Source organism: Lytechinus pictus, chromosome 13 (genome assembly GCF_037042905.1).
Source record: "Lytechinus pictus isolate F3 Inbred chromosome 13, Lp3.0, whole genome shotgun sequence".
In the NCBI taxonomy this organism is placed as follows: Eukaryota; Metazoa; Echinodermata; class Echinoidea; order Temnopleuroida; family Toxopneustidae; genus Lytechinus; species Lytechinus pictus.
This window is the reverse complement of record NC_087257.1, coordinates 17,469,114-17,541,202: the sequence shown is the minus strand read 5'-3', so window position 1 is coordinate 17,541,202 and position 72,089 is coordinate 17,469,114. Positions and strand designations below refer to the sequence as shown.

General features: G+C 37.3%; 4 protein-coding genes across 4 annotated transcripts; 2 read left to right on the top strand and 2 right to left on the bottom strand.

Moving 5' to 3' along the window:
- Positions 1-8,441: 8,441 nt before the first annotated feature.
- Positions 8,442-28,380, top strand: LOC129275084 (beta-1,4-galactosyltransferase 5-like). Its single transcript, XM_054911861.2, has 8 exons — positions 8,442-9,025; positions 15,066-15,173; positions 16,422-16,463; positions 18,232-18,509; positions 23,076-23,192; positions 23,626-23,816; positions 24,516-24,737; positions 26,569-28,380. Exons 1-8 carry the CDS (start codon positions 8,851-8,853, stop codon positions 26,966-26,968), a joined length of 1,533 nt encoding a protein of 510 aa, XP_054767836.2. The 5' UTR covers positions 8,442-8,850; the 3' UTR covers positions 26,969-28,380.
- A 10,396-nt stretch (positions 28,381-38,776) lies between these two features.
- On the top strand, positions 38,777-50,460 carry LOC129275082 (uncharacterized). Its single transcript, XM_054911859.2, has 7 exons — positions 38,777-38,962; positions 42,538-42,694; positions 43,045-43,811; positions 44,369-44,471; positions 45,590-46,074; positions 46,964-47,167; positions 49,076-50,460. The coding sequence occupies exons 1-7, from the start codon at positions 38,927-38,929 to the stop codon at positions 49,115-49,117; spliced, it is 1,794 nt and encodes a 597-aa protein (XP_054767834.2). The 5' UTR covers positions 38,777-38,926; the 3' UTR covers positions 49,118-50,460.
- A 3,473-nt stretch (positions 50,461-53,933) lies between these two features.
- Positions 53,934-56,694, bottom strand: LOC129274121 (uncharacterized). The gene is made up of 3 exons (XM_064108252.1): positions 56,662-56,694; positions 54,266-55,123; positions 53,934-54,137 (listed from the first exon to the last, which is right to left on the bottom strand). Exons 1-3 carry the CDS (start codon positions 56,692-56,694, stop codon positions 53,934-53,936), a joined length of 1,095 nt encoding a protein of 364 aa, XP_063964322.1.
- Positions 56,695-57,881: 1,187 nt separating this feature from the next.
- On the bottom strand, positions 57,882-58,483 carry LOC129274120 (3'-5' ssDNA/RNA exonuclease TatD-like). Its single transcript, XM_054910975.2, is given in 2 exon segments — positions 57,882-58,147; positions 58,150-58,483. Coding segments are annotated over 2 exon segments (600 nt in total).
- Positions 58,484-72,089: the final 13,606 nt, after the last annotated feature.

Below are 72,089 nucleotides of genomic sequence, written 5' to 3'. Positions count from 1 at the left end.
TTAGCCAGTAAGCACTACGCATAAACTAGTAATATATCTCTATGGCACTACGCGTTTTACACCTGCAATAATAGCGGTACTAAGCGCAAAAAATTGAATCGTATTATGACATCAAGACCGTGCACCGGTACATTTGGGACGGTACGTGTGCAACGGCGGTACTGATGTTTGACATCCAATCTCCCATTTTTTTTGCGTGAAACTATGATGTATTATTCCAAGCTTTCTTCCCAGGGGCAAAGGAGCGGAGTTGAAAGTGGGGGAGGGGGCACAGGGGAAAAAGGGCACTATGTTAAAACAAAAGAAAAAATGATCAGTGGCGTAATGGGGCAAAAATCTTGATGAAGCTAGATATGTCGTATCACGTAAATTGATAGAAGCTGCGAGCCAGCGAAGCGAGCGAGCAAAAATTTTGACATTTTTATAACGAAAATCCAATTTTGTGATAGATTTTGACAACTAATATTAACAAAATAATATCATATTTCACCCTTCTCTTTTTTCTTCTCTTGGTCGTGAAAAATTTGGGGAGGGGCAAAACCCTCCCCCATCTGTACGCCTCTGCCTATCTACCCCACTCACATGACTCATGAAGCATAAGGCACGTAGGATTATCCTTACAAGTTTTGTAATAACATAATAAAACTGAGAATATTGTTTTCTTGTTTCAAAGGGCACTCGTTAACACGTAAATGGGTCATTCTCAGGTGAAAGGGGCACAGAACACGTTCGTTTGGGGCAATTTTCTTGGGTAAAAAGGGGCACTGATTCGAGAAAGGGCACTTACAAGAAGACAAAGGAGCACTTGCTCACAATAAAACGGGTCCTTCTTAGGTGAAAGGGGCACCGAACACTTTCGTGAGGAGCACGGTGCCCCTCACAAACGTGTTCGGTGCCCCTTTCACCTAAGAATTAGGACCCGTTTTATGTTTCTTGTGTAAAAAGGGGGCACTGATTCGAGATAGGGCGCATGCAAGAAGGCAATGGACACTTGCTCACACATTAATGGGTCCTTCTCAGGTGAAAGGGGCGTAGAACACGTTCGTGAGGGGGGCATTTTCGGTAAAAAAAAATTGGCAAAGATTCGAGAAATTGCACTTTCTAACACATAAATCGGGTCCTTCTCAGTTGAAAGGGGCACAGAACACGTTCGAGAGGGGGCATTTTAGCTTTAAAAAAAATTGGCACTTATACGAGAAAGGGCACTTGGTATTAACACCTAAAATCGGTTCTTCTCATGTGAAAGGGGCACAGTACACGTTTGTGAGGGGCGTTTTCTTGCGTAAAAAGGGTATACTTTTTCAGTGCTTCAAAAAGTGGGGGGCAATTGCCTTCCCTTTTTCTTTCTCTCTCTCTTCATTTCTATCTCACCTCTCTTCTTGTCTTCCATTTTCCTCCATCTTTCTTTTATACACACACAAACACACACTCTCTCTACTTCTCTCTATCCTACTGCTCGGTACCACTGCTTGAATCTATTTATATCGTATTATATTTTTGTCATTTCATGACATTGATGAAATTTTTGTATTGAACAGTAAAATTCTCTCTTCCCCTCTCTCTCTCTCCCCTTTTGTTTTTATTTTCTTTGTATATTTTCTCTCTCTCTCTCTTCATCTATATCTCACCCATGGTGACCACATTTTGGACAGATGAAATATGAGACGCTTCGAGATGAGATGTAGAATTTAACCTTTGGGAGCTGATGTCCATGTCCTCAAGTGATACAAACGATTAATAAGATTGAAATAAATGGTCTTTGAGTAAATTAAGATATTATGAACAGTTGTGATAATTGTTTTATCACTTTATTCATAATCAATTTTCTTGTTACAATCTTCTCTGTTTACTATAACTAACAAACAGTGGTGGACGTTTAGTCCGATAGGGGTTTAACTGAAATGTCCAAATCTCAGGCTCCCCTCCCCCCCCAAAAAAAAAAGCAAGCGCCTTTTCTCTTAAAGGGAACCAAAATAACAGATAAGGCCAGTGAGTTTAAGTGAGGCATACATTTCTCATTGTATCAATTCCCATAATCTCATGATGCAGTAGACACGTGGATAAAGCCATACAATGCGTCAGGGCCAAGATTTCTTCAGGTCTTTGTGGATAAATAAAAGTGAGGGAGCATAGCGACCAAGCAAGTGCTTTTGCGTGTATGAATACAAAATTCGGCCAATTTTGGGCATATGAATTTTATTAATAGATGAATAAAAACGATTCTATCATGCAGGATATCGGTTAGTTGTTGATATAAAGATTACCATTTGATGACACCAAATATTACACACACAGCCTTACACTCTTCGTTCATAACTACTTTTGATCACGAACCTGAAGGTTTCACTTTTATGTTCTACTTGTGTTTTACTTGTTCTGATTGTTTTTCCTGATATTTTCACTTAACATGCTTACATTGTGTTCTAAATCGTGAAATACGTGGCAAAACAGCGTACCGGGCAGAGTCTGAATTAGGGACGCGGGACAAATTTGTAAAATACGGGACTGTCCCTTGAAATCCAGGACGTCTGGTCACCCTGATCTCACCCACCCCCTTTTTTTTCTCTCTATTTCTCTATCCTACTGCTCGGTACCACGCGTATGCATCTATTATTATAACCACCGTTTGAGCTTATTTTTATTGTATTACATTTTGGATATTTTATGTTATTGCCGTATATTTCTGTATCGAACAGTAATAAAATAATGTATGCTGATTGCAGTGTATAATGTATTGCGAATTACCATCGTTGTATGCTATCATACTATGTAAATTTAACATGCCGGTTAAGCTAATATTAGTACGTTGCAGAGCCTTGGTCTTTGTTGAAAATGATCTTTAATACAAACATGATGCATTACAGCTATTACATTCTCAATGTTGTATTGGAGCCTGCGACATGACTATAAGCAGCAAAGCAGCTATTAGTCCAGTCAATCTAGCCAGAATAGGGGGGTAACCCACCACTAATTGCAACACAAGATATTCCACTGAAATGCTTTCCAGGAAGGTCCCCTAAACAACATACTAAAAGTCCCAAGAAATCCAAGCAGTGGAAATTTATGAAATTTGCATATTATGCAAATTAGCCATGAAAAATTAGAAAAAGAAGGGAAATAATCCAAAGATTACAAATTAAATGTCCAAAACAATTTAATTTGAATGGAAATTCATGATAAATAACTGAATTCAATGTTTTTAATCAAAAGTGCAAAAATTTCTAACTCATTTGCATATTATGCAAATATGCATTCTTATATGAAAAAAATGTCAAGATATTGTGAATTTTCTCATATAGACTGCTTGAAAAATTTCCATTAATGTTGTCATTAATATGCTACTATATCACTAAGCATGAGAATTCATCCCAATGCCTGAAAATTAATTTGCATATTATGCAAATTAGCCATAAAAAATAGAAAATGAGGAAATTAATCCAAAGATTACAAATTAAATGTCAACAGCAAGTAATTAAAACTTCATGATGAATAAGTTCAATGTCTTTATTTAAAAAAGTTAGCAAATGTGCCTCATTTGCATATTATGCAAATAAGTATCCTTATATGGAAAATGTCAAGAAATTCTGATTTTTTTTATCACATTGACTGCAGTGAAAACATTTCAGTTTTTCAAATTAATATGCTGCTATCACTAATCATTCAAATCTATCCTAATATGATTTATATTCAAGGAAAAATACTGGAAATATGTTCTTCGCTTCCTAAGCGTTAGTCTGACAAGATGATGGGATTGGCAAGAACAAAGCACAGTATTTGATTGGTGTGTAGTTTGTTAGAGTTGACAACCATTTCTTATGTGGATGGGAACGACTTAGACTTTCTTGAAATTTCACCGCATAAACATGATAAAGTGAGGCCAGGAAAAGCAAACTTATGGCAGGTAAGATCTGATGAGTAGTCTCATTAAGAAGTGCAGCAGAGATTCCGTCTGGCCTAGTAGCTTCATGCAGGCTGTTTTCTTTAACATTTTCTTCAGTAGTCTGGCTACACCTGCTTGACTAAACAATATGTTATCTGGCCATATCTGGGTCAGGACTGGGTCCCAGGACTTCAGCGTCACGGTCATCATCATCATGATCAGTGGTGAATACTAAGACTAAAAATATTTGCCTTCCTTTAATAATGATATTCCAATGTAGTCATAGGTATTGATATTAAGGGCTTCCAACATGCTAATTGTTACAGCCTGGATCATTGTCAATCCGGTCAACAAATTATAGGCTTGTCTATAAACCCTCTTATGGTCCTCTTTAGTGCATTGTAGCAATTCTAAGCTTTACCTTACTGATGCTTTTGGAGCATTAAAATGTGCAAGCAACTTATGTTCATTGTCTCATTAAGGCAACTTGTGTCGGAAGAAGACATGGTTAACGGTGTGTTCCTGTTAAAGTTCTCTTGATTGGCATTCAGTCTCCTACGTCGACTTGTCGGATTTCAGTACAGAGAGTTGTATGATTGTCCAAAGTACATCTGCATGACACTATTAAAGTCAGCATTCCTCCAGAAGAACATCCTTAGTTGTACCATAAAATGTTTATTCCTCTGGACAACCTCACAGTATACCCATGAGTAGCACATTGTGGCAAATAAATCCTGGAAGTGGTACACACTGTCTAATCAATGTTGGATGGTATTTGATGGTGATGTTAAGGGTGTTCCATTATGTTGTGTCCTCTTGTTGGAAAGGCAATAATCTGGCTTAGTCCTCCATCTGGTTTGTTCATTGTCTCACTGAGGAATTTCTGTTTACCATAAATATCAGGAAATTAATATTATTATTTGCATACGACTTACTTAGAAACTATAGCTTTAATATTTGGAGATGGTTGCCATAGGAGATTTATCAAAGAGGAAAGAACAGAAAATGGATGCTTCATCATGAAGCAGCAATATCAGCAAGAACGTCTAATCACGATTCCTGTATCTGAGAAAGATGCCTATAATGCACTTTAAGCCTTCATCATGAATTTATGAATGGCTTTCATGTCGCTCGTATAGGCAAATGCCCATTGTTACTCTTATTAAGCATGCCCAGAGATCTTGTGATCCAAGCAAGTACACCACCAAGACAAGTGATGATGATGATGGGTTCTTGTAAAGCGCCAGTATCCGCCTCAGCTGGGCGCTCATGGCGCTTGCTCAAAAATAGGAAATATCTCACAAATTTCAATGTCTTCAAACAGTGATTAGGATCATCATTCAGTTCAAGTACTGTCCTAGTAATGCTACAATTGAGTTATTCTTGTCTTGGGATAATGTTGGAGTGGGGAACAGAAAGGTCTTCAGGTAAGACTCAAAAGTTGATTGGGTCTCTGCTCTCCTGATAAATTGGGGAAGGCTATTCCACAGCTTTGGTCCAGAGATGTAGAAGGCTCTGTCACCCCAGGTTGTTTGAGATTCCCTCAGCAATGCTTGAGCTGCTGATCTGAGACTGCGTGTTGGTCTATGCTGAGATAAGAGCTCTGAGATGTAGGGTGGAGATTTTTCGTTAAGCGCTTTGAATACAAGGACCCCAAGTTTATAAGCTAATTGGTGTGCTACAAGGACCAAATATTCGAAGCTAATGGGCTTTTATTTGTACGGGTGTGACATCTTGTGCTGATCACTTGGCAATCCAGGAGTTGCTAGCGTGGACTATACTCGCAAGAAACGCAAAGTCTCTACAAAGTCAAGAAGAGAGCAAGACTTGGATGGAAATAATGAAGCATTCAAGCAGTGGGATCCATGTAGAATGGACTCATCATTGTACAATATGAGTGGGGTAACTGCTCGTGACAAAAGTCAATATCAACCAAGCAAGAAGTGTAGGGAAGGTCATCATGGTTAATACACATTATCTACATGGAATTTTAGAGGAAAGTATCACTTTTGTGTTTCCTTTAATATTTATAAAATGTCGGATGCTTATTTGCATAATATGTAAATTACACTTCAGATATTAAGCTGATTATTAATGTATTAGCCATTCTTAGTGCTCACATCATATTGATCTAGATTAAAATGTTTTCATAACTAGATTGAAATGTTTTCATAACTGTTTTTGTGAGAAAAATCAAATTTCTTGATTTTTTCCATATAAAGATGCTCATAATATGCAAATAAGGTAGAGTTATTCACGATTTTTTATTTAAAAATAAATAAATTTGTAAAACTTATAATGGGCTTCAGTTCAATTCGTATTGATTTCTGCACTTGATTTCCAATATTTGGATTATTTTCCTTATTTGTAATTTATTATGGCTAATTTGCATAATATGCACATTTTGTGATTTTCCATATGCTTGTATATTTAAGGACTTTTAATATGGTGTTTGGGAAACCTTCCTGTAAGGTATTGCCATATTCCAATTTCAATAGATAATCTACTTGCAATTTTTGAGGGATGTATCACCAGTGTGTTTTCTTGAATATTTATAACATGTTAGATACTTTTATTTGCATAATATGCAAATTACACTACAGACACTAAGGTGAATACATTTAGCTGAATACAAATGTATTCAAAGTCCTTAGTGATTGCAGCATGTAAATTCCAACATTAATGAAATTTTCAAGCAGATAAAGAGAGAAAAATCACAATACCTTGACATTTTTCAATATAAGGATGCTTATTTGCATATTATGCAAATGAGGTAGATTTTTTTTGCACTTTTGACAAAAAACATTGAATACAGTTATTTATCATGAATTTTCGCTCAAATTGAATTGTTTTGGACACTTAATTTGTAATCTCTGGGCTATTTTCCTTATTTTTCTAACTGTTTATGGCTAATTTGCATAATATGCAAATTTCATAAATTTCCACCACTTGGATTTCTTGGGACTTTTAGTATGTTGTTTAGGGGACCTTCCTTGAAATCATTGCAGTGGAATATCTCGTGTTGCAATTAGTGGTGGGTCAAACCCTATATTGACTGGACTATATGTTTGTGTCCAATCAAAGGGAAAGTCACTGGTAGTCCCATAATGTACTATTATCGTTCTGCACCAAGTCATACTGCTTATTGGTGGGGGCATCAATCCAAATCCAGGCCCTCCTGATGATTCCTTCTATTCCACTTCAGATGTTACTTGTAATCCATGAAATGTTCTAGGAAATGGCGTGAGGAAAACACCGGTGCTTGGATGATGATTTTGTCCTTATGTTTCGGACGAAACCTGACGTCACATTGGGGTACCAGAAGCTGTGAGACACTTAATAGTTATCTTAGATTATTTTCAATAAATGTACGTTCACGTCTAAATAATATCAACTAGTTTTCAGGATTTTGTCTCTGATAATAAGTTTGATATTGTTATTACCGAGACATTGCTAACATCTTCGGATGATGCTGTATGTCTCTGCATTTCACTCCCCTGGCTTTAAGTCAGATCATTTTGCAAGTTCTGAATCTTTGTCGGCTGCCATTTCTAATGACCATATTTTTCGATCTTCATTACCGATTGTTCTCATTTGCTAGATGACAATATTGTATAAAGCATCCAATTTCGTTACCGTTGGAGATATAAATATCCATTTAGATAATATTTCGTTTAAGGTTGTAGAGAAGGTTGTCTTCTCAAGACTTGCAGACTATTTGTTAGAACATGATGTCATTGACCAGTTTCAGTCTGCACACCGACCTTGTAAGTGTCAAAACACTACTCACTAATGTTTCTAGATTTATCTTATAGAAAATGGACAGTGGATCAGTCAGCAATGGAACTCCTAGATCTGTTGGCCGCATTTGGCACCGTAGACCACACTTTGCTATACTCTCAGACAGACTAATATAGGCGTTCAGGGCAAGGCTCTACAATTAAGTCTGTGGATCAGTAGATCATTATAGGCATGTGTGAAAACTTCGACTATTGACCCATATTAGATGGATAGAGACACTACCTGCGACTGTGAGTAAGACCAGACGATGCAACATCTTCTGGTTTGCCGCATATAAAGCCATGTATAAACTACCAAAGATCTGGGGCCCGTTTCATAAAGAGTTACAACTGTTTAACTTTGCCATTAAGGCAACTACCATGGTTACAGGGCTCAGCAGCCAATCAAAATCAAGGTCACCATGGTAGTTGCCATAATGACAAAGTTACAACAGTTGTAGCTCTTTATGAAACGGGATGCTGGAGTCTTTCAACCCCGAAGCCACATCTTGTAGCCTGCTCTTCACTCGACAGGACTGGTGTGATGACCCGAGAAGGAGATGACCCATTGAAGTTTCTCAATACAATTGTATACAGGTTCGGGGCAGGGGCGCCGCTAGGAAAAGGGTTTGGGCGACCGCTCCCCTGTGAAAAACTAAAAGGAAAAAAGGGGAGAAACGGAAAAAGAAGAAGGGGGGTTGCCCACAGTGCCACTGTCTACATTGCTGCTTCCACTGATAAGGATAATGGTGGTGATGATTACAATTATTCACACAAGTTGGGATCACTGTTTATCTGTACTTGTCGCGCCTGGGTCGTTTTAACAAAGCTGTTTGTAAATTACCAGTTTTTTCTTCCTGTTTGAGGGAGTGCATATTCTCCATTCCTTAACCTTTTACGAAGTACAATAATTTAATTTAGATACTTGCTAAAACAAGCATTTTAGTCGACAAGAATCGGATTTCTACTTGACAATTGGAATGAAAATATTGAGAATCCTAGTTAACGCCAACGTCTTGGGTCACCAGTCATGCGCAAAATCTATAGGTAACTTACGTACAGCTTTGTGAAAAGCCCATTCATCTCTTTCCTTGATAAACGAACTCTCGACTCACATACCTGTATATTTCCGGACTTCCTTGCAGGGCTACACCTTTTCATTACCCGATGTCGTTATAACAGCACCAGGAAATGGCGGTAATGATGGTCCCCACGAAGATGATCACGAAACATAGGAAGTCATTCGTGGTCATCTTCGTCATCGTCGTCATGTTTTGCACGTTCAGGAGCAATGACGATGACGACGTTACCGTATCCATCAAGCAAACGAGTTCAGTAGAAACATGGCCGTCGACCACGCTAAATGGTATGTACTCAAGCGACATAAAGTTCTCATTTTGCATTCGATGCCAGTTTCCTTCCCAAAAATTTCATTCCCATAAACTCGCTGAACATGTCTTGACGAAATGGTCACCTATTTTACACTATATGCAGGACACTTTGTTTCATCATTTCTTATTGTCGCCTTTGACTAGAACACAGTGAATTAGACGCTAGTAAGATGTAATGTGAATAACATCAAACTGATCATTCAGTCATTTAGTAACTTGTTATAATAATGGATATACCCAATATTTTGTTTATTTCTGCATTTAATTCTTTACGATTCGTGTCACAATAGGTTTAAGTATTTACAGAGTATAGGCCCAATATTTTGTTTGTATATTAATTCTTTCATTTGTAGATTAATTTGTATACAGGGTATCATTGTCTGTTACAAATCTTCTTTCCAAAACTGGCCCTGTACGCATATTATACAAAATGTTATGATCAAATCAGTAATATTCACGTAATAGCACAATTATATATGCATAATTATATATATTACATAATTGTGTATTTCGTTCTGTAAGATTCGATTCACGTTATGTATTAAGATTGTTTACAGAGTGTATAGTCCCAATACACAACATATGTATTTCCTTCTGTAAGATCCGTTTTACTTCATATCTAAAAAAAATGTGGACACAAGCGCCGACATCACTAGTGGTACGGAAATCCGTAAAGTTATTGGACACTTTGGGTTTATATATGTATAGTGTATGAGTGGGTAGGGCAGCCCATTCAACATTGTTCATGCTATATTATATCTACTTCATATTGATTTCTACTATTTCATCGCCCGTTTGATTAAATTCGCAAGCCATTTATATATTTGTCATCAGTAATCGTATTCGACTTTATTGTTTCGTTTACATTTCAATGTGCAATGCTATATACAGTTTATGCTTAAGGATCGAAATAAAGTAGTAGGCCTAGATTAAACGATTCGATGTTGAGAGAAAGGTTCGGTATGTGATTAAATAGGCTTAAAGTGAAAATAGTCTACAATAAACCGGAAATACAGTGGTATAATTATGACTAGGTATTGGGTCTATAAGTGTTTGATGCACAGTTACAAGAAATTAGATATCATAAAGGGTTAGTGATTGAAATCGTCTATTTGCAGGGAAGTATAGATAGCATAAATGTAGTCATATTTTTCACGGAAGAGAAAATTCCCCTACACTCTTTGCAGTAGTATTTACACCCTCTTCATTTTATTACTGTGTGACGTTAAGTTTGTAGACCGATTGCTTCTTGAACGAAGTCGAATATTTATGAATTAATGAATGAACTTATCTTTTGCTTTGATACATATACATTAAATTAATATTTTTTTATTTGTCAAATTGCATACGCAATCTACCGACTGTTTGTTGAGGGTCTTTTATCGAACCAAATTAAACTTGAAAAGAGAAAGACATTGCAAAATAATTTTGCCCTATACGTCAGTGTACATAAACTTCAGTTGTGCTTCCTCTATATGTTGACATTGCAACATGTACAGCAAGATAACTCGTGATATATCAAAGAATATATTCACCATGTTCACTCTAGCTGTAAAGAAATAAACGACAGTGAATATGATTCATGTATGTTATAAAATTATCAGAATAAGAGAGAAAGGGAATATATCATCGTGTATTAAAGACAGATATGTTCTTGACATGCTTGAGCGAAATGGTTTACTGAGCTGTATTTTTACGTATACACACTCCCTACTTTTTATAACAAATTCTGAGCATCCCAGGAAAAGGTCGTTATCTAATTTCTAGATTTCTTTTTCCTCTTCCTTTTTTTTTTTACTTCTTTAAAAATTATAAGGAACGATAACTTGATTGTTTTCATTACCGTCAGAATATAATACCAACCTACATGCATTTCAACATGTGTTGAATCCTACCTCGGAAAACGTAGAGTCTACCAAAACATTCTCTAAAAAGAGTCCAATACAGGTCTTCCTACAAAATGGGAAAAAAAATCTTTTCCTTTCCATGATTGAGCCCAGACAATGAAAACCTACTCATCTTCGAATTTCATTATGGGATTATTGCATAATTCATACTCACTGATGTGAGAACTTTCAATCCTTTGGACTCCTTCATAGCTCACCAATGCATCACCACGGAGAAAATAAACCATGCCTTTTACTTAATGTTCACTGATGGGTATCATGGGTACAATAGCATGCGCCATTATATGGTTTTATTCTGGGTTTTCACTTTCGTATAAAAATACCATCTCAATACAGAGCATGCACATCAAGTGTGTTTTAATGGCACTGTGTGAATTATTCAAATGCATTATTTGAATCGGGAAACCCCTTTTCTCATTTCAGCACAGATAAGATAACAATAGTTGAAATTGTATTAAAAAAACATGTCAATCATATTTCCTTGATCAGAACATGGATTTTATTCATTAAGTTATGCCAATTTCTTTTTAAATTATTACATGCAAGAGGAAGGAAATTTAAAAGCGGTTTACAAACACGGAATTTTACCATTGACCTGATTTCCGGCGATTGATGCATTTATTGCTATGTCTCTCTATTTTGATTATTTGATCTTTTGGTCCACTCATACTATTGTTAATTTATAATGGATGCATAATTGAGTTTACGTCATTAAGTAACTCAATTATTTTTCATTACTTTAGAAAAAAATACACACTTTGCTACCAAATTTGCTGATGGCATTTGAATTTACTAAGTGTATGCCAAGATCTATGTAGAGTGCACTAGCGTACCTACGGGGGGGGGGGGGCAGAGGGGGCAGTCTGCCCCCCCCCCCTGAAGAGCCACAACCCATGCAAAGGACGTATCCCTGCCCCCCCTGACGAGCTTGAAATGCCTTTTTTGCCCCCCCCCCTGACGAGCTTGAAGACCTTTATTGCCCCCCCCCCCTGACGAGCTTGAAGACCTTTTTTTTTTTTTTTTTTTTGCTTGTCAATTTTTTTCTGGTACGAAATCCTTCATTTGAGATTGAAGACCTTTTTTTTTTTGGCTTGTCAAATTTTTTTCTGGTACGAAATCCTTCATTTGTAATTGAAGACCTTTTTTTTTTTGGCTTGTCAAATTTTTTGGCGGACGGATTTGCCTCCCCTGTGGAAAATCCTAGGTACGCCACTGGTAGAGTGCAAGTGCTGTGCATTGGTGCGAGCCTTAACCTTGCATGGACTATAATGTTTCTTGGAAGGCTCCTTAGATCAGTCGACCACCGCACCACACACACCAACATTCCCACGCACACATATCCTCTTTCACACACACACACCCACACACCTCCTCCTTCATGCATATCCCCAAACACATCCACAAACACATATTCACGAAAGCACACAGACACACCCTCAAACACACAAACCACCACACCCTTCCTCTTCTCGCACATCTCCAAAACACATCCACCCTTACATAAATACACATGCACCTACACAAACTCCCTCATCCTCTTTCGAAAACACATCCACTCTTGCATAAGCCCATGTACTTACACCCTCTATCACCCAATGCACATCTCCAAAACACTCAGACACACTCACACAATCACCCACCCCTTACACGCTCTCTCTCTCTCTTATCATGCTTATACACTCACCCTCACACCCACACGCACACTCTCACAAGCATGACCACTCTCACCCTTTCACACACCTATACACACACTCATAATCATAACAAAACAAGGTACTCGTATGCGAATGGATACTTTTAAATGGACTCTCAGTCATAATCATGAATTACACTAGAGGGAATTCATTTTACATGAAACAGGAAATACGATGGTATAGGCCTAGATATAGACTAGATCTAACGGACTTAAGCCTTTAGTATTCTTAGCAGGTTAATAAACTTTAATACTCTATGATGCTATTGAAATGATTGGGTGTTAATTCGTGTTTAAAAAAAACATTTTTTTTTTTTTTTTTTGGGGGGGGGAGTATTTAACTTTCTCTACTATGATATGTGTTACAAAATTTTATTTTATCCAAACCCTATCAATATGTACATGTGTGTGATATTTTGTCATAAACATCAGGTGACATAACGTATAAAAAGTCTTAGACCTCGCGTTACAAATAATACGATCGTAATGTATATTGAAAAGAAAAGGAATGATAATAAAATGATGGCAATGAAGATATAGGATGATTGATGATAATAAATGATAAATCAACTAACTTGAGTATTTTGGTGCTACAATAGACGATAAACTACTTTGGCATGACCATGCTGGCTATGTTTGTAAAAAAGAATTTGCTGCTCTCGCCATAATGAAATGAGCAATAACATTTATTAACATAACATCGGCAAAATTGATTTATGACTGTATTATCCAAAGTCCAATGGACTCTTGGTTGATTTTAAAGTATGGGGTGTACGATTAATTACCCAAACGAATCAAATATTAACAGTTCCGAGACGGGTCGCCAGAGTAATGCTTAAAGATAAGGTCCTTACCCCATCTGAACAATATTGTTCAAAGATCTGGAATGGTTATCCTATCCCCAAAGAGTGATATATTTTAGATGTTCTGATTTTTTTTAATGTCAATGTAAATTCGTATCCCGAAAACATAACCTAATGACCAGATTTGCCACCAACCTACAATGATGTCCCAAAATGGAATACCGAATATTAGAAATGCTCATTCATTATCTCCTCATTATCAATGTTTAAAGGGATGGTCCGGGCTGAAAGTATTTATAACTTAATAAATAGAGTAGAATTCACTGAACAAAATCGGATAACAAAGTTATTGAATTTTAAAGTTAAGCAATATTTTGTGAAAACAGTCGTCATGAATATTCATTAGGTGGGCTGATGATGTCACATCCCCACTTGTTCTTTTGTATTTTATTATATGAAATTAGGTTTATTCAAATTTTTTCCTCCAAGAACTAGAAAAATTGGATTGACAACTGATTTAGTGCATTAGATATGTATTGCTGCAACTTATTTCATTATAAGGGAGACATATTATTCACACAAGTATGAAATAATGAAAAAAAAAATGAGTTTATGTAATAACATAAGAAAACGGAAAGTGGGGATGTGACATCATCAGCCCATCTAATGAATATTCATGACGACTGCTTTCACAAAATATTGCTAAACTTTAAACTTCAATAACTTTATTATTTGTTATCCGATTTTGATGTAATTTTTGGCATTTTGCTCAGTGAATTCTACTTTATGTATTAAGATATAAATATTTTCAGCCCGGACCATCCCTTCAATTACTTACCACTTCGTTTACAAACCCTAACCACCCTTTCTCGCTTCACAAAAGAGCCAAAAGCATGTAAGGGATTTACGTCCGGCTCACTGTCAATGGTTCTTGTGTTTCATTTAATTTAATGATTCCGAATTTGTATGTTTTGTTTTCTATTTATGTATACACAATAATGTTTTTTTTTGTATATGTTATCTATTGTATATACTCGTTTTGTTTTTATGCTCTTGGGGCCCTTTTGAAACCAGCTTTTACTAAAAGGGCACCCTATTAAAATATTGAATAAATGAATATGTAAATTAAAACAGTCTTGATGATGACGGTTGCGATTGATTAACTGTTGGTGCTAGAAAGAAACGTAAATATTTTTATACTAAATGAGACTGTTAATATATGATTAGGTTTGTGGGGATTCATCTCGTAATCATTGTCACTATACATTAATCGCCAATGTTGCTACCATGTATATTTTCATTATTTTTTTTTGGTATATCATCACAGTCATCTCCGTCATTATCGTTATATCATAGGCACACCATCGTCATATTATCATCATCATAATCGTGGTCGCCGTCGTCATTTATCATCATCGTCATCATCATCACCATCATCACCATCATCACCATCATCATCATCACCATCACCATCATCATCACCATCATCATCATCATCACCAACATCACCACCATCATCATCATCATCATCATCATCATCACCATCATCATCGGTCACTCTCACATGCCCTCTGCCGTCATAATCATTTACCTTTGTCATTCTGTTTTTTAGAATCTGAAATACTGCGATTGAAGGAAGAAATGTCTCTCCCCAAAAACGTCATCCCGGACATTCACTCGCTTCTTCACGTTGACGCCTCGTACAAAGCACTAACTTCAAGTATGTAACATTTATTTTTAATCACTATCGAAATCTCTCACAAAATTTTGTATCAAAAAGGTATTTAAAAAAATATTGGTTTTGCCTCAAAGGCCATGTCTGGCCCGATCATTTTTTTATTATTTATTACGCCTCTGCGATCGATTCCAGATATTTTTTTCAAGAACATTTTTAATATGATTATAAATAAAGCATTTGTTTCATTTGAATTATAAATCATAATTTCCCATCAAACGGGTGTAAAAGCTGAAACTCGCATAAAAGAATTTACTCCCTTTCACAGTGTTTGCAGTCAGAATGAAATTTGTCCCTCTTAAACGTATCTATGGCCCTTTGTGGATACAGAATCCCAATTAATATTGGTCGCCCTTGTAATCGTGGATAAATTCTGTTTACTCTTACAATTACAATAATATCAAGGAATGCTCATAGACAAGAGGTTGCAATTTAAAGTCCAAATTTCCATTCCAACCGAAACATGTTTCGAAAGATGGCCGTGAACACCGTGAACTAATAATATATTAAACTAATAATAAATTGAGTTTCGAATGTATACATTTTATAACTCATAGGCACTATACATGTATAGAATAACTTGAATTATAATTCACAAGACAGTTTAATTTTCTGGAAAGGAAACAAAATGATTTGAAATGAAAGGTCTGCATGATCTTGAACATAATGAGCATGGATTGCTTATTCTTTTTTTGGTCATGTTGGTAGGGGGGGGGGGGCAATCGCGTGATGCTCTTTACTAACTATCCTCGAGTTATTTTTCACTTCCCATTATTTTATGGAAAAGTGAAGAAAAAATGTATTTCACCCCCATCCTGGCTCCGCCCCATTTACGAGTGACCGATTCCTTTGTATGAATCATCTCGACGCTCGAACTGTTAGTTCCGCCTCAAAATTAATATTATTAAAATCAAAAGAAACCTATTTGGCACAAACTCACGATTATCTACAAAGGTTGTGGAGTGAACAATTAAAAAACAATAATGAATTATCAATAAATGGATAAATGAATACAGAATACGAACATACATAGTCATTAATGATACTTAAGAAGAAAACAACTCTGTAGATGGATTACCTAACGAGCGGAAAACACCATTGATGCAACCGATTGAAAAACATGATCGAAAATAGAATTGTCACTATATAGTATAATTAGATATAGCTGTAACCATGCACTTCTATGTAAAGTTTTATCTCATTTTCTCTCCATTTTGGTTTCTATTTGATCAGGTGATAAAAAATGTGCTTTCCCAGACCACATAAATTCAGACGGTAAGAACATAAATTATATGTACCTTAATAATTCTTCTTCTTCTTCATATTTCCTCTTCACCCCTGTATCTGTCTATTTGTGTCTGTCTGTATGTCTTCATGTCTCCTGCTGTCTAACCAAGTTTGCTTTTCGTACCACCCGCGTATGCGTCTTCCCTTCAATACTTTCTGTCCAAGTCATGTCTACGTTAGCGTGGTTATTAGACGGTTAAACATATTTCTAACAACGCTGTTTACTATGTGAATCGCACAGTAGTTGTATAAACATTTTAAACATGTGTTCAAAATCTTAAACAACAAAGTTTAAATTTAAAATATTTGATTATCAATAATTTAAGCACGGTTTTTTAAGATTTTAAACACTTGTTTTAACTTTTTAAACAACTACTGTGCGATTCACATATTAAACAGTGTTGTTTAAATTATTGTTAATAGTGTAGTCTGCAGGCACAGACTCTTTCGCAAGTTTCATAGTGCATAATGCAAAGTCTGAAGTAGTGAGACTAGATCCACAATGTACTGCGGCTGGCTCTACCAAGGACACGGGCAGAGAGTTGGCCTCTGGTCTTCACTCTAGACACGGTATTGGTTAAAGGGTCAAATATTACTCTGTGCTTGCCGACTCGTTACCGTGTGGGTGGATAGGTGTGTGTTTGTGTGTGTGTATGCATACTGTGTAATTTTCCCATTCCTTTTGAAATATGGAAAACTTTTATAAATAATCTCAAAGCAAAAATCACCAAGGTTTATTGAATATATCTGAAAATATGATAACTTCATTATTTTTTAATCTGATATTAATGAATGAAAATAATCATTTTATTGCTTTACTAATTCATCATATTTACCAATTTTTTGTTTTTGCTTTTGTTTTGAACGATATTTTTAGTGCATTTTAATTATGACTCTTGTCAAAAATAATAAACAATAACATAAACATCATATGGAAAATAATTTACACGAATGATATGAATTTACGCAGAAGAGAACAATATATGAAATAAAATCGAATTTAGATCATAATTCTCAGCATGGAATAATATCCTTTAAGCCTTGCCTATGAGATTACTTTAGATAATATGAATTTACGTATTCGAAACTCGAAATAAGTTTTATGTAGGGCCTAATAGAAACTGGAAGCACTGAGCATACACCGGTCTATGATGCTCGAGATACTTTAACATTTCTAAGGACGTTCAGTAAACTTTGTCAAAAACTCCTTCCCTCACGCATCTCGTCTAAGACAAATGACAAAGAGTTCGTATACCTTCCCTGACTTGACTCTCCACTGGAAATTTCCTCTAAGTTATACCATCGACTTACTACTCTGAGTAATAGGTCCATGGTATTAATGAGATGCTAAAAAGGCTGTTTGATTCAAATTTATACATCAATTATGAAGAAAGCCAATACAATTAAACAAGTTTTTTATCTGCTAATCATTTATACATTTATATCGCAAGCTGTTTCATAAATCTGTTTACTATTATGCAGCAATTATGAAACACTGAAATGTAGGCAGATATTTTTTCTGACAATTAATAAGAATTGTGTCAAATGCCATATGGAGACCTACTTATTACATCACGTAGGCACCGTGATTAAACAAATAACAATTCTAATGAATTCTAATTCTAATATGCGAACAAAAAAAGTTATTAAGAGCATGGACCTACTACTCCGAGAGTATAGGCAATGGTTATACAGAGACAAAAACATTCCAATTATGATATATTTCACCCAACAAATCTAATTTTCATTATCTTAGATTCGGACTACTCACCCAATATTACGGGATCCGAGTTCCTCCAAACAGAACGGGTGATCTTCAAAGAGCACAGATCGAAAGCCCAAAGACTGACACGCCAAGCTAATGTGCAGTTGAGACAGATTCTGGATGTGGAGAAGTCCATTGACCTTGGAAATAGAAACAACGAGTTGGATGCGGAATCGGATCAACCAAATAGAATGGGGATGAAGATCGACTCGTACCTCTATTTCCCAGGGGGGCACTGGATCCCCCTGAACTGCACACCAAAATGGAAGGTAGGTGCCCTTCTTTGCCCACGGTTGTGTTGGAATCATAAGCGTTAAATATTGGTTTAAACGGATTGAGACAATTTCTGATTTAGCTAGCCAGTAAACTTTGGAGGATTTATATTTGTTGAAGTGAGACTTGGCTTCATCGTAGGAAATCGAAGGCCTACATTTTGATCCCACCCCAAACGGAGTGATGACACTTGGTAATGTGACTTTCGAGAAAGTGACACGAAGGCCGGCACATGATATTTACCTCGCCGCACAGTGGGCCAGAATGAACCCAAAGTGCACCAAAACCCATTATTCACAAATTTGTACGATTAAATTTGGTACGTAGGGGTAATTTCACCCGTAGAATTCAATAAAAGTACTTTCAAATATTGATGACGTCGTTAAAATACTGTTTTCTGATTGGCTGTTAACATTTGAGAAGAAATTACATGTTTCTAATTCTACAATAGGTTTCAAATTTTCAGAAACTAGTTTTAGAAAAATTTCAGCAATAATTAAAAATATTAGCAAACAGCAAACACACAAACAGGCAAACAAACAAGAAAAGTCTGTGCTCGGGGTACAAAATTAATAATTCAATTGGTGACTTGAGTATCGCTTAAAGAGGGCGCCCTACCATGAATCCGGAATTGTAAAATTCAAAGTGAAATTGTAAAAAAAAATGAAAAGGAGTATTTTCATTCCCTGGGTACAGTGATTAACCACACCTACATAAATTAAAATGGATTGATACCAGAAGTGGACAGTGAAATCTTTAAAATAATGATTCCAGTGATAAATAATAGAGGCCGGGTCCTCTGCAGGTTAATTAGTACAAGGCCCTACAAGGCCTACCTATTTCACCAAGAACGGCGTATACAAAGTTATTCCGAATCAGAATCTCTCTCTCTATCTCACCAACTATTATGTATTTGGTGAGAGGATCTTTTAGCATACTTTGAACATCAGGGGGAAGAGGCTGTGATTGTTGTACTCTTAAAAACTTGCTACTAATCACAATGTCACCTGTTACCATTAGTCTGTGGAAAACATATAAAGTCAATGAGAGTCATAAACCAAACAATCCTTGAAATGATAATATACACTTCCTTCCTGATCGATACTAATGATTATAGCAAATTTAGAATGAGCCAAGAGATAAACGAATTCATACGTGTATGTGAAGTTACAAACCCTTTAACCTTCTGGGGGGATAAATACTAATAATGATAATGCAACTTATACATGTAATAGAGCCCACGTATATCCCATCTCTGTCCTATACACATTTCATATTTTGTCAGAAAACTGCGTGAGACCTATCAAATCCCTAGTCATGTGTGTTATAGCGATATAGAGTAGCCCCTACTTGGTTTATGACCCGGGGGGGGGGGGCACTTACATTGACGAGTGGATACCATGCGCGACCAAAAAAACACGTAAAAAGGATGTCTTTTTCAAGATAGGGCACGTTACGTACGTAACGTGATAAGGGTGTCAAAAACACAAAAATATTGAAAAAAGGGTATCTATTTTGCCCGGAAAAATATACGTGTTTAGGGTCAAATGTGCGGGGATGATAAAACAAAATCAAAATGTTTTATAAAGGATGTCCTTTTTGCCCCAACACTACGTGTTTAGAGTCCGATTTGCGCGAGGTGTGGAAGATGGGGCCGTACAACCAAAATAATGGTGTCTAAAGGTAAAACCGACGACCGACGGACGCGTGACATAAAAATAAAATATATCTGTACTTGTTTAGGGGTTCATTTCAGGGAATACTTGCTAAGAGTATCATTTTGTTTCCAATACTTGTTAAGGGGTGCATTTTCAGAATATGGAAAATACATCGCTGTACTTGCTCAGTTCTGGGAACAAGTTGCCAATAGTATTTGTTTCCAATACTTGTTAATGGTAGGGTTTCACACGCCAATACTTGTTAAGGGGTGTATTTTCAGAATATGGAAAATACGTGTTTAGGGTGCTTCTCAAGACCCCGTGGTCGCGCATGGTATCCACTCGTCAATGGAAGTGGCCCCCCCGGGGTTTATGAACAACAAAACAAATATATATAATCTACCCGGGAATCTTACCTTAAGAATTAATCTTCTCAGGATGACAGCATATCAGATATGGAACACGGGATGGAACAGTTTGGCATAGAAATGAAGTTGTGTTACATGTATTATCATACAGTTAGTGGAAGTGGAAATGAAAGCTTGCCTTTACGGATGTTTAACGAAAATATTTCAAAGGCAGACACCAGTCACAAGAGCCAGACACTTGAGCCAGACACACCCCCCCCCCCTATCTCTCTCTCCCAGCACGCGACGGGGAGTTTGTTTAGTCACCCGCAACGTTCGGCACGCGCATAATGGGACACTAACTTGGAACGATTTTTGTGATAAATACGGCGAACATGTGGTTGAAAAATTGGTTATATCTCCAGAAAATGCACGTATATGCAGCTAAATTTGGTATCAGTGTAAAGCATAAACTATAACAGAGACCGTCATGGTATTTACAGCGCAGCAATCGGCAGCAATTTGTAAAAGAAATGCTCATGAAAAAAAAGTTGCTAAAACCCCCCATTGTGAAATGGTTTCGTCCAAAATTGCCTCTGAAGGGATTATCATTTTATCTTGAAAATCTTTGATCACTTAAAACAATCATTCATCAAAGAGCACCGTGAATTAGAAATAAATTAAGCTTTCCGTTTTGTTAAAACAGTGAAATATCTAAAACGTGTCATTTACACATGCGGTAGCCGTAAAGAGTCATTTCCCGGTAATATTGAATAAAAATGGGCAACTAAAAATCAATTTAATGGAGAAATATTGTATGGAGGCATTCTACAGGTTCTTATCTTTGCTTAGAACATGAAAAAAACAAAATTTGTTCCATGACCAAAAATTAGTTTTGGCGCACTTTTGCTCTCTCCTGGCCCACTGTGCGCCGTGGAGAAAATGCCAAATTGATTATGTTGAGGCTGTCGACTTTGAAATTCAAATCATTATTCCATCTTTAAAGCTATTATTTACATTATCTTTATAAAGAAGAAATGACATTGAATTCGTAAATCTAATTTTTGAACGTTTAAAAAAAGTCGATCAGCCCTTCCAACTCACTGGACATTACGGTCTGAATTTCAGTGCCCCCACCTTATACAATACACCACTGGCCCGGGAAGTGACTTGTCTTTCTTTCGGTGGCATGGGTGGGAGCACTGGAATAGAAACCAGATCGGAAAATGCTTATGAAATGAAGGGTTTTAAGAACTAACAAGTTACACGCGGGCCCTCTGCAAATGGGGGTGCTTGGGAACTGGAATTTAGTGTGAAATGCGGGGGGGGGGGGTCTTGAGAACGGGTTGGTAAATGGAGAGCAGTAAAAGTGATATGCTTCGGAATGACTAATAAGGCTGGAATAGGGGGTCCTTGAAGGGCGAGTCCACCCCAACAAAATTTGCATGATTTAAGTAAAAAGATAAAAATCCAACAAGCATAACACTGAAAATTTCATCAAAATCGGATGTAAAATAAGAAATGACATTTTGAAATTTCGCTTTATTTCACAAAACAGTTATATGCACATCCTGGTCGGTATGGTAATGAGGAGACTGATGTCATCCACTCAATATTTCTTTTGTATTTTATTATATGAAATATTCTAATTTTCCCCTCATTGTCAAGTGAAAAAAGATTAATTCCTCCCTAAACATGTGGAATTAGCATTGTTTAATACTATATAGTTCAGTCATGTTGGTCCTTATTGTCAAATCAGTAAAAATGAAATATTGTATAATTCAAACAATAAAAGAAAAACAAGAAAAATAGTGAGTGATGGACATCATTGACCGACTCATATGCATGTCACTGAGTTGTGCATATGACTGTTTTGTGAAAAATAAGTGAAACTTTAAACTTACTTATTCCACATCCGATTTTGATGAAATTTTCAGCGTTCTGCTAGTTTGATTTTTCTCTATTTATGCAAATCAACATTTTTCTGGGGTGGACTTGACCTTTAAGGGCCGCCCATATCCATACTCTGTCATTATAGTGCCACCGATTTTTCTTCCCGAGGTTTTTAAGACGTTATCATGCACCACTGATAATGAAAAACACTGCCAATCACTAGTGGTCGCAACTCGCAAGTATGACCTCGCGATCTATATATTTGCAATCACGTACTCCATATATAACAATGATATTTGTAACAAGTGACGATTTCGTAAATGACATGTTACTGATCGCAAGATGCAATCTATCGTAAGTGGCAATAACCTATAAAGGATGTGTTATTGATCACCAGTACTAATTGGTATAGTACTATCCAACGCAATTCGCGGTGACGTTTGTAAGCTCCTCTACAGATACCCCATGCGCCGTTCTTAACAGTTCCTTTCAAAACGATATGTAACAAGAATTCCTCTTCACCTTTATAATTTCTTACCCCAAAAAGAGACCCTGACTCATCTAATTAAATGAAATTACTTTGAATTGTCATTATCATGAAATGTCGTTTTTAATTGTGTTTTAATTGCCATTTCTTGGAATTGTCATTATGTTTCATCAACAGGTTGCAATCATCATTCCCTATCGCAATCGGGCCTACAATCTCAACGTCTTTCTGAGGAACTTAGTACCCTTCTTGAGGAATCAAGAACTGGAGTTCGGAATATTTATTGCAGAACAGGTAATACATGTAATACGAATGCCTACAATCAGTTCATCAATTGATGACGTTAACGATGACGATGGTGATGGTAGTCATGATGTGTTAATGACGATGATGGTGATGATAATGAGTGGTGATGATCTTCATAATGGTGGTGATGATGATGATGATAATAATGATGGATACGATGGAGGTGACGACGGTGGTGCTGATGATGGTGATGATGGTAAATGATGCTGATGATAGTGATGATGATGCTTTTAAAGCATTGTTCATTTACATCCAAGGCACTCGACTTATATAGGCTTCATTAAAATCACACGGTTGGTGGAAGACAATATGTGTCACATGATGATAACAGTAATGATTACGACAATGCTACCCTTTTAATTCATTATTCATTTAAGGTCAACGGTAATAATTATGACTATTCTGCTTGATACCAATTTAGGGACCGTCAGAAGCAATGAATCGAGGTTTAATGAAGAATATCGGTTATCAAATGGCGCAGCTTGGTGGTACAAAGTGGGACTGTTACATATTCCACGACATTGACTATGTTCCTATGAATATTACCAACTACTACGGTTGCGACGACCATCCAAAACATTACGCTACCAGGCTTGAGGAATACGCTTTTGGGTAAGATCCTATAAGGTTTCAGCGATTCTTTGTATCAATAAGTAGCAATCATTGTTGATATTTTTCCTCTTTGCGATGTTGTGATATTTATATTTCATTTCAATAATAGGTTTACGAACTAATATTTCAGAGGTTCATGTGATGAAGCCCATTTTCCTGGAGTCCTACGCAGCATAAGAATAAATATGTAGAGTTTGAGGGTATCAGTAGGGACGCTAAAAGCTATATGTATGTGAATTTTCATATTACGAGGTCAGGATATCGTCCTCGTCAAACACGAGTATCAATATGCATGTTTTAAATAGTATTGTGTATTACAGAGACACCTGCGGAACACCTTCATATTAATGTTAATGTTTAACCACCTTGAAAGACAAAATAACTTTGGAATAAACAAAGGTACAGTTGGCAAAGAAGGTTTTAATTCTCATTTCCAATTAATTCTCAAGGGGTTCTCTTTTTGTCAATTAAGTGAAAACCAATGAATAGGAGTGAAATGTTACAAAAAGTAAATGAGATGAAATGCTTCATATGCAGTAAATATAAAACAAAACGAAAATAATTTCCATTATGATAGTCTTGAAGCGTGAAGACTATACCCTGAATCTTAAGTTGAATACATCATTCAGTGTATTTTGTATATTTCATTTCATCTGTGGTTAATTATTAACATAACTCTTATTTTTCTTGCCACCATAGCAACCCCTACTTGACAGATTTTGGAGGCGTCGTGGGATTAACTGCGAAACAGTTTGATGAGATTAATGGCTACTCCAACATGTATTGGGGATGGGGTGGCGAAGATAGTGATTTGTATAAGAGGGTCAAGTCTGTCGAGTTAAACATCACAAAATCAGCGGAGGGATACTATCGTGATTTATGGCATAAAAAGAAAACACAGAAGGAGAGATGTGTTCATAGGTAGGTAGCAGTTTTATTATTATAAGTATTATTATTATAAATATTATTATCATCATTATTAATTTATTTGCTTATTTGACCAAATCATGATGCAAACGTAAACGAATTTAATACATGGTAAAAGCAAACTACAGAATGGAGCAGTGATACATGCTGGTCAGGGGGCTTTGATGAAAGCATACTAAATATAGCTGTTGCTCGGAAGAATATTACCCCGTAGCACAATGGCCTACCTACTGTATATCAAACTTACAAAACATACAGATTACCCCAAAAAAATCTAACTCAGTGTTTATTGAAATTTCTATGAAAGAATAATGAAAGTGCTTAAACTAACTGGTGTTTTAAATTTGACTGGAGAATGATTGAAAAGTAATAATTACAAAGTTGGTCTACTGGTCATTAATATGTAAATGGTATCGTGTTTGTTAAGATCTTCATACTACGAAGATAGACATGTTTCCCGTCTGTAAAGCTGGCATGAAGCACGCGTTGTTTTCCCAATGGCCACCTTGTAGATGCTATATCTCCTTATAATTTCAGGACCCCCATGTGGATGTCCAGAAAAAAAACTGTTAGATGTTGTTTTGCCATTTTCACCTTTAGAAAAAGAACTCTTCTTTATAAGAAATTACGTCAGACAAAAATTATCAGGATGGATTTAGGGGAAGAAGCACAGAGCATTATTTGGAATATTGCATTGGGGAACTATACCACTTCCCTGATCCAATCCAGTGTTAGTATTTTGTATTTGATATTAAAGCATATTGTGAGTACAGATAGTATAGGTCTACAGGCCAAACTTAACCAACACAATTCGATAATTACATATGATAAAGTGATGACCATTGTACATGGAAAGCATTGGTAATAATCTTCCAACTAAACTAAAAGACTGTAGATCAGTAGAAAATTTTAAGGCCATTTTGAAAACTTATTTAGTGGCCAAATTGTAAGTGTACCAGTAGTGAGGTTAAAGGAGAATGAAACTCTTGGAGCAAGTTATCTTTTGTGAAAGCAGAAAAATCAAAGAATAAGATCAACAAAAGTTTGAGTAAAATAGGACTAGCAATAGAAGAGTTATGAGCATTTGAATGTCGAGATCACTAATGCTATGGAGATCCTCCTATTGGCAATGCGACCAAGATCTATGATGTCACAGATGAACAACTCTCCCCTTTTGGACACTGAAAATATACCCCAAAACATCTCTTTTTGCTCATTCTAATCATATGACAAACGATTCATCAATGATATAATGTTGTGAAACCTCTGTACTTGTCCTCTCATATAAAGAGAACACCTCACCTTGTGATAGACTCTATAAAAGTGAGAATATAAGTGAAATAAGTACTAAAGTAATGAGGGAGTTGTACGTGTGTGACATCACAGATCTTGGTCGCATTGCCAATGGGAAGATCTACATGGCATTAGTGATCTCAATATTCAAATGCTCATAACTTTCTTATTATTCATTCAATCTTCCTCAAACTTTCAACAATATGTTTCTTTGATTTTTCTCTTTGATATGGATTTAGCTGGTTTCAAGGGTTTCATTCTCCTTTAAGTTTATTGTAAGCGCCTTGAGCACCCCTAATATGGTGGATATGTTTTGCGCATTATAAATGTCCTATTATTATTATTATTATTATTATCATCATTATTATGTGTTTGGTATATATTAACGCAATTGCCATTAAAGAGATTCCTGTCTAAATTCTCTCGTAAAAGATTGAACAATTATCAGTAATTATTGAATGGTGAGAAGAGTAATATTTTTAGTTCGCCTAATCCCCCTCCCCTTATCTCTCTGTCATTATCTCCATTACAGACACTGTCTTTATGATAACGCAGTTGGCAGGATGGGAATCGACGGCCTTTCGAAAATTCGTTATGAAAATTCCGCAAACATCTCTTTCACCACACTCTACACACAAATAAGCGTTGATGTGCAACAAAGCGGCTGGAATCATAACTTCACAAAATGTCGCCTATTCGTCGGGAAAAGAAGCAATCACCTGTTGGCTATCGCATTCATCGTGTGCTATTCGGCTATCATGATTGTAATTTTCGCCTGCGCCATTTTTGGTCTAGCTTTGCGAGACATGAACAGTGAAGAAGACGATGATGAAAAATCGTTAAGTGTCGGAAAGAAAAAAGGGACAGGAGAAAAGGACACCGATAAATTGCATCACTATTATTTTGATGACTTCAGGTTAAAAGTAGTATGATTTGAACAAAGTTCTGATATTTCAAAGATATGCATTATTACCATCATACCTTGAAATGAAGCCCATATAATTTCTTTGTTGTGCCTAAAATACTCTGTACTTAATTGTTCAGTATACACTTCTATGAAAGTTTATCTTATATTTTTATCCATCAACTTGGACGCCCTACTGTACAACCGGGGACGTCCGCGGTCCAGCTAACCGTGCTAATCAGTCCCTCATCTCATTTCAGACCGTTTCATATCAGACTCACGATTGTTAAAAAGTTCCATTAATAAACTCAAGTTGTGTATAGGTGTGTTTGTACGTGTGTGTGGCGCAATAGGAAGCGTCCCCGGTTGGCGAAATTGAGCCCGGATAGTGGATTAAATTCACTGGTCTGTACACTCTAATTTTCAGATCAGTGATTAAATTCAAACATTTTGAGTGTATGAGGTCGCAAACACAAGTCCCCACTTTAACGATTAATGATAAGTGAGTTCCCCCAATTTTCAACTAAAGACGATATGTGTGTGGGTGAGTGTGTTTGTGGGGTTGTATACTTACTATGTCTATTTATGAATCTCTAATTTTTTTTACTATTTGTTTATCGGTGCATTACTTTAGCTTTTAGAGGAGTAATGAATCCCAAATGTGAACACAAAAAAACTTCTAAAAACAGTGATACTATTTTAAATTATGACACTATTTTAGATTTTCACATATTGAGATATATTATGATAGAATATTGTAGATTATGTTTATAATTACGCATTCGTGATGATAGAAATGCCAATGACTGTGACTTTCTTACCTGCCCAGTAGATACGATCGTGTTATATACTGGAAAAGAAACCATACGATGGCAGAAGTTTATGTCAAATGACTGTATATGTGATGGTTTAATTTATTAGTCATTTAAATAATGCAATATAGACTGTCATCCTAAGCTCTAACTTAACTGGATTAGTTAAGTGGGCCAAGTCTGTTGTTAAATCATCGGTCAGAAAATTGAGTCAGGAAACTCTTTCAGTAGAGGCCTGATTTTCAGCATTTTCCTTTTGCCAGGATTCCCAATCATTTTCAAATACTATTCACATGATTCAGTAATTCCTGACACCACCATCGATACTCGAGCATTCGCGAATATTGATCCAACTTGTGACAAGATTAGATATCAATTTTATAATATATATTTTTAAATATGATTAAATACTGTCTAATGAACATAAAATAACGTTATTGCTATTCGTTTCTAATCACAGATTCAGGTAATAGAGAAGTCAAACTCGAGTTGGGAATACTAGTAGTAGAAAAGTTATTACTAACATATTATTACAGGCATCACTAGTTTGCATTTTAATTGTATATATATATTCAGGCAGTGCCACATGTCTATATGAATAAGAAAAAAAAAAGATTGTTGTCCTTTAGAGTAGTCGTTGGTGTCTATATCTTGCCTCTTTGTAAATATGCATGTAAATGTAAGGTGACGACGTCACCCGTTTTAATAATATTTCTATGAAAGGCATGGATTCACTATTAAACAAATATATCAGGCTTTGAGAAAGTATAGTGGAATTATTTATCCGAGGTTGGTCTGGCAATTACTATTTTTCCCGAGGGGCGAAGCCCCGAGGGAAATATAGTAGTTTTGCCAGTCCAACCGAGGATTAATAATTCCCATTATGCTTTCGAATGAAACGCCTGATATATTTGTTTTATATCCTACTTTTAATAATTTATAACCAAAATCTATGCGCTGAGCATGCAAAGTCCTGTTACTTGCGTTGAATTACCTACTTTTCTCCGAGCCACCGCGCTCAGCGGAACGCAGATTAGTGTCTGCGCTGACGCATCGCGCTGGACTTGCGCGCCCGGGAGAGAGAGCGCGCAAGCCGGTGCGCCGAGATATCCAGTTTTGTGAAATAATGACGTCAGAATATTGGTATATCCAAAAATATATCGAGGTCTGACGTCACGCAACATCATAGTTGAAACATATTCGGTCACATGATGCTACTTGAACCAATCACTATACAGGATTCAATCTATGTAGGATATAATATTGAATATTATTATACATGATGAAAGCTATATATCGAATCATCCAAAATGCCATTTCTTACATCGTAAAGCCTCTGTCTAACGAGCACATTGATGGTGATATCTTGGATATGGATCCCAATAAAATGATTGGCTAATATAGCCTGCAGTATCATATGACCCGTAGCTTAGTTTAGCTTAATCAAGGAGATAGAGTGATATCTCCTTGGCTTAATACAGACACATTTGGTAATGCCTGTTCTGTACTCGGTTCATTGACCGACAGGTCATAGTTTGGGGATAGCGATGGTTTATCAAGTAAATAGAATCCAAATCACCATTTATAAAACACATAATACACATAATTTTGCTCGGGCATTAGAATAATTACCCACAGATGTTACATTTGCAACTGTCCAAACGCACTCGGCTTTGTCTCGGGCGTGACTTGTTCCAAAGATACCTCGTGCGTGAATTATTGCTAATTAAATGCTCTTGATCATCATGTGTATTATCTGTTTACTGGGTTGCTGAGATCAAGAGTTTGTGTACGCATTGGGCCATGATGAATGTATAGTGAATTATATTACAGAGCCCAATGACGCCACAGCCCCCGATCACAGCGGCTCATTTGCATTTATTAAAATGATTAATGAAAACTTGCAACATGTTTAGGAATTGAATATTTGTGCGTGTGGGCCTCTACTAAGTCTTTTTACTATCTCTGATAATTTTCCCGTGAGTGAAAAAAATATCGATTACTAAATTTTCAACATATTTTAATATGTTTATGAAATAATTCATGATCCAAAACTTTTCGATAAAGCAGTCTTAAACCCAATATTATGATGGATCTATTTGTCAAATATCATAAATATTCATATTTCTTATCAATTTTGCTAAGGATAAAAAAGACCGCTAGTTGCCTTCAAATATTTATATTTCCTAGCTGGTGAAATAATATTTGTACCAAATTTCACACATTACTTTTCCGTCTGACTCAAAAGGAATAATTATTGGGACCAGCACACAGCAAACGCCTAATCTGCTTATGGGTCTTTTAGAAGACCCCCCCCCCCCCCGTCACTGTCTTCCTCGGAGCATGGACATAATTATAGTAGGACCATGATCGGAGGACCTAAGAGCTGCTTCCTTTAAAGGTCACATGATAATCTATACGGTGTTTTAATCTGCTCATATTACTTTTTGAAGAACTTCACAATATTAAATGTGAAATACATGATGTTGATGTTATTATTATTATATTATTATTAACTATAACCATAGTTTTTGTGATCATGCCTTAATACGGACTTTTCGCTCAACGACGTACGGTGTTTTAAGAACTGCGTGAAAATGTGTTGTCAAATATCGAATATCCGTCTCAACGACGAAGATCAACTGAGAACATGAAGAAGTGTTTGTCTAAAATTGGTGCACCTTAATTACCAGCAATATCGTGACAAGTTTCAGAGCTGACGAAAACTTGCAATTGTGTCGTTTTCCCAGAATCAAGGACTAAACTGCACTGCAAAAACTCTGGTGTTGATTTAACACCAGCCCGGAGTCCACACCAGAGAAGTTAAACAACACCTGTTTGGTATTGGTCTAACACCAGATAGGTGTTTATACAACACCAATTAGTATTAAAACAGCATCGGTTTGATTTTCAAACTGGTGTTGTTTCAATACTTCTCTAGTGTGGACATATATAGATTCCGGGCTGTTAAATCAACACCGGAGTTTTTGCAGTGTGTTGTTAATTTGATTCACCGATTTTCCACAAAGCCTTCTTTGTTGTCCATTTCACAATACAATTATTGCTTTGTACTTGAATCCTCCGTACGTCGCTATATAAGCGAAAACTCTTAAAGATTTTATCTTGAACGTTTGAATGTCGAATTGTATCGTGTAAGTGTCGTTTACGTTCATCGATGGGAGGTGCCGTGGCCGAGTGGTCTAAGGCGCCTGGCTATACATGGAAAGTCCGGGGTTCGATCCCGGCCGCGGTACCTATATGCCCGTGAGCAAGGCATTTAATCTACAATGCCCTTTTATCCTGCTTTCAAATAAATGGAAATGCTATATGCATTATTGGTAACTAGGTGTGCACTTGTTTGTAAAAAAATAATAATGATAATAATTACAATTATCATTGAAAAAAAAAAAGATGCAACTGAAAAAGGGCAGTTTTTGACATGTTTCACTGAATTTCACCTTGCTTAAATGAATGCAATACGATGTGAATAAACCTACACATTGTTAGTTAGTGATTGTTTGTCTTTTTTTTATTATACGTAATAAAATATTCTGAAAATATAACAATTTTATGTGTGATTGATATCATGTGTCCGTGTCGCCTGTTTTCTTTGCAAGTCAACACTGGTCTGCATCACTTGCGTAAATCCTTGCGTCACACCTTTTGTTCAGAGGGGGGGGGTCATTAAAACCGTTTTCTTTTTTTTTTATAGAAAATGACATTTCATTGATTGGGGAACCTGCTCGCATAAATAGTTACAAATCAAAAACTTCTAATAACTTTTTAATCTTGGATAAACTTTCTTTAAAGGTCAAGCCCACCCCAGAAAATATTGATTTGAATCAATAGAGGAAATCAAACAAGCATAGCACTGAAAATTCCTTCAAAATCGGATTTAAAATAAGAAAGTTATGCCATTTTGGAATTTTGCTTATTTTTCCCAAAACAGTTATATGCACGTGTCAGTGATATATATTTTTTTGTTTTGAATAATATTTTATTTTCTTACTCTTTCAAATCAATAAGTTTACAATCACAATTCATATAAATAAAGATTCTTTGTATGTATACAATCAATAAACAATCAAACAAATAAATATATCAATATCAATGAGATTACGAATATTTTTTAAATGATTACAAATGAAATTAAACTGCAAAATTTCTCTTCTATAACAATGTGAAAGCAGAGGGGAAAAACCCGTCAATCGACAAAATAAAAAAAAACGTACTTTGTAAAAAATGACTTTTTCCCTGAATAGAATAGAAATAATCTCTTTTGCACATATTAATTGTACAAGAATTAAAAAAAGGATAAAATATTATTTTAAAGGTTAATTAGAGGAAGGTTATCCTAAAACGTCCCTACACACTCACCTTACCCCCATACCCCCTCCCCCCTCATCTCTCTCCCCAGACACTCACACAAGCTCACTTCAACTCACCACTACTCACAGCTCCCCCCCCCCCTCTTCCCCGTCACAAAGCTCACACATCCATCTACACACGTACACCCACACACAATGCATCCTGCTCTGGTACAACTGTCTGTATTTGAACAAATAAACAAAACAGAAACAAAATGAAGCAACCAATAGTATTAAGAAAGGTATGCATTGATTTGTTCCCATTTCCTTAAGTGCACCCCCAGCTTCCCCTTTTTAAACGCTATTTGATATTCCGTATCTCTATACTCTTTAACCAAATGTGTCACTTTCTGTACGGTTGGCAATATTCCCTGATATATGCAAATGAGAAAGTCGATGATGCCCCCCACTCACTATTTCTTCTTTTTGGGGGGTATAATTCCACATGTTTAGGGATGAATAAATCTTTTTTTCACAGGGCAATGAGGAGAAAATTAGAATATTTCACATGTATACCATAATTATGTAAAAAACAAATAGTGAGTTGGTGACGTCATTAGTCCCTCATTTGCATACCGGCCAGGATGTGCAAATAACTGTTTTGTCAAATTATAACTTTCTTATTCTACATCCGATTTTGATGAAATTTTCAGTGTTAAGCTCGTTGGATTTTTTTCCTTTTTATTCAAATCAACTTTTTGTTGGCCATAGGGCTCCGTAACACAAAGCATTACGATTGATCGTGCGCTTAATTTTTATGATTGATTGTACATTGTAGTCAATGCAATCAATTGTGAAAATTTGTTCTACGATCATTGCTAAGCCTTGTGTTACGGGCTCCAGGGTAGGACTTGTCCTTTAAACCTTCGGAATTATTTTGTATTGGGTTACAATGGAGTATACCATTCACCATTAACATAACCGCATACATTCGTAATTCCGAAGCTTCATTATTCCGAAGGTTCGGATATTCCGAAGGTTCGTATTTCCGAAGGTTCGTAATTCCGAAGGTTCGTTAGTCCGAAAACAAAGTAAGGTTCGTAATTCCTAAGGTTCGTTAATCCGAAAACGAAATGAGGTTCGTAATTCCGAAGGTTCGTTAGTCCGAAAACGTAATGATTAACGAACCTTATTTCGTTTTCGGACTAACGAACCTTCGGAATTACGAACCTTCGGAAATACGAACCTTCGGAATATCCGAACCTTCGGAATAACGCCACAAATGTTCGGATTAACGAACCCTTTTACGTTTTCGGATTAACGAACATCGAGGTATAGGCAATTTACGTGTTTCGGAATTACGAACCTTCGGAATAAAGAACCTTCGGAATTACGAACCTTCGGAATTACGAAGTGTAACCAACATAACTGCCATTCATTAGGCACATACCACTGAGCCATCATTAGGTTGCAATTTACCTTATGATATATCATTCACTTTTAACACAACTATCAAATATCATGAGACACGTACCACTGAGAGACCACTTGCATGGTATAAATACCATATTCACCATTAAAACAACTATATTATATACTAGGCACATGCTACTGCATGAGACACCATTTGGTATATGGCATACCAGTCACCATTAAAACAACTACCAATTATACACCATAATGCATACCACTGAGACACCACTGGCTATCTGGTATACCATTCACCATTAAAACAACTACCATTTATACAATTACTACGAATTACCATTAGACAAATACCACTGAGACACCGTTGGGTGTAAAGTATAAGATGATCCACAGTATTCATATTGCGCTATATTTCTGTTAGAAAACATTCAGACTTAGGCGCAGGCTCATACAATTATAAGCCTACTACAATTATGCTGAAATGAGTTTTAAGAGAGGATTTGAAGAGTTAAATTTTGTCAATTTCATGGAGTGAAGAAGGGAGAGAGTTTTTTGTTTTTAATTGTTTTATTTTTATTTCTGCGTTCACAATACATTATCACAAATATTTACATTGTTTGTAATAAGTTTGTAATGAGTTCCAGAGACATGGAGCAATAGATGAATAGGCACGGTCTCCATATTCCTTTGGGTGTAGGCAGTGGCGTACCTAGGATTTTCCACAGGGGGGGCAAAATCGGCCGCCAAAAAATTTGACAAGCAAAAAAAAAAAAAAAAAAAAAAAAAAAAAAGGTCTTTTCGTCAGGGGGGGGGGGCAAAAAAGGTCTTTTGTATGGGTTGTGGCTCGTCAGGGGGGCAGAGTGCCCCCAGAAAAATTCATTTAGTACGGGAAAAAGCAGTTGGTCGCGGGGCGGGGGAGCTTAGGGCTGGCCTATATAGATGGGCAAGGTCTGCGTGAGGAGCTTTTCATAAACCTTTTTTTCCCGACGAGTTAGATCTGGCAACTTTCCTTGAATGCAAAGGTAGGGGGATCAGAGCCTGGAAAATTTGACAAGCAAAAAAAAAAAAAAAAAAAAAAAAAGGTTATCACCAATCGGGTAAAACGCAGTCACTTAGGAAGCGCCGTGGTGTAGCGGTTCTGACTCTCGCCTTGTAACCACAGGGTCGTGTGTTCGAATCCCACTATGGCCTAGTGTCCTTTAGCAAGGCGTCAATCCACAATTTGCCACTCTCCACCCAGGTGTTAAATGGCCGGTACCCGGTAGGATGCGAAAGCCTATGTAGTATGACTAGCAATTGAGTTTTAATTGGAACTCTTGTTGGAATGCTCCCCAGAGAGTGGAGAAAGTATGCGGGCATTTCAGGATCCGATGACCGGGGTATATCTGTAAAGCGCTTATGGATGTGTTAAGCGCTATATAAATGGGGAATATTTATTATTAAATAATTAGGCCTATTTCAAAGAAATAGCTGTTCCTTGATTGCTAATTCTCTGTGATTATGAGGAATTATTGCAACATGCAACAACATGAATCTGACAGTGTGGGTATCAATGCTGTTCATGGGCGTCAATCGGTGGGGGACGGGGGGGACGTGTCCCCCCATGATTTTTTCAGGGGGGGACACAATATCAAATGTCCCCCCATGTTTTTGTCACAAAAGAAGTGTGACCATCTGGGGGGGGGGATATGTGCATACCTTCTCAAGGAAATGAGAGTTGATTCCCCTTAAAAAAATATTTTAAAAAAACAACTGTCATGTAACTTTTCGATGCAATTAACGGTGGGTAAATTCGCATTCAAAAGCAGCGCAGCTAGCCGTCTATGAGCCGTTCCTGTACGTACGACGCCGTGGTACACGCGAGCACCCACATGGAGACCCGCACGTGCGTGGTGGTTTTTTTTTTCATGTGGGTATGCACGGCATGACAGCATAGGCGGATCCGAGGGGCCCGCCCCCCCCCCCCTCCCCCTATTGGCGGAGCAAAAAAAAAAAGAAAAAGGGAAAGAAAGAAAAAAAAGAGAAGAAGAAGGGAAAAGAGAGGAGAAAAAAAGAAAGGGAAACATAAAAGGAGGAAGACGAGTGAATAAGATAAGGGGAAGACTTGGAAAGTAATAATAACAAATCTTTCATGCCGGGATATAAAATTTTTCGCGTTCGCATCGCCTTTTAGGTGATTTACATATCTTGCTCAATATGGAGCTTAAATATCAAATCTTAAAGTCAATATACAAAACTTATTTCAGCTCGAAAATTTAACTTTCATTATTTTGTTTGATTTGCAAATTTGATTTTTAAAAAGTGTTCTGTAAAAATGTTTGTTTATGGTCTGAATATTAACATTTTCTGCTTGCGCTGCGCGCTCGCAAAATTTGATTTGTCAGGTACCTATTATTTTCCTGTATTCCATAAACTTATCAAAATACCCCTATTCAGGTCAGATTGTGAAAACGTATCAGCTAGCCCTGCATGCTCGCATTTTGATTGGTGAGTTATGTTTATCTCAATATTAATTCTAAAACAAACTACTTAGAATCCTCATTTGATCACATGCAGTTTATCATAAATTTCGGCTCGCGATTTCCGCTCGCATTGATTGTTGAAATATATCAACTCATGCATCTTATTCATAATTACAAAAATGCTTTAAATGTCCAGTTTTCAGGCCATAATATAAAGAGATTTCGCACTCTCATGCTTAGGAAGAGAAATAGGAAGATAGTCATCATTTTCATATGATGACATAATGTCCCGGTCCTATGTCAAAACTTAAAGTAATAATAATGAAACTTATCAGCTCTTTTTAACTGTGATCCATATCCACCTCACAATTTTCCCACAAAGTGCTTGAAAAACAGAGCTTAAATTGACCCTTTTCAGAGCGGAATATCATATATATTTAGCTCGCGCTTTGCGCTCGCTTTATTGATTTTCATGATAAGAAATGTATTTAAATTACCCTAATTCTTACATGTTCTAGGTCGAAATCTGAAACACGCGTTTATTTAGATACGCAGCTTGTTCTCTATTTGAATCATTATCCAGTTTCAGATCACAATATAAAAAATTGTCTGCTGGCGCTTTGCGCTCGCATTATTAATGTAGGAAAATTTCCAATTACTCATTTGATCATGATTTACAAATCATGAATAGAGTGTCCAGAATTTTTCCGCTCGCGCTTCGCGCTCGCATCAATTGTTTAATTATATACTTATCCTTTTTACGATTACAAAAAGTGCTTAGAATTTCCATTCTTGAGGTAGAAATGTCAAAATTTCCAGCTCGCGCTTCGCGCTCGCATTATTTGGTAATTAAAATATGGAACGTCATCATGGCTAACACGCAGCCGTTAACAGATCAGATCAAAGTGTATATCAAAAATATATAAAACAATTTGTGCTCGCGCTTTGCGCTCGCATTATTAATGTAGGAAAATTTCCAATTACTCATTTTCATGATTTAAAAATCATGAATAGAGTGTCCAGAATTTTTCCGCTCGCGCTTCGCGCTCGCATCAATTGTTTAGTTATATACTTATCCTTTTTACGATTACAAAAAGTGCTTAGAATTTCCATTCTTGAGGTAGAATTGTCAAAATTTCCAGCTCGCGCTTCGCGCTCGCATTATTTGGTAGTTAAAATATGTAACGTCATCATGGCTAACACGCAGCCGTTAACAGATCAGATCAAATTGTATATCAAAAATAAATAAAACAATTTGTGCTCGCGCTTTGCGCTCGCATTATTAATGTAGGAAGCCAATTTCCAATTACTCATCATTTTCATTATTTACAAAATATGAATAGAGTGTCCAATTTTTAGGTTTGAATCTCGAATTTTTCTTCTCGCGCTTCGCGCTCGCATTAATTATTTAGTTATATACTTAACCTTTTTCATTCTTCAGGTAAAAATGTCAAAATTTTCAGCTCGCGCTTCGCATTATTTGATAGTTGTAATATGTAACGTCTTCATGGCTAACAAGCTGCCGGTAACAGATCCTTTTTTATCAGATGGAAACGTACATTTAAAATTTCTGCTCGCGCTTCGGGCTCGCAACAATTATTTAGTTAGATACACATCTCGTTTAGGATTATAAACATTGCCCAAAATGTTTGAATTTTAAAACAAAATACATAAAATAAACAAAAAGCTCGCACTTTTTAAATAAGGCTTATTGTATTATATATATAAATATATTACCCCTTCAAAGAAACAAACAAAAATTAACTTCGGGCGGCCGATCGGGGAAAATGTGGGTGAAAAAAAATTCCGGGCCCCCCCCCCCCTATTGGCGAAGGCTGGATCTAGTCTACAAATGTAGACCCACATCTGCAGTGTGTGTACCTCAGCTGATTCAATGAGTCTGCATAGCAGACTAAGTCTACTGTGGCTCGCTTCGCTCGCCCTTTCAGGCTGGTTTGAGATCCCACCTCACGAGCCATTCAGAGTCTGCATAGCAGACTAGGCTGGATCCGCCCCTGTGACATACGGTACATGTAGCGGTGGAGTATGACGAAAGTGTAATGGTTCTTGAAAGTATACCTATAAAAGTGACATGCTTGCATGTTGCTATTGTGTCCCCCCCATGCTCAAGTTTGGATTGACGCCCATGATGCTGTTTATTTCCATTGATCCATGAACAGGCATATATACAACCTGATTACGATTCAAATAAAGAAAACATATGGTTAAAAAGGACGGGGAACTTTTTTGAGACAGCTATAGGTGAATTTCTTCTTGCCGAATTCAAATTATTTATTTATGTCTAAGATTGACCGATGGACACTCTAAAAAAATGGGTAAAGTGCTTTATGAGGGTAATAATGTCTCCAACCAACATTGGGTATTTATTTTCATTCATCCAGTGTGATGAAAATTTTGCCCATTCTAATTGCTGCTTCTTCTTTTTTTTTTAAATCTTTCTGGACAATATACTTCCCGCATTGGGTAAAATTGATGTCCTAAATTGGTTGGACACATAATTACCCTCATGGTGGAACAAATTTTACCCATATTTTTCTTTTTACAGTGAAATTGGCATGTGCCTCGGTCGCTGCATGTTTTGAGGGGGCATAAAAGAACACAAAATAGAAAGATGAATAAGCTATGACAATAAAAATCATTTAAGAAAATTGGGCATAACTACAATATCTGCCTCGAAAAGCCCACAGATTTTGTAAAGCTCGGTCGCTGCTTCCTTGCGTGGTTCCTCAAGCTGTTTTCATGTTCCGCTCTCATTTTTCGGAAAACCATCCAGCACCCATAGTGCCCCCTCGCCTCCAGAAAATTTGAAGAACGCCCTCTACGCTCCTTGCAACGTAATTCCAATTAATATTATGCTCCAAATTCTAACTTTTAGTTGTTGCAAGAACCCAAGATTAAATTAAAAGCGCCAGTCCGAGATTGAAGTCATCCTTGTTTGTTTCTAAACACCAGCTAAATGGCTGGAAGATTGAAAGGAAGCTTAACGGAAAAGGTAAATACCGAAACAGCAGAACAAGTAGTGTAACGGGTCAAAGAGGAAGCAGGGCCAAGCCTGGATCACTTTTTTTAATTGATCACGGTTCACGGTCCCACTAACTGAAAAATACGTGCTTTCTTGCTACATCATACATGTCAGGTATTATGGCATGGGTTCGTATCATCTCGCGTGCGAAGGAATATCATCAGTCATATTCACGCGACACACACGACACATCCAAAATATACTGGGCTTTTGCCCACATAAAATATCACGCATAATCTGGTATTTCACATTCTGCTATGTCATACTTACCGAATCATTTATTTAGATCCTTCCGTGACTTCTTTCTTGAACTTTTCTTTTAAAAAATTCTTGATCTTTAGTGAAGATTTCACGGAGATAAAAATTGGTTAGCGTGGATATCAATTTTCTCCTAAAGAGGTCGTGCGATTTATATTCATATCAAAGACACGACAAGGGAAAGACTAGGCACCTACACTATTTTACACGCAAATCGACGAGCCAAGGCATTACGCGAAGTCCGTGAAGTGTCCAATCTTTTCATTGTATAGACTTTGGTATACCGTATTATTGACGTTCGTTAAAGCTTGTACTGCTGGTTTCGTTCCAGGCATGTGTATTTTTTTCAATTTTTTTAATTAGTCATCGTTTTAAATTAATTGCAAAAAAGTGTCATCATCGCCAATAGTCAGTAGAGGCGCACGGCCAATATGGGAGACTCTCTCCAATAGGGGAGACAATCTCCCACATTGGAGACTTGCTTTGCAAAAGGACAAAAGAAACAACACCAACAAAAGCATGATTTTTCCACCAAAAATTTTGTCTCACTGAGGTCAGAAGCCCATTTGTTTTGTGTGTGATTGACAACAAAAATCCTTATCAAAACAAAAGTAGACGGTGAATTTTTAAAGTAGACGGTGAAAAGGGGCTATTTTTCATGAGGAATCTGCTTATCACATTTTTATTTGCCGCCAAGTTAATCCTTTTGCAGCAAATGTAAACAAAGGAAATTGGACTCCAAAACTGGAGACTGTCTCTGATATTGGATACCCAAATTCTTTACAAAAGTCTCTGATATTGGAGATAATCTCCCACATTGGAGACAGTCTCCAATATTGGCCGTGCGCCTCTACTGATAGTAATCTTGAATTATATTTTTTAAGGAATTTCATTTATTGGTGCCCATAATTAGTAAATTAATCATAAGAATTGCACATTCAAAGAATTTAGACACAGTTATAAAATTACCGAGGAGCTGAATCAAGGTTGTGAAATTTATTAGCGCCACCAACGGGCTTCCTTGTAGTTGTATTTCCGTAGAAGAGACAAACGAAGTCACTTGCTAGGCCGAGGAAAGCGAAATTTGCTCTTTTTATCATGAAATCATTTCAAAATCATATGTATAATTTTTTTATGTATTGCTACTTACCGGAAAGAGCCCCGGTGCGTAGCGAGAAGGAGTTTCGGCAAATATTACTTCAGCAATGAAGCGATGTTTGCCGACTACTTCAAATCCAGGGTCAAACACGGTCCCTTGTACGAGGTTAGTATATATACTAACCTCGTATAAGTGTGAGTGCATCTCAGCCGCCGACTACAGAATAATTGAAGGCACGGCGCATTCAACAAATAACGTTAATTTACAAAAAATTAATACGAGGACTTACAGAATGAAGTCCTCCTCCGAAACTTACGAAACGATGTGAAGTCAATTCCTCATAATTTGATGAATATCCCTCAAAATGCGTCATTTAAGCGTTGATTTTTCTTCTTGATGAAAAAAATACGAGAGCTACCTTTCTCAATGAAGCCAGGTCTTCTCATTCAGGTTAAGTGTCTGAAGCCACACTGAAAAGTGTCAGCTTAAAACAGGCTGATTTAGGGGAAAATATGGCACATTTTTTCTGGAAATTCAGGCTGCTATAAAAATGTAGTCTGAATTAATTATTAATTTGTGTTTGGCATGTATGGAAAGAGAGAATTCAGGGGCTTCTTTTGACAGTAAGGAAAAGTTTATTATAGGATTATTTGAAATGAGGATTTAGAGATAAATTGCAAACCCTTATTTGTGTGTGTGTTGAGATTGCCATTTCCCCATGCGTTTTCTATGGGAAAATAAAATTTTTGTTTTGCACAAATTTTTTCACTTTGTTGCAATTTTTCATAGTGATCTGGTTTCCATATCTTTATAAAAATCATACCATCAGATAGAGCAAAAAATTCCTATTAGGCACTTTATGGACACGTTTATGGCATTAATAATAAATTTATAACAGCTCTTAGAAGCAAAAAATTTGGATTTGTGTGTGTCCATTTCTTAACTACACAGTCTATGGCAGGGAAATGCTGAAAATTGACCTAATTTCATTCTTCTTTTTTGCAGCCAATAATTGGATTTAAACAAAAAATGTTATATTTCTGTCAGTCTGATGGTTATTTCTCTTCAAATTCACAAAGAAAATGTGATATTTTCTTGAAATAAGAAAAATATTTTTTTTTCTCCAGACACCCTACTAGGCTACACGAAGGACCCCAAAACCTGAAACTTTCACCCCCGAGATTTCTACTTTCCTTCTAAAAGATCTAGCCCTAAATCATGTACATGGGATAAAACTTCATTTCCGACATTTCTACGCTCTCGTTGTTATTTTTAAACAAGAATTCATCAAAAAAATGAGAAAAATATTGTGAGAAGACGGAAGAGACTTGCCCGATGTTTACGCCGCCATCTTGTTTCCTATTGTTCTTCGCCAACGTTACGCAACGCACGCGTCTGCAACGGCGGCGTCCGCTATCACCACGAGGTTGAAGAGAAGATGTCTGTCATCATAAACAATGTAAGATAGTAGCGCAGTGATGTACGTCAATAATACGACCTTATTAAGTTCACGGCGGCGTCCGCTATCACCACGAGGTTGAAGAGAAGATGTCTATCATCATAAACGATGTAAGAGAGTAGCGCAGTGATGTCTGTCAATAATACGACCTTATTAAGTTCACGGCGGGGTCCGCCATCACCACGAGGTTGAAGAAAAGATTATATAATCATAAACGACGTAAGAGAGTAGCGCAGTGATGTTCGTCAATAAGATGACCTTTAAAAGTTCACGGCGGCGTCCGCTATCACCACGAGGTTGAAGAGATAATACTGCATCTTTCTCCCTGATTAATGTGACCTCTAAATAGCTAGCACCTCAAAAACAATTTTGAAATATGTTAACGATCACGCATTGTAACTAGATCTACGCCGATTTTTTATATCAGATTTTTTCCTTCAAGGGGCATGATCGAAGATCGGCAAATGATCGCCGATTGTGGTGAAATCGAATGGAATTGGTTGCCGATTGCAAAATCTTACTAAAAAGCTTACTATTGTCCTCTCTTTTACTTAGCCTTTTCTTAGTTCTGCTGAATTGGTTTTCAAATAATTGTTGAATTTCTTTCTTCTCTACAAATCCATGTGAAAAAGTCATGGATTGAAAAAAAATTATCCATGTACATGTATGTGCAGACAGTTATTATCAATTATGGATATTTATTTTGATCTCTTTATTAAAAAAAAACAGGTGGATGAGATCAAGAAAATGCAGGCCAATTGGCTGAGGGAACGATCTCTGAACATAGATGGTATGGACAGCGTTGATGAAACACCTCAAGGGGGAGCAGGAAGGAAGAGCCGAGACAAGAACGCTAGAAAGTCTTCACCAACAAATAATAAATCTGGTAATTATTGCGAATTCCAGGATTGCTGTACCATACAGTTACTACACCAGTTTTCATTGTTGCCTACACAATATAAAAACCAACAGGATATATGATTGCATTAGGTATTCACTGTTGTAAAGTTCTGGTCAAAATATTGATTTTCAGTTGTTGCAGAAAATCAAAGTGGCGCTTAGTACTATCTTTTAATAATTTTTTCATTTCGAAAATATGGAAATATTTTCATTATTTGGAGGCCAGGAGAGAGAAGGAATTCACTGTTCACGGATTTTTTATTTTAAGGTAGTAATGAACTCTGGAGAAGGTAACAGCTCAGATAAAAAAATTTTATTGTCTCAATTCCTTTTTAGGATCAGAAACTATGTCATGGAGTACAGGTAATCATAAAAAGAATTCTCATCAACCTCCAACAAATTCATCCACCAAGAAGAACACACTGAGAACAAGATCAGCTTCCCCTTCCAGGAGTTCATCAAAGCCTTCAAAGAACAGTATCTCTCTGTCGGCATCAACTACCAAAAGACATGGATCTAGACCTTCAAGTGCAAAGAGCACTACTAGTGAAGGGTCACGTCCTCCCTCCGGGAGAAACATTCCATCTTCAAGATCAGAGAAATCAGCAGGGACAGACCATGAGAGGAGAGTCAATGAGGACAGAGTGTCTTTAGATTCAAGAGACAGAAATAAAGGTGAACCAGGGATGTATGCCAACCCCAATTGGAATGCCAGTAGAGGATCTCATGGCGCTGATGGGACAATGTCCAGTCGACTGCAAGGGTATGTGGACAACTATGATGGTGCAAGGACAAGTGTGATACATGCCTCAGAGCATGCTCAACAGACAGCTGACGACAAGTGCTCGGTGGGAGATAGGCATACTTATAGCAGGATTGATGGCAGTGAGTCGGAAAGGAGAACGAAGCCAAAGCCTGCGTTGGATCCCGATGCCTTTGACAGGCTAGCTGATCAGATTGCTAGTAGGGTGAAGGCAGAGTTAAAGGATGAGAGACAGGAGTTGATGAACCGATCGGGATATCCTCAGAGTGTCCCGGACGAACCGGATGATGATACAGGATACATCGAAGGACATCACTGCGGTAAATGCAAGCAGCTAATGGTAGGTCATTGAACTCATTCTATGTTGCATTGTCAGGGCCTGGCACCTCCTTTTATCTCAAAATTTGAAGAAAAAAATGTTTTTAAACACTGATGACAATTAACAGCAGTCTTGAGAGAGAGAGAGAGAGAGAAATAAAATCATGCAGTAAATACTATTTCCTGTGTGTTCAAGGGCTTCATTTCTTGTTATACATGTATTCTGTAATTAAAAATGCATGTTTTTAAGGCGGTTTAGCATGATTAGAAGTGGTAGGACATGCAATATGTATTCCTTTCTAAAATGATAAGGGGCTGTTAGAAATGCTTTTAGAAAAATCGTCGAAAGAATTCTTATCAGTTCACCTCATTTGAGTAACGTATCGAAGAAAATATACTGGTTTTCATAGCTTTGTATTAACAAACTGCGTACATGTGGCACGTACCTATACACTTGACTTTAGACTCAGCTATTGATGGTTATTTCAATTTGAATTATATGTCTATTCTGATACTTGAAGCATTTTTGTTATCTTTTTTAGAATAATGTTTTGCATTTGTCTTTGACGTCCCAACCAGGTACCACCGGATCATTCAGCAACTCTTCTCGTTCCGTGTGGTCATACCCTCTGTGAAGCCTGCGCCGAAGACAGAATCAAATGTCCGACTTGTAGAACAAGAGGTAAAGAATGATGTAATGATTGCTATGTATCCTGTAGCTACCAAGTTAAACAAAAGACTATGTTGACTATGTAGTAGTTTATTCTTTATTAAAAAATCACACCTGTCAGCCGATGGCCGGCCAAAGAAGGCCTACATGTATGAGTGATGACATCAAAAAGTTACATATAAAAATCACATACAATTACAACAAAAGTGAATAAGGTATACACAAAGTAAACCTAACATAAATAACACATTAACATATACGTAAAAAAAAAAAGGTGGTAAATATTTCTTGAGTATATTATTTCTTTACGTATGGTGAGAATATCATTTGCATTTTTGGCTATTGAGGAGCAGAGTGTATTAGAAGACATGATAAAAATGAATTGTTGGTAAGTGGTTAGATCATTGAACTCAGGGTTAATGTGTGAAATAGTATTGAGAAGTGGAAATCTATAAATTTCATAGGCAGGACAAAACAAATTGAATTTTTCTGAGGTTTAATGACGATAATAATAAGATCAATAATAAAAATGATGGTAATCCTTTATTGTATACCCTATATTACATTACCTAACGTCTCTATGCACTTCCTTGCTTTAGCCTAGCAAGAGAATGTTTGAATTCCTAACATTTTATTGAACAGGAAAATTGGCCTGTCTTACAAAGAGTTGCGATTGATCCGATTAATCGCAACTATGGAAATCGAGCGACTTCAGCATCTAAAATAAATGTTTGTTCAAAATATTTTCTAGAAATGATGTGTGTTCGTACATTCACTGTTTTCTTGACAATTCAGTATGGTTCTCTTTGTTTTCAAAGGACATTGAGCAAGTTTCCTAAAGAAAAAAATGTGGCATTGATGGATATCCATATACTTGAGATTGATCGCATCAACCGTAACTCTTTGTTAGACGGGGGAGATGTGCTACACAAGCCTTGCGTTTCTACATAATAATTAATATTTTTAATGTGCGACAAGTCTGTGTTGATTAGTGTGTGTGTTTCAGAATTCTTGCATGTAACACAGTTTCCCCTTTGCATTTTCTGTTCCATGAAGTGTGTTTTCCTCTACTTTGGATGAGAGATTTTTCTCAAGTTTGAATTGATTCTCTCTTTTCTCTTCAAATGTAGTCTATTCAACATCCCTGAATTCAACCCTCCAAGAACTCATATCTTCCTCTAGTCCAAACTCAGGGGCACGCCTTCTGAACACACAGACCAATCATAGAACTCCTGATGTCAATAAAAACCATGTCTCAATGCATTCAACCAATCACAACCCAGAGAGCCGCAGAACTCAACAATATATGCCTTCTAGATATGCAAATGAAGGACAAGTCATGAACAAGCCAGTGGGGAGAGACCACAGTGTTAGTGAGGCACTCATTGGTTGTGATGGCAGTTCTAGTAATACTAGGATGAAGGAAAGTAAGAATTCAGGAAGTGAGAAGGCTGATGTTGCCCGGAGCAGGAGGAAAATGAGTCCGGAGGAAGAAGCGAGAAAAATGGAGGATGAATACCAATCACTTGGTATCCGGTGTGAAGCGTTGGAGAGCGAGGAGGCAGATGTGCTTGAGAGGGTCGAGATACAAAACGTAGATATTGCACAACACAAGGTGAATTTCCTTTTAGATCAAGGGTTGGGGGATGACTCTCGCCTTGTAAACAGAGGGTCGTGTGTTCTAATCCCACTGCGGTCTGGCGTCCTTTGACAAGGCGTTAATCCACTCTTTGCCACTCGACCCAGGTGCTAAATGGGTACCCGGTAGGATGTGAAAGTCATTGTAGCTGGTCCAGTAGTGTGTGCACCTCACCGGCGACTGACTGGAATACCCCCACGGAGTGGAGGATGTGCACACATAATGTGCGGGAATGACTGATTGAATACGATGACCGGGGTAATAAGATATCTGTAAAGTGCTAAGACACTTCGTCCCGATGTATTAAGCGCTATATAAAAGCGGATTATTATTATTTCGCATAGAGTAAAAGGGGAAGACTACGCTGTCGTCAAGTTGATTTTTACAAATACCAGTAAAGAACATGTTTTACTTGTTCTAAAATCTTCTTGAACAGATTTCTGTCAAGAAGATTTGACAGAAATCTGTTCATGAATAACTAAGTTTTATCTTTTAATTTAGATTTTGTGACATGACATATAAGCAGTGCCCCTCTGCATATCTTCTTAATAATTGTTTCCTGTTCACCTGTTTTGCATTGTGTAATGTGCAGTTGAGTATATTCATGTAGAAAGTCCAAAATATTAATGTGCAAAAATATTGTGTTGAGATTAAGTCTGACATTTTACTTTTTTTGTGCGCAACATATTGGCAAACAAAAAGAAATTGTTCAAATTTATGAATAATACCTTTCAGGTAGGATATATAGGAGGTGAAATTTTTGGATGACATTTGACATTTTTACAAATAAATTCTTATTCTAAAAATCAATGAAATTTTCAAAACCTATTACTAACATTTGTAAAAATTACAATTTATTACCCAGCAACAAATGGGCAACATCGCACTGAAGCAGCAGCATTTGAGGGAGGAGATCAAGGGTCTGGAGAAGAGACTAGCCGACCTGGAAGGTCATCGTCAGGAATACAAGAGGCAGGTGGAGGATGCGGAGGATCGGAAGAAAGAGGAACTGGACCAGCTGGCGATGGTTCGCACCATGCTGAGGGATATGCAGAGGAATCGGGAGAGGGTAAGTTTTCATGAATAGAATACAGGGCCAGGAAGGGGGGGGGGGGGAAGAATGATACAAGTACTGTAAAAATTGAAATTTTCATGGATTTCGCGGCAAGATCGGCGAGCGTGAATTTAAAAACACGAATTTATGAGCGTCTAAATTTAATGCGATATTTGACGAAGAGACTGCATAATTTGGCCTATAGAGGACAACATTTAAGGAAGCAAGCTTGAGCTCCAAAATCATATGCATCGCGAGACTTTGTTCCAATGCAATAATTTTTTTAACAGTCGCAGATCGGTATCTGAATTATGATTTTGCTTGAAATATAAGTTGCTTTTGCCGTTTGATTGGTGAGTGTTTAGATCTGTTTATTTTTTAAGAAGATGTCTTGTCGATCACCCAGGTTTGTTGATCTCATGCACTTTGAAGAGCCGTAATCCCCCCGGTTCTTACATGGTGCTCGGCCGTCCATACCAGGATCAAAACAACGCTGAATTACGCCGTTTTAAAGCTAGAATTATGATCAGAAAATATAATTATGGAGTGTGCAGCGCAAATTCAAGAACCTGCGAATATGTTTTCAAGCCGCCAAGCGCGAAAAATTAATCCCGCGAAAATAAAAGCGTTTTCAGTAATGGCAGCTTGTAGAGATATAGGATTCATTTTCTGAAAGGAATTGTGAAAGTAAGTTATATGGCGAATAAAGTGCAGGGTCAGAGGAGGGTATGAACGCCTTTCAGGGTTCCCAGCCCATCAGGGAAATCAGGGAAAATTATTAATTTCCTTTTTTTCAGTCAGGGAAAAATCAGGGAATTTGATTAAAAATACCTGAAATCAGGGGAAAATGCCTCAAATGAGGGGAAAATCAGGGAATTTTGATCAGCCCAAAAGTCAAAAGCATGGTAGTCAGTCAGACTCTGTTATATATTTTGTTGCATATCAAAACAACATCCATTGAATGACTGGTTCTGGTGGAACTACTAATTAGTTTTACATGATTGTTTTTATACTGAAAATACATGTAATTCACTGCAACAACTTAGAAAACGTACGAATCTGGGAATGGGGTTAAATAATTATCAGGGAATTTTCAAACTTCATCAGGGAAAAATCAGGGAATTTGTTTTCTTGAAAAGCTGGGAACCCTGCCTTTAGAAGCACTCTTTGTAAAACTTGTACTGACCTTATATAGCGCTCATTTTGTGAGAGGAATATAGAGAGTATAAAGTTAAAGAAAATAGAATACAGTGTCTTAGGGGGATTTCAGCTCAGGGTATTAGAAATAATTATTCTAAAAGTAGCCTGTTTTATAGGGCTCATGTCGTGAGAGGAATTGTGAGAGAGTAAGTAACTGTGAAAGAAAAAAGAAGGGTTGCAAGAGAGGGGAGTGTGCTCTAAAATTAGAATGATTAATAATAGCCACTCGTCTGGCATGTTTCTTGAGAGGAATTGCAGGAAAGTAAATTACAGTGACTAAAATACAAGGCCAGAGAGGGATTTGCCCTAGAGGTATCAAAAATAATATCAATTATGGCTTCGATACCTCAAATATCCACAGATACATGTATTTTAAAATGCAGAAAGGTCCATTTGTATGCACTAAATAAAGCTAATTCCTTCTTGAACAGATGTATGTAGTTCTAAGGTTCCATGAAATACAGCATTAGGCTGACTTTGTAATGATTTTAATTTATGCACAACCTTGAGACATCTATAACTATAAGCCTGCTTTTTGTAGCCACAATGCTTAATATCCAGTTCATATATTTCTCTGTTGCTATGTCAAATAATCCTCAAGCAGTTTTGATGTCCGCAAGTTATAGATTTGTTCTGTAATTTAAACCTTTATCTTCAACCTGCTCTTATAGTATCTGCGAATTTAAAAGTGTAATATATTTTCTCATTTTTATCTTTTTTCAGGTCAAGATGTCTGCAAGGAAACTGAACATTTCTCTTGATTGAGCTGGGATTCTACTATCGAAGGAGGGCGGGTAACACTGAAATATTTTGAATTTCCGTCCATGTTTATTTATTTCTTTGTGTCGGCATTATATGTTGTGATAAATACAAATAACTTTCTACATGTTTTGCATCACTTAATTGTACAAGTGGCAAAAATGATTATTGTGTGAAATACAAGACAGATGCATTATATACATGTACATGTGATAACAAATAAGTGAGCCCTCTGGCTCGGCCATATTTTTGGTCAAAGCAGGGCAGAGGAACATAAAAAAAAAATTTGTACTGAAAGGTTTACCAATTAGAGAATATATTCTTAGGCAATTATTCCTAACTCGTGAGGGAATAGTTGGTTTGAACCATGGCCGTATGCAGAAATTTTTCGTTGAGGCGGCAGCATGCGTAAACTTTTTGAAAAAACTCAAAAGCGAGGTAGAGTAGCTTGTCATTTGGGTGCTTTTGCCTTTTAAAAAGTGGAATGGGATGAAAATTTTCAGTAAAAAAATGTAAGTTTTCAAGATTTCTATGGGGGGGGGGGGGGGCAACTGCAACCGCATATAGCCATGGTTTGAACTGTTGATTATTGTTATGTTTTGAGGTAAACAAAATTTACATGTAGATAAGGTAGTCATGCAAGTTTTAGGAGCAGATTTTATATAGTGTTTTTAATTAAATTACTGCAGGTTTCATGGAAAATCCTCTTTTTTACCCTAAATAGGATGTAATATAAAATTGAAAATGCTATATTTTCTCCCAAGATCCTTTATATCATCTCTCAAAATATTGCTGTTCTTGGGACTAGGTTGGCATCCCTGATACAATTTTAAGATTAGCATTAATAAGAAAATGTAAGTTTTTACCGAAATGCAATTACATGTCCCTCGTAATAGGCCTATAATTTAATCCTAGAAAGTTTCCACCCCTGTTTGTATATGACTTGAATTTAGGGCAATGTACAGACGTGCAATGTAACAAGAAATTAAACGCCATCCATGACTTTAGTATTAAACAGTGTTATTACCAATGCATTGAACATTTAGGGGCAAATGATGGGGGTAATTCAGGAATGTTATGCAAAATATTAATGCCCTCCATATTTTATAACTGTGATGTTTCTATATAGCTTCATAAAGCTAGGGATAGTACATGTGTAGTTAACAATACATATATTGGCATACATCTCATCTCTAACTTCTTCAGTCCAAGAACCTTCAAATCAAGAAAACTTTTTACAAACAATACTCTGTTGGATTGCAAATAATAACTCTTTAAAATTGTGGTATCAATTGTTCTCAAAGCTAATTGGATTCTTTCCAGAGATAGGGCCTAACTAATATTCATTATTTTTTGTCTATTTCTGTATTTTGTATATAGTGTGTCCTGACTTTCATACACACTTAATACTCAATAATTTTTATTTCAATTTTAATAGGACCCACAATCCAAAAATTCAAACATCAATATATCTACAATGTAAAAATAGCATACATATATAATATTGATATAATACTGAACATAAAGGTAATATGAAGAAATGAATTACACAACTGAATATAAACATTGTGACTTACAAAGGATATAAAATAAACATGTCTGAAAATGGAGACTAAGAGTAACTATGTGAGGGACCTCGATCGCTATGGTGCAGCAGGAGTTATAAATACCAATTGCACTTAGCATAAACTTCAATTTTATGACCTAGACTCATGAAAACGATGCAGGAATGTACAACTAAGATTTGTGAAATAGCACACAATGTATAAACTGTGTAGTGCAAGCCTGAAATAAGCAGAAACATATCTAATAATGAATGGTACCTAATTATAGGAAAATAATTATAACAATCTAAACTAAACTTTTCTCATGTGAAGATTAAACAGATTTATGAACTAAAATTCTATAAACTATTACACAAAACGCTTACTTAGTGAACAAAACACATCTAACATGGAATAAAAGTGATAATAATCATACTAAATATATTCTAGATACAAAATAGCAGTTATAATATCTAATTATGTGCGTCTAAGCTAAAGAGATAAAATACCAGTGTATATAACAGTGTTGTTAACCCTAAAAGAGCCTGGTTATTTGGACCCATCTCACAGCCGAGGGGGGGGGGGCGGATTCCGCCCCCCCCACCCCTGAGATCTTGGCCGTCGATCGCACGAGCACCGCAAAATTTGAATAGTGGTAGTGTGCGATAAAATCTACAAGGCTGTATGATTAATTTTTCTTTAAAAAAAAAAAGAAATTAATGAATTTATTATGCTAATTTATGCATGAAATAAAACATTTGCTCTAATTAACTTATTATGGCCCCAAAATTGTTATTTTTTTATTCTCAGACTCTTTGTAGGATTCTGATCAAATGTACATCAAAAAAAATTGGTATCGCAAATTTTTTCTTATGTATTTTTTTTTATTTTTTAATTTCTTATGTATTTCTTTGTTTTTTTACTTTTTGTTTTTTATTGTTTTTTTTATTGAAATTGTTGCAGACTTAATTCTGATCATAAACAAGACAAATTTATTAATTTTAATCAGTAAAAGTAGAAATAATGATACATTTATGAATTTTGGCTAAATACACAATTTGCATTGGATTTGTACATGAATTCACATTTTTGAGCAATTTTGGGTCTGACATACACTTACATAATGTTGCGTAATTTCGTAACCGCATACCCAGGCATCGCAGATTTTAAATAATTGACAATATCGGTCTGTGACGTAGCCACACACGTGGCATCATCAGCATACTGTAAAAGTTTGACAGAAACTTTCCTCCCTCTGGGAATGTGAAAGCCCATTATATCTTTCCTTAATGACATGATGAATCGAGCTAATGGCTCTATAAACAATATATACAAGGCCGGTGATAATGGGCACCCTTGTCTTACACCCCGCCCAATTATCACCTCTTCACTGAATTGACCGTTAACAAGAACGTAACTTCTAATACCCGTATATATAAAATTTTCACCCAAGAAATAAAGCAGTCACCGAACTTTAACTGTGACAGGACTTTAAATATAAACTCCCAGTCTACTTTATCAAAAGCTTTGTGCTGATCAATCGAAATGAGTGCGCACAAATTCCCTTTTAATTTTGAATAGTCTACAATATCACGTAATAAACGTAAATTCTGGTGAATTGATCTACCAGGTACAGAACACGTTTGGTGACTATTTACTACATCACCCATTACATTAGACAATCTTAACTGCAATATTTTAGATATTACTTTATAATCAACGGTCAGCAGACTTATGGGTCTTCGATTTGCAGGGTCCAAAAGATCCCCTTTCTTTGGCAAAAGCGTAATGACCGCTGTACGTTGTGTCTGTTAGTGTTACATAAACTTATTGATGACAATTTCATTATATACACTAAGTAAATCATTACCAATCATATCAAAGAAACGAACATAAAATTCAACTGGCAAACCATCAATACCTGGAGATTTGTTCTTAGGCATTAAAGCAAGTGCATTTCTTATTTCATTCAACCCAATAGCCTTATCCATAGACTTAGATTTATCTTCAATCCATTCTGATAGTGAATTTATAAACATATCTTGTAGCTGTACATCGTTTGTGGTATCCGGTGTGTACAGCTTGCTGTTAAATTCATGGAATACCGTAATTATGTCATCTCCCAAAACAATGTGACCTTGTGAGTTTCTCACTTCTCTTATCGCTTTCGCTTCTGAGTTAGCTCTCTCTATTCTATTAAAATATCCCCCTGGCTGCTCTCTATTATCAAGATACTTCTCTCTTGACCGCACAAATGCCCCCCTGTTTTCTTCCCTAAGTAAATTTATCATCTCATCTTTATTTCATGTCACACACCTGTTCTGCAAGGCTTCTAAACGTAGACATCTTTCTCTTGCTCGCCGAACCCCGTGTGAAATAGACAACTCTTTTATACGCTTCTTTATATCTTCCCACCAGTCTGTTAAAGATGTAAACCCTGGTTTCAAAGTCTGCCACGTACCATAATAAAACTCCAAATCATTGACAAACACATTACACATAGAAACATTGATTTCCAATAAGACTTCGAATTGACATTATTTTGTTGCGGAAAACTTATAGTAGTACTAATAACATCATGATCTGATAGAGGAAACTTAATCTTTGAAACATCTAAAATGTGAAAGTTATCTTCTATCTATTCTAGAACTTTGATTTTTCCCGGGGTGTACCCAGGTGTGACCATTACTGGATGAAACGTATTTTGTCCAGACATCTATCAAATGGTACGATTTTGTGAAATAGTTAAGCTCCTTCTTCCCGACTTAACAAGATGAATTTGAAGAAATACCGGAACAGTCTTTTTCGAAATGTACACAATTGAAATCCCCACCAAGAAATAATGGTATATACCCCTGTCTATAGGAGTACATATTACTGAAAAAGGAAACACGTTGAATAGGATTATTGGGTGCATATGCATTGCACACTCGAAAAGAGTGAGTAGGTAAAGTACATAAAACTGATTATACGGCCATCATTATCATTTCTAATTTGCGAAAAGGAACATTTAATCTTCAGTGAAAATAAAATACCCACCCCTGAGGAATGATTCAACGGTGCAGGAGAGTGGAAAACAGATCCTTTCCACGATTTTTTGATATTATATATATCTCCGGCACCTAAATACGTTTCCTGAAGCAAAATATCAAAATTCAATATTTTTAACCACGACATAACATCTTTCAATTTGCGTGCATCCCTCAAACCATGGACATTTATTGAGCATATCCTGATCATGTTCTTGAATGATATGCTTTTAGAGGATGTTTCAGCGACTATCTACTTAAGAAATAGTTATCAAAATATTGAATATCGTGCTGGCGCACAAAGACAGGATGTTTGGAGCTGAGGTGATTAAGCCACTCCTTTGGATTATTACAACTATTATTGCACATTTTCATCGGGCAGGGAAAGCGTTCGGTACTTGCATTTGGATGTTTAGTGTTCAAGTGTTCCAAAAAGTCCTTGTAGATACTGAACTTGTTTTTACATTGGGGTTCCGGACAAGCAAACCAGTCTTTTTCCTCCGTCATGATGTTGGAAATTGATGTTATCGCTCTCGCAGCCGTCACTCGATCCCGGGAAAGCGTCTTCGAAGTATATTTACTTCCACTGCTATTTGGTGACGATGCTCGATTCTGCCCCCGTTGTCCTCTGTCTGAACGTCGGCGGCGCCTTTTGAAGCCGGCGTTGTAGCTTCGGCCGGCGAATCATATAGCTTCTCCCCTTCCACAGATGCAGCCCAGGATCGCTGGGTGTCCATCTCCTCATCACTAGGTTCACTGTCGTCCTGATCGTGTTTATTAGCGTGATTAGTCATGGTGCTACTTTCCTGAGAATCATCACATAAGCTTTGTGTCTCCTTCTTTTCCTCAAGGGGTGCCGAAGGTGGGGCCGTATCTTGCGGGGCTGCCGTGCCACCATTTTCCACCGTTTCTTCTCCCTTAACCCATGACGTTGGCTGTTTCAGTTTGCTTGCAAAGCTGATAGGATAGGCTTTGTATGAGTGACCTGTCTTACCACATGTAGTACACGCCAACTCCTCGTTGCAAGCACTCGCCACATGTCCTTCCTTTCTGCATCTATAACACTTTACAATACGGCTCTCCTTCGCTTCGTGTCCATTTTGGCCACATTTTAAGCAAGTACGGGGCTGTCCATCGTACCTGACCCAGCAATTCCTTCCTCCAAGGTTTATAGAAGAAGGGATACTACTTTCAACCTCCATCCGGTATTGTCGAACTCCACTGAGAAGTGCTGGACGGTCCTTAAAAGTTAGAAACCTCCCTGCCAGCACCTTCCCGTACTTTTTCAATACAAAACGAACGGCATTATCATCTAATTCGAGAGGAACATGTAACACAGTCACAGTTGGAGGAGCTCTATTGCTCCCGACTGAGTGCACATCCACTGTTGCCTCGCACCACCACAAACCGAGTTTTGGTCGACGATGACGCTGTCGACACTTTACCAAAGAATTTTCTCAAGAGTGGAAGTGGGCTGCCACTTCCATAAGCGTACACTCTCACGCGAATGGGGGTCAACTGGAGTGGTGAGCACCGGCCTCTCATCCAGCGAAAAGTACGCTCATCAATGATGTCGACTGACATTCCCAATCCAACAAGCGCATTGATCCTTACATTGTTCACCTTAATCAACTTTTTAGGAAGGGCATTCCCACTTCTCTCGCGCTGAACATCACACTGTCATCATCTGAATTAAAGGTTACACTTGCATTGTCATGCTTTGCTGCAAAGTTTGCACAGTCCTCAGTATCAAATTTGTCGTTGTTGACTATGTGGTTGATGGGGGCTTGTCTCCAGCTCGAACCATCTGACCTCAGTTTTGAACGGCAAACCCGTGCGAAATGACCAACCAGTTTACAAACAATACATTCATGATTTTGCGCGGGGCACTCGATTTCCTGGTCGATGTCCCAGAATACCACAGTTTTCCCCTTGGTCGCGCATGGTATCCACTCGTCAATGGAAGTGGCCCCCCGGGGTTCTGTCCATGTTGCCTACATCTGTATGAATCACCATCTACACATTTCAGTTGAATGCAGTTTGCGCTTCAGCTTTCTCAGTGACTCCATGTTGGCGTATGAGTGATTTTCCCTGCTTAGGCAAGGAGGTGCTGGTTTTGGTTGCAACAAGCTGGTTTTTGTTCATGCCTGCTTCGATAGTTAATTAATTTGATTAATTTAGGGTTTGATTTAGTTGTTAAATGGTCTGTAAAAATTCCATTGAAAAAACACTAAAAACAGATGAAAAAACAAAGAAATACATGATAAATTTTAAAAACAAAGAAATGTAATTCGGAAGAAATTAAATTAATGTTTAAATGAATTGCATTGTAATCGGATACTTCATTCTTTATTCTTAATTTGCCCTTCTTCATGGGCAGAAATCTCAGGGGGATGCGTCCCCCCCCCCCTCTTTTTGGACAGTGGGACATAATATATCAAATTTTTTGTGGTCTTTTATGATGGAGAAAAATACATCATACAAAATCGAAATAACGCAGTCAAAGAGCTTAAGGTTTCCCTATTTTACATTCTAAGAATGCAAAATATCTCACGCGGTCACTCCGTTCCAGCGCTTCTGAGATTTTGGCCATGGCAATTCCCTATACGTTTAGTGTATTACAATTAAAGGTTATATCGGCTGCAGCATGAAAGTACGGTTATAATACTTCTATATATGAATTATTCTATGATACCAATGTCTATGACTTTTAAATGTGGATACAAATGTGATCATATACTAATCAAAACATCCTTTTGAATAAAGTGGTGTGATGAGGGGGACACATCCTATAATCTGTCTGGATGTGGGGTATTTTGTACAAAAAATAGGCAATAGTTTATTCATTTTCCAATTATGCTTTCGGCTCATTTTCATGCTACCTTCGTTTTCCATTTTTTCATCTTTTACTTTATTAAATTTTCATTCTACTCATTTTAATGTATATAGTATTTCGGGATGATGTGTTCTTTCTCACAAGCTCTTCTTCCCTTGCTTTTTCCGCTTTCATTCCGCTAACCCTTCTTCATGTTTTTTTTCTTTTCTTGTAATTAATTTCACTTTTTTCCTTATTGTTTTTCTTCCTTTTCTTTTCCCTCCCTCTATCTACCTTGCCCCGTTTTCACCACCCGTAAGACCCATATTATGATTTCTGTTTTATACAATGGCTTGTATTTATAATTGTTTAATTAAAACAATATCCTCCTTTACCTCAAAAGTGCCCTTTGTTCAAACCTCGCTCACACGCTCACAATCCAAATATATTTACGTAATGTCAACCTAACACCAACACTTGTGAGCGCATTACCCTATCTCACTCCGTCAATTTGCCTCATCGTCACATACCCACCATCCACACATTAAGTACAATATACACGAAGATTACAAAGGCTATCAGTCAATATTCTGTGGGTGCATGCAACATTTTATTCGTAAGATACAACAACAAAAGCGATGCAAAGATAATTATAAATAACCAACTATTTACACAGTACCGAATGCGTATTAGAAAGTCCAAGGCCTAAAGAAGAGTTCAATGGTTCAACCTCTATCATCCATTTCATTCCTTGTTTTTATTTGGCAATACATCATGATTGACTATTTTTGCCACACACTGTATGAAAAGTCGGGTAACAATTTTATTTAATATTATTATTTATTTTATATTCATTCCTTTTTTTCTAAGAAAGGAAAAAAACACAACATTTAAATACATATGAAACAAACAAAAAAAACTGAGGAATAAGATATCAGCAAACAATAGGGGGATTACTTCCCAAAAATGATAAGGTTGTTGATCGAAGATCTATGAGATATTATATAAAAGAAAAACATTCTAACAAGAGCCTGAGGGGATAATTTTTAACAAGTTTTTCGGTACTTTGAATTCCCAGTGTACCAAGCACCATTTGTGATAAATTCAGCATTTTTTTTTTAATAGATTAGTTACAATTTCAATAATCTCAGTGGCCTAATGCTGGTAGTCTCGAGTTCAAGCAGGTTGCTTGCGCTACCTCCTCTTGCTGCCCTTTGCTGGAGAAAACCTGTTGGCAGCAGGTGGTGTGACTTCTCTATAAAACCAGCGCTGTCCCGAGTTGTTCGTCAGATAGCTGGTGACATCTGGGGATAGGGGCGGTTCAGGGATGACCTCTGGCTCCTCAGTTGGTGGCCTGTATTTGGAGATGTCGGTGAGGTCCGTTAGATAGGACTGGTCACAGCCTTCTGAAGCATGAAGTAGACGCCTGCTGTCATCGTCATGTCTGGGCGAGGAGGGAGATGCATAGCATCAGTCTCCAAAATCAGCCGATCCGCGGGAACAGCCCTAAGGCCTTGAATCTGATCCATTGTGAAATAAGCTGCCATCCCAGCAATGCCAAAATAACAATGTAGGAAAGCAGCGGCTCATTTTCCGGCTTGTAACGAATCACTCAAGAATTTATGGAGGTGTAACCTTTGGAGGGGGAGCAGTGCCTTTCTAGTAGCCGGCGGGCCAAAGTGTGTACAGCGTACGCCATATTTTTCTTGGAATCACCCCTCAGGATGAGCACTCTCCCTTGGGTGTCCTGACCAAGGAGTTGCAAAAAGAGCGCCTCCTTGTCAGGCCACCACTGGGAGTCTCCCGAAAAGTCGAAGCCTATTTCACTTAATTCTACAACTAAGAGGCTTTGAAGCAATGCAACTAAGCGCTCCCACTGTTCCTCTTTATGCTGAGAAGCCTGTTTAGGGTGAATCCCTACCGCAAGCCTCCAGCACCCATCCCTCTTCTTGTTTGGGGGGCTGTGGGCCTTAATGCCTTTCATAGCTGGGGCAGAACCGGGAGTTTCTTTATAGGAATTCGGGGAATCCCTGGACCCTGCCCTTAGTCAATTTCTAAGTCGTCTCAACTTAGGTAGCCATGTATGCTTTTGCTTGGTGAAAGGGGGCCGGATCGGACCCATCCAGGCATCTAACTCTATCTGCCTACTAGCCTTTGGGGGGAGGAGGGGGGTGGGGTGTCCATCTCCATGGAGGGGTCAAATATCTCCTCATCCGCATGGAGCTCTATCTCGGCCATCCGAAAAGAGAAAAGAAAATGGGTTACCCACAGCTACAAAATGGACAAAAAGACTTGTCAATGGACATTCCTTCCGCATGGGTAACACCAACACATGCACCATGGAACCACTCATCGCATCCATCACACTGAATCATGAAGGATCCATCATTGGGGGTTCTACAGTAGCAATATCTTTCCTTCCTCCAGTCAGGCTTGAGGCCTTGGTCTTGTCAAGGCACCTTTTGATCATGGATTACAGTCAGGGCCTTGTTCCCAAAATGAATATTCATCCAGAGGTCGGTCAGAGACGGATGGGGGAAGTGGAAAAAACCAGCTCTGCTGGTTGATTAGTCTCACGCCCGAGCATCAATTGATTGGGTGTGAATCCCGTACTATGGTTGATCGTGGAACGTATTGCCCCAGGGATCTGGGCGAGGTTGCAGTCCCAATGAGTCTGGGACTTCCCAATGTATCACCTTTCCGCATCCATTAATGTTCAGTTGAAACGTTCAGCCTGGACGTTTGCGGAAGGTCGGTAAGGGGTAGTGCTGGCCTTATGTATATGGAGCAGTTTGCAGACGTTCGTAAATAACCTGCTCTCGAAATTTCTGCCCTGATCAGTAAAAATGTGAAACGGATAGCCGAAGAAGTGGCAAAAGAACTCGCTAACGGCTGCCTGAGCGGTTACTTCCGCTGTCTGAGAGGGCAGTGGGACACACTCAACCCACTTGGTGAACTGGTCCACCATCCTCCAGCAGACCTGCCAACCAGTACGTTTTTGGCGTATTTAGTATGTTTTTGCAACCAAAATACGGCAGTATTTTTTTTTCTTAAAAAAATATATTTTTGTAAAAAAAAAAATTGTACTTTATTGAGAAAAATCATCTCTATATGTCTCTATTTCATAGAACTTAAAACTTATTTCATTAAACATAAAACACAAATATGGTTATTAGATCAATGTAATTTCAGGTAACTTGTCTTTTTTTTCAATCATTTTGTTAAAACCAGGGTGAGATATAAACATGTTTGAATGTTTTTTTTCATCTGCAAGAGCAGTGTTCATTTTAGCCGGCATGCAGCTTGAGCGCTGCGATGAGCGAGTGCGCCACACATTTTATTATGAAATACACTTTTTAGGGGAAAAATACACTTTTTTTATCACAGAATACTATTTTTCATTCCCAGAGGTTGGCAGGTCTGTACTTGACTGCAAAACCTCATCAGCTCCATCCCTATCCCCTTCAACAGCATTTACTTTGGCCATAACACTCTCCTTTAGCTCATTTGCCTTTCCAGGTTTCCCACCTCCATGATATACTCCACAAGATTTGCCTGCCATAGTACAAGTACTACTATCCATACTATCGACGTCTTTTTCCTTGATTGACCGGCATTCCTTTCATTCAGTTCTCTCACATCATGTTCACATTCTTTCACACCGCACATTCCACCAGGCGTGTCCCTACTGATCGGAGCATTCATATCTGCAACATCCATTCTTAACTTTTCGACTGAGTGACCAGCCGGACTCTCACCTCCTATCACTGAGTGGCTAGCTGCGGAGCCGCTGGCTGCCATATCTGCCTGAGTGGTCGATGAAAGCGGGTTGTTTCTGGCGTTACTTTTTGCAGCAACATTACCATCCACAGATTTTGACGATCCACGAGTATTCACCATAATTTCTCCAACAGAAAGTTACAACAGGCAATTAAGTATAATCCAAATATCTTGACACGAGCAGTATTGATTAAAATGTCGAAAATTACAGCAAAAATGTAAGCAGAATTATTATTGTGAAAGTCCCATGAATAAACACTTACAAAATAAACATACATATATGCAAAAAAAGACAATGTCCAGATAATAAAGAGATCTGGATAAAGGAAGGCTGAATAAAAGAATTTGGACTGTGTATAAACCATCACTGAATTTCATCTTGATTGAATGTGTGCCATGTTGCTTTCATTCAGCAAAATATACCTTATCACAAAACTTAAAAACTGTGGAATCTTTCTCAGTAGTATACATAAATGCATGGGTTTCTTATACAGTGCCCTGTTATTTCCATTCATGTCACGGATGATTGGAACAATCTTTGGGTAGTTTATTTTACCTTGAGAACATATTCTTCACCGACCTTCCTTGCTGCATCAACCCATTTGGTGTTAATATGAATGGCCTCTGAAGGCCGAGTTCCATTTTCGATGGAGAATTTCAGGAGGAAATAGCCTCTGAATATGAGGGCTTCGGAGGATGTTATGTCCTTTCCTTATATAATGTGTCCAAGCCTCTTTTTAGTTGTTGCGCAGCTTCATCTGTTAGGGAAATCGACAGACTCTTAAATGTATACAATTACTCCGCCTCCAGATCTATTTCTATCTTTTCTCAAAACATGATAACCTGACACATTTATCTCTTCATTCGTGATACTGCAATCTAATCTAGTCTCACAAAAAAGTCATAAGATGAAAATCATTTTCCAACATAATGTTTCGAATTTCTTCAATATTTTTAAGTAAAGAGCAAACATTTAAGTGACCAATATTAAAACCACTGAATTTGTCTAGTGATTTAAAGAGATCTGTCCTGTTACATGGATCATCATCGTTCCCAGTAATAAGTGAAGGTCTACTGACAGTATCATCATTCTCAAACACATCATCGGAATCATAAAAAGGCAACTGATTGAGTAAACACGTATCACATACCCAATTTGAGTTTGAATGAAAACAAATTGATGTTTACAAAAGAACATTTTAAATTAGTCCACTTTCTACAATGAACACATAAAATGGCATTTTGGTTCCATTTAACACTAGTATTACATGTTATGCATGCATACTTTAGTCCCATAAAGAGTCAGATTACCAAGAAATGTACACAGTTCAAGTTCAATCTAATCGTTCCAGGTCAGAATCTTTTGTGATCTTTACCTTCCTACCATCCTCCATGAGCGCAAAAATCCGACCATCATAGGTCCAAGTTCTCTTAACGTTGCCATGCGATCTGGTTTTGAAGAGAAGGTCGCGATGAAAACTCGTCAAATCGTTGTGGATGTAGATCTCTGTTCCCTTCAATTTCGACCGCGAGTCATATATCTCTTTTGTAGCATGCAAACTTTACAATGATGGCTTTGTGTAAAGGTTCACGATCACCTAGATGACTGTCGCAAACTGGTACTCTGTGTGGCTTCTATCCACATCTCCCCTTTTGAGAGCCTTTAATCAAAATGTTTATGGTAAATATGCTGCATGCCCACCTTTTGAGAGTTACATGATGTATTTTTAATGGAAATATGTAGTTCATTCACAAGTGAGGACCCCCTTTTTTCCCGTCGAATTTTCCTCGGCAAATTGTGCCCCCAAAGCATTTGGAAAATCCTGGATTCGGCCCTGGCTTGAAATACCCCTTCAATTATCATATGTGTAAAAATGTAACAATGTGAAGAAATTAAAAACCATCAACTTAAATTTAAATGATGCTTTGTTTTACATCATTAACACAATTTTAGAGAATGTTATTAGGTTTTAACTAATCTTTAGGAGATGTGTGAATAGATCTACAATACACCCTCGAGACACTCGAACCAGGGATCCCTGCTCAAACTCACAATATCCCCGACAATATCGAGTTGTTCAGCAACACTAATAAATTCAATTGGAAAATACATTAATTCATATGCATGTAGGATTGCAAAATAGATCCTTTTTGTAGGCAAGCAGTCAATGAGATTTAATATTTAGACATGATATGGAGTACATGATTTCATTACCGTTTTCTTTACGTTTACCCAAACAAAATTACAACAACAAAGCAAAGTTCTAACTTGTTGTATTTTCTTAATTTTTGTCTTTTATATATTCTTTTTGGTACTGTTTGTTTCTCTTTATCGTTTTCTTTACGTTTTCTCTACCCTATTTAAAAAAAGATCGTTCATTTGTCTGTATGTTTTGCTTTTTCTTCATTCATCTCTCTGCCATTGTTTTTTTCTTCATTTTTTATCTTGTTTACCAATTTTTCACGATTAGTCTAAGAACAAAGGAATGTTGACAATTGTTTTAAGTTAGAGAGCGCTGTTGACTACGATGCGCGACAAAACAACCGTCATTGAATCCATTTGGCAAAAATTTAAATTGTACGCACTGTAACTAAGCCTATGATGATAAGTCCAAATTGAATCGTCAACGGCAGCTGAGCAGCGGGGTCTATTCTTTATTTTGTAAGTTGTTGACATACCCTTTATTTCCATACTTTTATTTTTATCATACAGTGCGTCCCAAAAAAAAACTATACACTTTTTGAAATGGCTGCCAAATAAGAAATGTAGCACTTTTGGGAAAAGGACTTATAGATATGGAAAGCCAATAACGTCAACTTTCAAATGACACCAGAAAATTGGAAAACTATTCATGCTTGAGCGAGCACTGCGCACTGAAACAAAGGGTATGAAAATTAGGGTGGGCTGGAATAAGCCTTCCAATTTATGCATTTTTTTAGAGGAAAATTCTTTCGAACTTGCAAAGTTAAGGGCGTTGTGATAAATTAATGATCGACCGTGACCATTTCTGGTTGCTTAAGCAAATTTTATGAATTATTAAATTGGAACTTTAATGCATGAGTGAACACAAATTGCACTTTTTGGGCAGCATTTCAACTTTATCATTTGGATCTCTTTTTGGGCATCATTTCAACTTTATCATATGGATCTCAGCAATGTTTTCATGGGAGTCGGGTGAATAGGGGGTGAGATAGGACTTAAGTGGGAGAAGTAGGTTGATGTAATAAGGGTCAACAGAACATTCAGCCCCCGCCCCCTCCCTCTTTCCCGCCCTCCCCTTCTGTTGAGAGACTGATGGCTATTGTCATGTACGCGTGAAGTCCAGAGCAGAATGTTGATTTAATGATTATTTCTGAATTGGGGCATCAACTTTTTCCTATCAATCATTTAATCAACAATTTATCAGTAAATCAACTCATTCAATGTGCAATGTGATCAATCAAACATTCAGATTTTTTTCAATAAATTATTTCATTAATCATCGTAATCATTAAATTTCTTGGTGATCATTCAATAAAAAAGACCATCAGCCACCGGTCACTTGGCAGTTAAGTTTTGAATAGGCATAAGGCTACAATCCAGGAAGTGAGACAGAGAGAGGGGGAGGGGCGGGAAATGAAGGTGGAGAGGGGAGGGTACATATGACTTTTAATTTGTAAAAGGACAAAAAGAAGAGGAATGCCCTTTTAATCAAGTCTTAGCATATCTTGTCCTCTTGCATAACAGGTACCATCACATTACTCTGACTCTCAAGAACACACTTCTGAGGTCCACAAGATGAATATGCTACACTAAAATTACAAGTCCTGTTCACTCATGCATTACATTTCAATTTAGTAACTCATGAAATTTGCCTAAGAAACCATAACTTATCTCACTCATAAATAGCAAAACACCCTTATAAGTTCCAAAGGGCTAACCTCTAAAAGAAAACTGTAAGGCTAATTCCTGCCCAGCCTAGCCAAGCTTAGTCTCTCAGGAGGAGAGAAGTGGGGGGAGGGGGTAGACATGGATGAGGGGTTGCTAAATGTTCTGTTAACCTTTATCCCATCAACGTAATTCACCTACCTTAGTCATATTACCCCCTCTTCTCCTGACTGTCATGAACACATTGTTCAGATCCACATGATAAAGACAAAATGCTGCACTGAAAATTGCAATTCATGATCACCCATGCATTAAATTTCAACTCAATAACGCATTAAATTTTCACAAACAACAAACTGATCACATCTGATCTTTAATTCACCAAATAACCCTCAACTTTGCAAGTACCAAACAAAAAAACTTGAAAGAAATTGGAAGGCTAATTCCGGCCCACCCTAATTTTTATACCCTTTGTTTCAGTGGGCAGTGCTCGCTCAAGCATGAATAGTTTTCCAACTTTTTGGTGTCATTTAAAAGTTGACTATATTGGCTTTCCATATCTATGAGTCTTTTCCCCCAAAGTGCTACATTTTTTATTTGGCAGCCATTTCAAAAGTGTATAGTTTTTTGGGGGACGCGCTGTAGATCTATGGTACCGTACACTAGTGTTGTTAAATTCCTGAAATTTGTGCCTAGAGCCTTGTTTATCGTTACCTCTATCGGTCAATAACGTGAACGGGAAAGACGGCGCAAGTTACCGCTCATTCTCCGGCGAAGGTAGAAGCCAGCGCCGCAGAGAAGCTTCCAGCCGACCGTGCGACAGTTTCAACCGACCCATAAAAAAGCAACGATAACTATTACCTCATGCTTTATGTTGCAGAGGGCCTCTGCCACACGATGGATCACTCAGCAGGTTGTCGATCTGCTGACCCCATGAATCGTTCCACTACTGTCAAGCACCGACCCTGTAGCAAAAAATCGCAGGGCGATAAAAACCTGCGGGGCCGGTGGTATCGCCTTGTTTCTGTTTGAGTGGGGGCGAATCACATCTTCTAATTCCATGATAATCGTGAGGATTCCATCTCTCCTGAATCTGTACTTCTTGAACATTTCATCATCGTTGTAAAGATCCAGGGGGTTAGACCTATCCCTGAAAATACGAGGGGACGCTGCTCCTCCTCATCGATGCAAGCCAACACTGCAGCCATTTTCTTGATTAGTGAAACAGCTGTGTCATTGCTACGGCAATATTTGCCGCAATAGGTCCAAGTCCTCTTAACGTTGCCATGCGATCTGGTTTTTAAGAGAAGGTCGCAATGAAATCTCGTCAAATCTTTGTGGATGAAGATGTCTGTTCCCTTCAATTTCGACTGCGATTCATATATCTCTTTTCGACGATTGTAGCATGCAAACTTTACAATGATGGGTTTGGGTAGAGGTTCACGATCACCTACCCGATGACGGCCGCAAACTGGTACTCTGTGGCTTCTATCCACATCTCCCCTTTTGAGGTCTATTTTCAATTTTTCCTTTGTCACTTTGATGACCAGGTCATACGTATCTTCCTGCTGAGATTCAGGGATGCCATGTAAGTGAGGCAATTTTTCTCCTGTATTGTTCTTGTTCTTCATTAGCTGCATGGCAGGCTTTAATCTCCTTTTTCAAGGTTGCAATTTCTTTCCCGAGCTTGGTAACATTGGCCATTTTCAGCTCCAGATCAAATTCCAATGCTTTGTACACGTAGGTCGAGACCTTCTCCAATATGGCAGTGGAAACCGCCTTTACAATGGTGTCGATGACCGGCTTCGACATCAATGCAGCCTTATTACTAGCAGACCTGCCAACCAGTAAGTTTTTGGCGTATTTAGTGCGTTTTTGCAACCAAAATATCTCAGCAGTATGTTTTTTCTTTAAAAAATATGTTTTTGTTAGAAATATCATCTCTATATGTCTCTACCGTATTTCATAAAACTTACACAAATATGGTTATTAGATCAATGTAATTTCAGGTAACTTTTTTTCAATCATTTTGTTAAAACCAGGGTTAGATATACATATGTTTAAACGTTCTTTTTTCATCTGCAAGAGCAGTGCGCATTTTAGCTGGAATGCAGCTTGAGCGCTGATATGAGCGAGTGATCAAATGATCACTTAAAATATACGTCAAATGACTGCGCAATGAAATGTACACACCTGGGTATGAGTTATCAATGGTTATAATATCAAATTTGGAATCAAGCCTGTGTCTCCGTTTAATTTTATTGCAAGCTCTGGGAAGATTTGAGCATTGTTGTGCGATTTCGTGATTAGCACGATCTGTAACGAAATGAGAGTCCATAATATATATCATTTCATCAAGGTCATCATGAACATAATAATCATCAGGTGAGTCTGTGTTGTCAGGAGAATTATTATACCAAGAAACTTTTACAACAGTACCATCTTCATTTTTTAATTCTAATTCTTCAAAATTATCTGCATTTTTTGTTCCAAATATTTCTTTTAAAGCATTTAGCTTTTGTGTCTTGTGTCACTGCTTTTGGTGGGAACTGTGAGTGAGTTTTCCCGTCGTCCTTCCCTTTTCACCATGCTATTTATTGGGGTTTAGTAGTCTATCTAACCTTCTTTGTTTTTCATTCATAGCCTCTTTACATGCATTTAATTGTATTTGAGTATCATTTAACCCTTCTTCTAACTTTCTAATTTTAGCATTTGCTTTTTCTATATCATTGTCCATTTTTCTTTTAGTGGGCGAAGCAATCTTGTGATGGAGCTTTATTGAGAAGATGGAATTTTAAAACTTATTTGATATTTTTTTACGTCCACTGGAGCCTTTTATGTCTCTCCAAGATCTCCACATTCTATCAAATTTCCATCTTAATTGATCGAGTTTGTCAAGATCAACCTTTTCCCGAGGTATATGATATTTACTGAGAATGCATGTTATCAATGTGTGGAGATTTTTGGAGGAATATGGATTGCCATTAATATCTTTTGCTGGGATGGCACTTATAGAACAATTCAGAGCGTGCTGATTTGGAGTGTAGATGATTTGTAGAAAGTTGAATGTGCAAGCAACAAAGCTGTCATCAGAAAAGGCCCGACTCTTTGCACATTTCTGTGATTCTTGCATCTTCATCTTTTTTGAGAAATGTGCCTTACATTAGTGGACTCCAAAGTACGTAGTCCTTCATAAGAAATAAAAAAACCCAGATGATTCAAACACAAAAGTGAAATGACATAGGTATCCCTTAGAGAGACAGTGAGATGATTATCTTGTCTGTTAAGATAATTAAGGAGACCCCTCCCTCTCCCCTTGCTAACCCTACCTCTTCCCCTCCCCATGACTTTGGGTGTCTTAACGCCTTTCATGACTGGGAGTTTCTTTTATGGAATTTGGTGAATCCCTGGACCCTGCCCTTAGTCGACTCCTTAACCGTCGTAACTTACGTAGCCACGTACGTTTTCGCTTTGTGCCAGGGAGCGGGATCGGACCCATCCGGGCATCTAATTCTGCCTGCCAACTAAGCCTTTGGGGGGAAGAGGGGGCGGGGTGTCCATCTCCATCTCGAATGTTGCCTCATGAAGTTCTATCTGGGCCATCTGAAACGAGAAAAGGAAATGGGTTACCCACAGCTACAAACAGGACAGAAATACTTGTCAATGGACATTCCTTCCGCATGGGTAACACCAACTCATGCACCATGGAACCACTCATTGCATCCATTACACTGAATCATGAAGGATCCATCATCCGGGGTTCTATAGTAGCAATATCTTTCCTTCCTCCAGTCAGGGCTTGAGGGCTTGGTCTTGTCAAAGGCACCTTTGAGTTGATCGTGGTTTACAGTCAGGGCCTTGTTCCGATAAATCACCCGGTACACATAAGGGGTATATCGCTTCATGATTATAGCCGGACCCTTTCAGGGAGATTGCAGCTTCTTACATTTTTCCTTGGGGGTCGCCTTGGTGAGAAGGTATACTCGGTCCCCTTCCTTAAATTGCCGCAAGTATACCTTTATGTCATAATCCCACTTCAAACGTCACTGTATTCCGGAGGGTGGCTCTCGCAGCATGGTGCGCCTCTCAGATGCCCTGAGATAACTGAGATGAATATTCATCCAGAGGTCGGTCAGAGATGGATGGAGGAAGTGGAAAAACCAGCTCTGCTGGTTGATTAGTCTCACGCCCCAGCATCAAACGATTGGGCGTGAATCCCGTACTATGGTTGATCATGGAACGAATTGCCCCAGCGATCTGGGCGAGGTTGCGGTCCCAATGAGTCTGGGACTTCCTAATGTAGCACCTTACCGCATCCATTAATGTTCGCTTGAAACGTTCAACCTGGCCGTTTGCGGAAGGTCGATATGGGGTAGTCCTGGCCTTATGTATATGCAGCAGTTTACAGACGTTCGTAAATAACTTGATCTCAAGATTTCTGCCCTGATCAGTAAAAATCTGAAAAAGATAGCCGAAGCGGCAAAAGAACTTGCTAACTGCTGCCTGAGCAGTTACTTCCGCTGTCTGAGAGGACAGTGGGACACACTCAACCCACTTGGTGAACTGGTCCACCATCATCAAGATGTACTCGTTACCTTGTTAGGTTTTGGGTAAAGGACCCATGAAATCAAGGTGTACGCGTTCCAACAGGGCCCCCGCATGATAAGTTATCATGGGGTGGTTCCCATACCTCACGGTTTTCTTGTTTTGATTACATACCGCACATCTCCGAATGTACTCCTGGATGTCTCCCGACATACCATGCTAATAGTATATGGACCTTAGTTTTCCTTTAGTACGGTTTACACCAGCATGAGCTGCTGAAGGAGGATCATGATATAACTTAATAACTTCAGTATGCAAAGACTTGGGCACTACAAATAGGAGATTGCCATCGCTTTACGCCAAATGACACCATGGACACATACTTTGCCACCATTACTGCCCCATCGCCATCCGGTGTGGAGGATGCCGTCCAATACACATGGTTCGCAATAGCCCTCTTCCATTGCTAGGCAGCATCAAGAATACAGATTAATTTCAACTAATCGTATTGTGTTACTTTAACTGTAACACTAAATTTGTTCAAGCAATAACAGTAATAACAAGAAACAGAAATAACATGATAATTAGCAAAAAGTTAAACAGGTGCGCTCTAGAATGACAGTTTCTCTATGATAGGAAGGCCTTTATGTACTTCAAATGAAGCAATCAACATAGAACTCAATTATTACTATCATTCCTATCCTGTTTGAGAATATCTTTCCTTATTCATGTTATAAAAGAACAAAGTAAACAAGTACTCTCAAACTTGTTTATAGATATCATCATATGACAAGTAAAAATTAAAACTTACATGTATGTTGGTAATCAACCTTGCGATGATAAATATTTGTTCAATAAATGTATACTAATATGCTAAACTAAATCAAACACATTGTCAACAATCAATCACGTACATATCAAACATTTCGCAAAACATTAAACAATCACTATTTGCATCAAATATAATTGTCTGAAAAATCTCGGTCTGATAAGTTGGTCAGTAGGTTAAAGTAAACTTTAATGATCTCATGGGATTTAGAGGCCACAGGGCAATTCTCAGTAATGGTCATTTATGTCATTAATGTCATTGTACGGTGTACCTGTCAACTAAACTAGTCTGGATATTGTAATAAATCAGGTGGATTGGGTATACAGCTTGGCTTGTGTTGAGGATTAAAAGGGTCTGTTTACACTTGTAAGATTTCAGACAATAGTGATGTCACCAAAGTAGTTTCTATACACTCCACAACAATATTATATAAATCAGTCAGTTTGTGAGCGGAGGTTGTCCTCATCACAGGGAAATGTGCTTCTATTTTTACTTCAAATTCCGAAGTATATTTATGTAATAGAATTACGCACAAAATCTTCTATATGAGTTTCACTCCTAATTTGCTCTGAGAATATCTTAATGGGTATTTCAAGTGTATTCAAACCATAGAGATGTATACTAGTAACGCTAGAGGGCGTACTTCGTCAAATCGCTGTGATTACGTGGAGACCGTCCGCCATTGCTCGATAGGTATTCGCAGCCTGCCATGAGCGTACAGTACCTATGGGGCATGTACACGGATGAGCACAGAACATGACAAATTGATGACATATGAGCACGAAAGCATATGGAAAAGCAAAATTGTAAATATTGCACTGGATAAAAGTTCAAATACAACAAAAATCTAGCAAAACTGAGGTCAAAAGGCCTATATAGGCCTATCTATAGCGCATAATATAGGCCGATACAGCTATAATACAGGCAAACGATTTAAAGTCCCAATTGTTTTTGCTTAGGTAAAATTTCGATACATTAATATGACTTCTATTTTCTAATGATTTGGAAGAGATGAATATCAAAAATAACATTTAGGCCTAGGTCCTGATAAATAAATTTAATGTGTTTTAATATGATTTGATGTACATTAACCTAAGAAAATTCATAGGCCATATCACAGTGTCTGATGCATCTGAGACGCTGTATCGAAAAAAAAACCACGATTGTATTTTTATAGTTCATAGTTTCCTAATTACTATTATGCTGATTGCTGATAATTTATTTCTTCACTTTAGATAATTGTTATAATTCATTTTCCATATATATCTACACAATAGGGCCTATAATAACTCGATCCCTTTTCCCCATGTCTTACACGCTGATGTAAACCAACATCACAAAAACTCGCGAATCATAAAATGACTTTTTATTGATATTTGGAAATGATTTACGCATTGATTCAGTTAAAAATTGATGATTTAGATTTCCTTTGCTGGCAACCATCCCATCATATTTATAAATATGTATATAAAAGTATACTTTCTTACTTGCGATCAATGTATAGAAAAGTTTGTTGACAGCAAAATTTGCATATCAAATGCGCGCATGCAGTCGTACAATTTTGCAATGTACAGGAGGCCTAATGGGGGGTTGGATGTTTATGTACAGTGTTATTGCCTTGCAAACATTTTAAAACTTCGGAGAGTAAACAAATCACAATGCGCAAAACAATTTTACTTTGATTTTCTGGAAAGTATAGACTTGATTCTCCCCGGCTGAAAATATGCTGATCGGCAAACTGGCTGAAATATTTTGTTTATCGCCGTTGTTTCTGATCCTATAATGATTGGACCAATATCATGTGAACAAATCAAGGATAGAATAATAAGGAGAGGAAGAAGGGGGAGAAGGAGAGAAGAAAAGGGGCGGGATTATGATATATAATTTGTATTATACTATAAAGAATATTATTACTACTGCAAGAGTGTATAAAACTAATATCATGAAAGACATCAATGCAAACTTATCATAATTATGAAAACGGTTGCAAAATTGTGAGTACTAAAACCAAACATAATTATGAAACAATAATATTGCAAAAGTGACAATACTTGGAATAAGATATTAAAAATCCTAATTTAATCTCAAATTTGATACCTGCCTTGAAATTGTGCTAATTAACTGTGTCTGTGTCGCTTGAATAAATGAACTTTATGGCAAATATTTGTAAGCACTGGCACCGGCCTAACATATAAACAGATAAACACGCGTTTTGAATATCCAGTTTTGTTTTTCATTTTAAAAGTATAACTGAATTTGATTTTCTAGTTTTCTTCCTTTAATGTCATTTGCTGGCCTATGGACCTGAGTTTGGTTATTCGATCAGTTTTTTTTAAACAAGATTTCCATGGATGAACAAAATTATTATATTATGTTAAAGGTCAAGTCCACCCCAGAAAATTTTTGATTTTAATCAATAGAGAAAAATCAAACAAGAATAACGTTGATAATGTCATCAAAATCGGATGTAAAGTAAGAAAGTTATGACATTTTAAAGTTACGCTTATTTTGCACAAAACAGTTATATACACAACTCGGCAACACGCAAATGAGAGAGTCGATGATGTC

What these genes read in the sequence shown, in the direction of transcription:
- LOC129275084 (XM_054911861.2), top strand. Translation starts at nt 8,851, where the DNA reads ATGGCGGTAATGATGGTCCCCACGAAGATGATCACGAAACATAGGAAG. An exon ending in GTACAAAGCACTAACTTCAA is followed by an intron (nt 15,174 to 16,421) that starts GTATGTAACATT and finishes CTATTTGATCAG; the next exon opens with GTGATAAAAAATGTGCTTTC. An exon ending in GAATATTTATTGCAGAACAG is followed by an intron (nt 23,193 to 23,625) that starts GTAATACATGTA and finishes ATACCAATTTAG; the next exon opens with GGACCGTCAGAAGCAATGAA.
- LOC129275082 (XM_054911859.2), top strand. Translation starts at nt 38,927, where the DNA reads ATGGCTGGAAGATTGAAAGGAAGCTTAACGGAAAAG. An exon ending in GTAAATGCAAGCAGCTAATG is followed by an intron (nt 43,812 to 44,368) that starts GTAGGTCATTGA and finishes CGTCCCAACCAG; the next exon opens with GTACCACCGGATCATTCAGC. An exon ending in TGCAGAGGAATCGGGAGAGG is followed by an intron (nt 47,168 to 49,075) that starts GTAAGTTTTCAT and finishes ATCTTTTTTCAG; the next exon opens with GTCAAGATGTCTGCAAGGAA.
- LOC129274121 (XM_064108252.1), bottom strand. Translation starts at nt 56,694, where the DNA reads ATGAAAGCGGAAAAAGCAAGGGAAGAAGAGCTT. An exon ending in AAGCAAGGGAAGAAGAGCTT is followed by an intron (nt 55,124 to 56,661) that starts GTGAGAAAGAAC and finishes TCTTTGGTAAAG; the next exon opens with TGTCGACAGCGTCATCGTCG. An exon ending in GTCACCAAATAGCAGTGGAA is followed by an intron (nt 54,138 to 54,265) that starts GTAAATATACTT and finishes TGTAAAAACAAG; the next exon opens with TTCAGTATCTACAAGGACTT.